The sequence below is a fragment of the Phoenix dactylifera genome, chromosome 6 (genome assembly GCF_051530095.1).
Source record: "Phoenix dactylifera cultivar Ajwa chromosome 6, Ajwa_hap1_PhDact_Kaust_v1.1, whole genome shotgun sequence".
In the NCBI taxonomy this organism is placed as follows: Eukaryota; Viridiplantae; Streptophyta; class Magnoliopsida; order Arecales; family Arecaceae; genus Phoenix; species Phoenix dactylifera.
The window spans coordinates 1,520,963-1,581,910 of NC_143195.1; the positions used below are offsets into that span (position 1 = coordinate 1,520,963).

The 60,948-nt window shown below is 43.0% G+C and overlaps 4 protein-coding genes and 1 long non-coding RNA gene across 9 annotated transcripts; 1 reads left to right on the plus strand and 4 right to left on the minus strand.

Moving 5' to 3' along the window:
- The first annotated feature begins 5,893 nt into the window (after window positions 1-5,893).
- LOC148703054 (uncharacterized) lies at window positions 5,894-11,619 on the plus strand. The gene is made up of 2 exons (XR_015987778.1): window positions 5,894-10,102; window positions 11,042-11,619. It is a non-coding gene; the product is annotated as an uncharacterized LOC148703054 (long non-coding RNA).
- A 14,700-nt stretch (window positions 11,620-26,319) lies between these two features.
- On the minus strand, window positions 26,320-29,669 carry LOC103700693 (benzyl alcohol O-benzoyltransferase-like). Its single transcript, XM_039126931.2, has 2 exons — window positions 29,113-29,669; window positions 26,320-27,506 (listed from the first exon to the last, which is right to left on the minus strand). Exons 1-2 carry the CDS (start codon window positions 29,548-29,550, stop codon window positions 26,565-26,567), a joined length of 1,380 nt encoding a protein of 459 aa, XP_038982859.1. The 5' UTR covers window positions 29,551-29,669; the 3' UTR covers window positions 26,320-26,564.
- A 1,953-nt stretch (window positions 29,670-31,622) lies between these two features.
- LOC103698485 (uncharacterized) lies at window positions 31,623-42,067 on the minus strand. 5 transcript variants are annotated; one of them, XR_015987780.2, is made up of 9 exons: window positions 41,349-42,064; window positions 38,559-38,679; window positions 36,121-36,269; window positions 33,602-33,709; window positions 33,353-33,472; window positions 32,632-32,805; window positions 32,310-32,470; window positions 32,091-32,217; window positions 31,623-31,957 (listed from the first exon to the last, which is right to left on the minus strand). XR_015987780.2 is itself a non-coding variant. In XM_088723065.2 (7 exons), the coding sequence occupies exons 1-7, from the start codon at window positions 41,571-41,573 to the stop codon at window positions 32,369-32,371; spliced, it is 999 nt and encodes a 332-aa protein (XP_088579191.1). In that variant the 5' UTR covers window positions 41,574-42,064; the 3' UTR covers window positions 31,623-32,368. The 5 variants fall into 5 exon arrangements, 1 of the variants encoding a protein (XP_088579191.1); XR_015987779.2 differs by having other exon boundaries at window positions 32,091-32,470; XR_015987781.2 differs by having other exon boundaries at window positions 32,042-32,470.
- Window positions 42,068-49,075: 7,008 nt separating this feature from the next.
- On the minus strand, window positions 49,076-49,933 carry LOC148703055 (uncharacterized). Its single transcript, XM_088724182.1, has one exon. The coding sequence runs from the start codon at window positions 49,931-49,933 to the stop codon at window positions 49,076-49,078; it is 858 nt and encodes a 285-aa protein (XP_088580308.1).
- A 6,710-nt stretch (window positions 49,934-56,643) lies between these two features.
- On the minus strand, window positions 56,644-58,810 carry LOC103713019 (benzyl alcohol O-benzoyltransferase-like). The gene is made up of 2 exons (XM_039126936.2): window positions 58,258-58,810; window positions 56,644-57,886 (listed from the first exon to the last, which is right to left on the minus strand). Exons 1-2 carry the CDS (start codon window positions 58,693-58,695, stop codon window positions 56,945-56,947), a joined length of 1,380 nt encoding a protein of 459 aa, XP_038982864.1. The 5' UTR covers window positions 58,696-58,810; the 3' UTR covers window positions 56,644-56,944.
- Window positions 58,811-60,948: the final 2,138 nt, after the last annotated feature.

Here is a 60,948-nt window from a genome sequence, read left to right on the forward strand (position 1 = left end):
TTCTCTAATTGAAGAAATCTCTATTCTCAAGCTTAGTCTAAGTTAGAGCTACTTCATTTCCCTTACAATGCATGATTAAACATCTCCGAAGATCTAATTCACTCCGGTGGTGACAATAATTGGCATTTCTTAGGGCTTTAGAACTGCCTATATGCAATAGGTTGATCAGACTGAGGTAGAAGAAAATTAAACAGCATACTAAAATGTGAGTGTTAATAAGGCATTTTTTTGGATGTGAAAAGTAAGGCATCTGCTTAATTAGGTGCAATGGCATGTGTTGTCAGAGCAATGTTTAAGTCAGACAAGATTTTGAGGAATAAAGGAGAAAAGAATAATGTAGAATTATATGAGATACATACCTGATATTCTAAGCCTCTTTTTATGTGAGGTTGGTCTCTACAAGGTCCCAAGTCAAGTGGAGAACTATTTTTAGGCTATTCTTATCTAGATCAACCTAGAAATACGAGTCCAATTAAAACATATCCTCTGCAATGCCACGTGTTAATCTATGATTAGTTGGCTAGATTTGGGCCACATCAGCATGCATACAGTTTCACCATTACCAATAGTCTTGCTTTCCCCTGCTTCCTTGGGTACACCCTTATGCTTTTAATTGGCAACAACTTCACTTCAATACAAATTTGCCCGAGATGCCTCATAGTGTGTTACATCTCTAATTAAAACATGATCAATCACAATTGAAGTGTAGTATAAATTAGGTAATAAAGGGTTCAGAAAAGATATAGTTGTAGATAAAAATAATTTCTCCAGGCCCTTCCACTCCCCAAATAGGATGCTGTAAAAATGCTCATATGGCTTCTATTGGTCTAGAGTCCTGTTATAACTAAACAACTGATAGCACCCTTCAGATAGTAAATTTTCATTATTCCATTTTGATTCTTTGGAATCCAACATCTTGCATAAGAAACGGAGGAATCCAGATGCCCCAAGACCTTTGGAATACCATCAAAATAATCCCTTCTAGAATATCATTTTCTCTTCTTGATGGATGACATAGTCGCATTACAAAGTTTAAGATCATTGGACCGAAGGATCATAGCTGTTTTCCTTTAATGGACTTCCAACAACCTGCCAATAGTATCCACAAAAGCATCCAAGGTAGCTTTGACAAATCTGCTGTCAAACTAATAAGAAAAAGAACTTTACACAGCTAGGCATGGAGAGGGCAACAAGTTGACAAGGGAGCCCACCAAATGCTCCCCCATCAAGACCAACACATCTCAGTTGAAGAGAAAACACTGGGCATCTGTGGATGGAAACCAACTCCTTTCTTGTTTGGACTGGAATGAATACAAGGAGATTCTTTTTGACTCAAATGCCTAATCTGCTGAAGGATCAGGTCCTTCTTATATAAATCTTTCAACAGCTAGCTATTTCCACTTTTTTACAGACTAATCCTTATCCCCGGAGAAAGGCGACTAATCTACTAGCTTTCGAGGTGACACATGTCTATCGAAAAGCTAATAATGCTGCAGACTGGATGACGATATACGTGGCTAATCATACGAGAACTATACTGCGGACTGCTTCATCGGATATTCTTTCTGATTTGTTAAATATTTTGTTTTCAGATTCCCACTTTTGTATTTATAATATATTAGTAGAATAAATCCGATTTTTCACCCAAAAAAAAAAATCCCTCATCTTAATCTTCTCCAAGCATAGCATGAGAGGGGAAGAATAAACAATGTGGGAGATAAGGATCAGGTGTTTGAAGCAGAACACCACAAGTGGTAAAGACCCATCTGGTATGTTTTCAATAGGTACTAAAGGCAGTGGTAAAGACCCATCCTGTCAGCTGTGTTTGAAAAAAAAATATTTGACATCAGTTTTTATACTCCACTACAATTTCAATTCGTCTTCTGTAACTTTAAAAATCACCACAGTGAGGCCTCCATAAGGATGCTTAGTGGCTAAGGATTTAAAAAGGTGGTCCTTCATAATTAGGACAAAGCTTGATGGTTATGGTTGTAGGAAGTCAAATTTTTTCTTCACGTTGCAAGGAGGAACCTTAGGGTTTTCAGGGACTAGTGAAGCCCACGTCACATTGCGTGGGGAATTCATTAGGTAGCAAATTGGAATGTCAAGCAAGCCTGTGCCTTTTGTGTAAGGCCATGGTCTTTCTTAGATGCGCTTTAGACCTAACAAATGAAAGTTGGAAACAAAAGAGAAAGGAGAAGGACATCCACAATGTTTTCTTTGCTTGGGGTGGCATTCCACCTCCCTCACGAGAAAGCCGTGTCTTACACAAAAAACAAATATCCAGGCCATGCACCTGAATCAATCTCCTAAATAAGTAAAGGAGGGCTTGCCCGCCACCTGTAGTTCCACGCAAGCATCTTCATTCTTCTACATGGGACAAAGGGGGATTCTACTCCTCACCACTCAGAGTCCCCATCCCAAGCTTCCCTTGTTGGGTTGGCTGACTATTCGAGCCCCCATCCATCACCCCCACTGCAACTCTGCCTTCACCCTCCTCACCATTGTTCTATGCTCCTCCGGTTCAGTGGAGGAGGATCGGTTAAGTTGCCCACTAACAGACCCAAATCCACTACGGAAAGGGCCAACACCTATGAGGCCCCAAAAGCCAGAGAAGTTGCCCCGTCATCGCCGGCGGAGTGCCGAGAGGTGCTGGAACCACTGGCTTGTGCACCAGGGTCTCCTTCAACGCCTGGGTTAAGGTTGGGGACATGCTAAAGCTCGGCTCCCGCTATCCACCAGGACCACGCCCGCTATCCCTAACGGGCTCAGCCACCTAGGTCGCACCAGGCCCAGCAACCAAGTTGGCCGGATCAGCACCTCTGGGCCAGCCCGAGTCCCTCACGCACTGGCCCGTGCCAGCCCCCTTGGTCGCAGGGCCCTTAGGCCTCTTAAGATTCGAGTAACCTGAGCCCGCATCCACCAACGCGACTTCTGGGCCGAACAGTTCGTCCCACAGCCTAGCCCCACCAGACTCCTTAACTAAGTCAGCTAGGTCACGCAACGGGTCAAACCCTGACTTGGTTTGAAGCCCCACCTGAGTCGCCACAACACCCGAGTCATCGCCATCTCCGATCACCCGGTCCTTCGGGGGTGATCGCCGACACGCCACCTTCGCCGGTTTCTACCATCCATCTAGCTCTGGCTGTGAGCTAGGGGGACTCGAATGGTTGGACGTAGCTCGACCGTGAGGAAGAAGAATCCAGCCCTAACAACTCCGGGGTTGACTCGTTATCTTCCTCATCCTCGGTGGTTCTTTCACAGACCTCAGTGGCTGGATCTTCACAGTCGCCAGCCAAGGGCCGAACACAAGCCTTCGGCTAGCTCATCCGAGCTGATATTAGGCTCGCCACCAACCCCCTAGCCTTCGACCGCCTCCACCACCATTGGAATTGGGGGCCTCGACCACTCCTGCAAATCCCCCACCTCTACCGTCATCTAAGGGTTCATATCTATTCAAATCTAATCACAAGCACCACGATCGGCCCGTGGTTAGCCCCAACAGATCCGTGTTGCAGTGTTCCTTAGTCCACATAAGTTATGGGCTGGGTCCATTTTGATACCATTTGTAACAATCCAGAACCTCATCCACAATGGCTAGCTAGAAGTATTATTTGGATTCCTTAGTTCTGTATAAGTATCCAAGATTTGCTCGGTGAATAACCGATATGGGACTAAACACGTGCCCGCATGGGTCCTCACATATATACTCTCTTCGTTCAAGCCTTGATGTCCTCATCAGGGTAAGGATTCAAATCTAATCATAAGCACCATAATCGGCCCATGGTCAGCTTAATCCAGCGGTCAAGCGGCAGCTTCTGATGGAAAGTGGATCTCGGAATAGAGCAACAAAGCAATGGGGAAAAAGAGAGAGAAAGGAGGAGACTTCAAGCGGTGGTGTTCGGCCAGGTGGCACGCCGGCCACTAGAGGAGGAGGAGGAGAGGTGCTTGGTGGTAGATCCAGAGGAGAACTTGGTATTTAAAGGGCTTTGGATGATAGATAAGCTTGAGGTTGTTGTTGAACCACTCACGATTGTCACAATGGATAAACATGACTGAACGGCCAGTGGCTGTTCGAACGGGCCATGGAGTCATCACCAGCCGCGACTCCGCGGCCTTATCTCCTCACGAGTGAGGAAGAAGGCATTCTTATCTCCTCACGAGCGAGGAAGAAGGAGCAGAGGATAACGATCATGATCCTCTGTTTCCATTCTTCCTTCTCAGGTTGGATCGTGGGCTGAAGTTGATTGGGCCGAAATAGCTTATTCATACTTTGGCTATGTTAGCTAGCATTCTCATTTCAATAAGCATCTCAAACAAAATTTTGATACCTTAATACAAATTTATCAATAACAAAAACAAACAAAGACATTTGTCTCATTGCCTAATTTCTATCCATCTCTCAAACTTTCCGACAAACCCTAAGAATTCTAAAAGCTAAACTTCAATATGACTATTTCAATCATGATTCCTAGTAATCTTAAACCTAAGCTCTAATACCATTTGTAATAACCCAAGATCTCACCCAAAAAGACTAGCCAGAATGTATTATTTGAGTTCCTTGATCTTGTATAAGTATCCAAGATCTACCCAGAAAATAACCGATGTAGGACTAAACACTCGCCTGCACGAATCCTCACATCCTCTTTCTGTTTAAGCCTTGACGTCCTCGTTAAGCTAAAGATTCATATCCATTCAAATCTAATCACAAGAACCATGATCAGCCTATGGTTAGCCCCAATGGATCCCTGCTGTAGTATCTCCTAGTCCACATAAATTATGGGCTAGGTCCGCTCTGATACCATTTTGTAACAACCCAAGATCTCACCCAAAATGGCTAAGCGGATGGTATTATTTGAGTTCCTTAGTCCTGTATAAGTACCCAAGATCTGCTCAGCGAATAACCGATGTGGGACTAAACACATGCCCGCACGGGTCCTCACATACTCTCTCCGTTCAAGCCCTAACATTTTCGTCAGGATAAGGGTTCAAATCTAATCATAGGCACCACAATCGGCCCATGGTCAGTTCGATCCGGCGGTCAAGCGGTGGCTTTCGACGGCAAAGTGGATCTCGAGACAAAGCAACAAAGCAATAGGGGAAAAGAGAGAGAGGAGGAGACTTTAGAGGAGAGGAACTTAATATTTAAAGGGTTATGAAAGAATCCGTACAGACGTGTGTTTAGTCCAACATCAGTTATTTGTTAAGTAGATCTTTGGTATTTATACAAGATTAAAAAACACAAATAATATATTCCAGCTAGTGACCGTCATGAAATGCCTTCGTAGATTCTCTATCTCCTCCAAAATTCGGTGGGACATCCGTCCACCCTAGGGTTTCCTCAGGCGAAGGAGCCACCCGCCGCCTTATCTGCTTGGTCAGCCATTGTGCCCTTGTTTTCTTTTTTTTGGTACATCGGTAGCTTATGTCAGTCTGGCATGAGTACTACCATCAATGTCAAGAGACATAGATGACTTAAAAGTGGCGCGAAGGGGGGGGGGGGGGGGGTAGAATCAGACATTGTCAAAATAAAACCTTTCACGAGTGATGAGCAACAAAAAAGGCGACTCAGTCTGCAACCATGTTCACCTCTCGGAACACATGGCAACCTGAATCGAGCAGAAGTCTGACACCAGTCTCTGGATGTTCCTGAATAGAGGGCGGCCATCGTCCCGTCACTCGATATCATGAATCCACTCCAGTGACCGTAGTAGAGTCTCCCTCCAGAATAATGCAATCAGCCCATAGGATCCTCCTCGCATAGATGACTTCCTTTCATGCTGCTCTGAGCTCAGCTGCAATAGCAGCCATATCATAAGCGTGCCGTTCGCATGCCACAAGCAATCTGGAGTCATAATTCCAAATTACAAACTTTGTCTCCATCTGTCGAGGCACAACCGTCAAACTTAATTTTGAAGTGGTCAAGAGTTGGGGGCTGCCCAAAGACCCCAGCGCTGTTCGCCTCCTGCCCTTGTTTTCTAGGCTTCGCGAAGTTGGCACGCCACGTGTCTCGATCCGGCGCGTCCAATCCTCCTATGTATACCCCTTTCCGTAGGCGCCCTGTCCCCTGCGGCGATTGCGAGAACCCGAGGGGGAGAGAGGTCGGTAGGGAGATGGATAGGGGCTTTTTCTTCTTCTTCTAGCTTTTCCCCTGCAGCGAGCTTCCTCCCTCTCTCTCTTCTTCTTATTCTTATCTGTCCATTGATGGAATGATTCATTGGGCCTTGTTTGTTATATGGTCGCCGCCGCCTCTGATTCGCTTGGTGCAGGTCGGGAACGGGCTCGATTTTTGCCCGACGGTGAGCTGGATCCCGCCTTGCATCAACTGAATCCGAGCCGGAATGCGACGCTCGGCGCCTTCGGTGCACCGCCGCTCCGGATCATGTGATTTCTCTGGTTCAAGATCAGATCTTTGTTTTTGTTTGTTGTCTCCTCGTGGGATCCGCCTACCCCGTTTCGATCTGCTTTTGCCCCGTCTCATTTCTTTAATGATCTGTTAAAGTTGATAACTTTATGCTTAAATTTGTGATTTTATTGAATTGATGGATTCGATGAACTGTTCTTTATTGCTTTGTATTTCGTTTCTTATATTGCAAACACTTACTCTTTAGGTGCTGGATTTCCTCAGCTTGGAGCTTATTGGATTGGTTCCTCTCATTCCTTGGCTTCCGATTCATAATTTTTCTTTAGTGGTCCGCCAAAGTTTGTGTCCTTGTCTGTTGATCTGTGTTTTTTTATTAAATCTATGGTCTTCATGAACTGGTTTTTGCTTTTGAATCCCAAAAATTTGAACTTTGGGAGCCAAGTGAATATGGATTTCATGTTTTTAAACTAATTGATTGTACAACCGTTTGAAATACTTCATATATTCATCAGTTCGAAGATCAGATGTTTGTTTTCTCTTGGGATGGTATTCCTCTGCTTCACTCTTGGTTCCTTCTTGGTTTGTTATGTGCCTTGTTGATCTGTGAAAGATGGTAACATTTATTGCTTGGCTTTTGGTTTCGATTGAATTGATCAGTTGAGAACTGGTTTTGGTTTTTGGACATATCATGTTAGCTCATCCAATACTTGAATAGCTAAGGCAACTTGATCCCCTGACAATGTCATTCCATCAATTAGATGGCCAAGAGCTAGGCTTTAACTAACGAACAAACACAGGCATTTATATTATTATCAAGACATATCTCTGCTCTAGTTATCTATGTTAATCTGCTTCAGCTCAAATGGCATGTTCCTTCCATTAATTATTTTTTAGTGTCCTTTTATGGTTAATTAGTTTCTAGTGTAAGAGTCCTGATAGAAGAGATGGGGCTTACTTAGTTTGCTAACATTCAAGAAGGCAAGCTGTCTTCAGTTGGTTCCATTTTTGCCTGGTCTTCTTAATACATATTTGGTCTTATTTGCCTCCCATAACAAATGTGTAACTGAAGAAAATAGAATCTAAAAAGATCTCCTCCCTTGAAGGCTCTGGAAATGATTGCAGAAGCAAAGAAAAGTTATGCTACATGCCTTGAATAATTGGAGAGTAAGAATCATTAGACTGGAGAGCTGAACTACTAGCATGTATGGTAAATAGCTTTCTCTATTGCTTTTTTTTTTTTTGTTATATCAAAGCAAATTTGGATGTGAATGCTGTTGTTGCACCATTAAATCTACTTGTTCCGCCTTTATCAGAATTTTTAACGGGGCTGAGATATTATGATGAGTGTTGAACTGATACAATCTTTCCCCCTGGATTTTAGGCCACAAACAATACGAAATCTTAAGTAATATCCTACAATTCTTTTCATCTGCCAAACCTCCAAATATATGCTTTAGCCTGATATTGCTTTTTAATCAAGTTGCATGAAGGAAGCAGCATTTCTTTAATTGTTCTTTGAAGGCAAGTTGCAAATGGCATGATGAGATGATATCATAATTCCAGTGTTTGTGATAGTTTTGTCAGTTTTCTTTTACTTCAGCACTGACAAGTAGACTCCTTCAAATTATACTGCAAGCTCTGAAGAAAATGTTTCAAGACATGCATGATTGTATCTAGCAGAGCAGATGGAGCTAGGTTGTCTTCCTTTTCTCTTCGAATTCTATTAGCATGAATGCTTAGAACTTCCCTATTTGTTATATTCCATGGAAGAATAACATCTTCCTTTTCTTGCAGTACTCTAGAGTCTAGACTCGAGCTACTTGCTTTTTCCCTTTACCTCTTATGCATCAACTGGTCAATTGCCATGGTTATCTAAGCCTCATCATGGGTCTCATGTCGAAAAGGTAGTAGGATCAAAGAAATGTAAGCACTCCACTTTGCCTGTGCCTTTTTTCTTTGGTCCCTCCCCATTCCTAAAATTTATAATCACATGAATGCTGGCTCTCATGCCTTCACCCAGAGTTCAAAAACCTCTCTCTTCCACGTTCCCATGTATAGTAAACCAAAATATTGGTAAAAGCATTCATCTTCCTTTTCTAAATCTCATAGCTAAGCAACAAATAATATTGCATGTTTATCATTCTATAAACCACCAGGCTCTCTCCTCCTGGAGGGTTGGTGCGTTTGGTTTGCAATCGAAATCGGAATGGATTGGAATGGAAATCGAAATGGCCATATTGTCCAACGTATTTGGTTCGTAATTGGAATCAAAATCAGAATGGATTTGAATATTTGGGGAGAGTCGAGGTTGGATTTTGGAGAATTAGGGCAGGAGGAAATTGGAATGGGAATAGGACTCCCTCCAACTAAATGGCTGGAATGAGAGTTGCTCATTCCCATTCCCATTCTATAGTCCAACTCTCCCCAACCAAACATGCGCTTAACGATTCTGTCCACGATCTACAACTCTGAAAATTCCTCCTTCCTTCGATATTTTGCAACAAATCTCTATTGCATGTGAATTGTTCTTTTAGTCAGCTTGTAGTCTGTTCATGATATTTTACTGTTTCATACTGTAGTTTGCCCCCATGTATTAGTTTTTGGGTTATACAGATGCCTATTCTGTCACTAGCAGTACATGATAATGGGTAAGGCATTTTCTCTTTTCTTTTCCTTTTTTGTTAGATATTGTTTCTTTATATTAAATTCAGTAGTTATGGAATTTTGCACTATCATGTCTAGTGATTTTGGATATGTTGAAATGCACATCGTTTTACTTGAAATGGTAACAGTTTCCAGCTTCTTTCATGCTTTTAACACAAAGTTACTCATTTCCAAATGCAACTTTCTGATTCCAATAGATCATAAGCTTATTGTGCGGTCACATGTTATGCTGCATGCAAGGTAAAACACGCTGAGAGTTCAAGGGCTTGGGTTTTATCTTTCGTGTGAAAATATGATTGATCTTCTTTCTCGATGCCGTCCGATCATGCTCCAGACAGATCTCAATCCATGTGCGCAGATCTCAAAGCAACCAATGTGTGATCAAATGGTGGATTCGCTTGAAGGAAGGTGAAACCTTCTTCCGCGCGAAAGGTTCAACCCTGTCTCAGAGTTTAAAGGGCCACCTTATCATGATATCCGCATTTCTAAATTCAAATTTTATCCGGGTTGTTAGTAATGACTGTATTCAAAGACTTTGAAATCACCACCAGGGAATCCACTAGATCGAGTTCAGTCAAATTACAAAACACTGTAAATAGATTATTCAGGTTTGCAACCCGGTCATGCTCGGTCAAGTTATCAAATATTGTAAATAGATTTTTGAGGTATCATCAAAAATTCAAGGTCTGTCAAAGTGTATGGTTGGTCTATTATATTAATATGTACTTACAGACTTTACATAGAATATAGTAATAAAACTGCCAGCTCAAGTGGCCACCCAAGTCTTCATCAAGCTTAACATCTTTAAATGGATTTGTTTAGTACTATTATTATCTTGAAGTTGCACTACTTGGGTTTTGCTCCAAAGTTATCTTAAAGTATGATCAATTGGTGAACTTTGGTTTACAAATCTGATGATGACAGTACCTCTTTACGGGCGTTTTCTTGGAACAGGGATGGATATGTTTGGTGGATTGCACATGGTTGACGTACGGATGTCTTACAACTGAAGGGACGTTAAGCTTAATTGTAAATCCTGAGGACTTGGCTATGGCTTTCGTGTCTGCACTGATGGTCAGTTGAAAATAATATGTGGAAATAAGCTTCTGATCTACTCGAATACAGAATCTCTCTAACAATTTCATCTGCCTTCAAATGCAGTTAAGAATTTTTCTTTTACATGTCACTTTTAGAAGAGAAAAAAAAAGTAGAACACATGTTAGAAATGCACGGGTCATGTTTTGATGTTAAATTTCCCACATACTTGTCACCTTAGGTGCTTCAGGTTTTCCTCCTCCTGCAACAAAGGCAAGATGCTTCAATAATAGGTTTATTCATTTGACTGAAACAGCGTAGATTTGCTTTAAGCTTTGCTCAAACACTAGATTATGCTCCCTACCCTGAAAGATACACAGTTTGATTAGTGTGAAGCAAACAAGTAAGCAGTACTAAACTAACATCTCATTGATCTTGTCAATAGTTTCATTAATCTACAAAATAGAGTTGAACTCGCTGTTGGTTGTGCTTAACTAGTTTTGGCATGTATTTTATCAAATAAATAAGATGCTTCCTTTCATTTAGACTCTGAAGTCTGAACTAAGTACATCCACAGCCTCACTGTTAGCAAGTTCTGCATCATCTTCTTGTCTTCTCTCGTCTTCACTTGCTCTCTCTGCTGCTCGAGCTACATTTACCATACATTTGCTTATAATAAGGCAAGAAAAAACTGTGCATATATTATCTATGCATTTACTTATCGAGTCAACATTCATCATATTACAGTACTTAGGATGAACAAATCTGCAAGCTTTTTAACATTATGCGTGCTACTTAATGCTTATCCAAGATGAGCACATCTAGTATATCAGTCAGAAATGGCAATCTCTATTCACATATTGTCTCCACTTTTTACGAATCAAAGGGCTTTGTTACAATTATGATGAGAAATTTGTTCTGGGTGACCGTTACAGAACAGAACAATTATTTTTAATGAGGGATGATTGGATATATCAGGTATCAGGAACTGGAAGGACATCAAGAGAATAAAAATTCTCAAGAACATTCATCACTAAATGTTCTATGCATGCCATTGTTGGTGGGCTATCCTCTAGAACAAAGCTGCTGAAGGGGTCAATCAAGTGAGCCAATCACAATTTTAGTTGATTCTGGGAGCATCCATACTTTAATTGAACTTGTCTTACCAAAGATGATGCTACTTAGAGTGGATGAGAAAAAAAATCGTTTTGAGATAATGGTAGCTACAGGAGAAAAGATGAAAATAATGGGGAAATACCCCAATTACCTATTATCAATTTCTAGGAGATGATTTCAGGTGGTTGCTCCTGTCTTTTCTCATATATCTAGGTTCCAGTCTTCTGGTTTGTTTTGTTAAAACAGGAACTTTAGTTTATTTGAGAACTTTTAATTTTTGACCTGAACTATGTATTAAAGCAGCTGCTGCATTTCTCCTTGGTATGCTGCATTTCTCCTGCTAGTATGATCAAAGACGCATGTTTGGTGATCCTAAGACAAATGTTGTTATCACAGAAAGCAATACAGTGGTAATTGAAATCAGCAGACAATTATAGTTCTAATCAGATTCCTTTCCATGCATCTTAAGAGCCCCTGAATTTTTTTCTTCCTACTAAGAGGATCGAAATTTTACCCTGCATAGCCAAATTATGTAGTTGGATGTTAAGATGGTCTTAAAGACTGTTATGATCAGATAAATTCTTTGATTGAGAGGACCAAGATAACATCTAGCTACCGAACAACTGCTTACAGGAAAGGAGTATTCCCGAACATTTCATATGGATCTCAAGCTAGCTTTCTACACTCCTATTGGTTTTTGGAGCTGAGTTAATCCACCCATGAGGGGTTAACCCGATCCATTTTATTTGAAGGGAAACAACCCTTCAATGACACCCATTGGATATTTTATAACTATCAAAGGTAGTTAATTTCTGCCTCTATATATATGGATAGTTATAAAACAAAAAAATATAAGAGGGAAGGGAGAATAACATACAAAAAAACCATAAAAAGCAGGGGGGGTCTTTTTCCATATTATTTTTGGCAAAAAAGGTTTTGAGTTGTGATCAACAAGCGTTTTTCAATTCTATAATTACGCTTACAACTTGTAATTCGACCGAAAACTGGTGATACAATCCGATCTATAACAATTAAATTTTATTTTGATCCGTTTTGATTATGATAAAATTCCTATATTGGTATTAAAGCCATTAAGGGTTTTGTTCTAGTATATTTGTGAATTAAAATAATGATTTAGTCACTGTTTCGAGAATAATTCACATAAACTTAATTCACATAAACTAGAGTTTTAGACCAAAAATAGTAACTTTGTATATGCATGATATTTTGATCTGAAAACATGGATGTAGGCAACATGAAGGAGAAGCTACCATAAAAGTTTCAGAACCCGACTATCACTGTGGTGAGAGAAAACTCAAATCCTAGTTACGGAATTTGAAACTTTGAAGATTTATAACTTTCTGTATGATGCATATTTTTATATGCTTTTGGTGCCATTGGATAGATCCTTTCACAAGCTTTCTGTGCATATAAACTTTGTAATTTTTGGACAAGAATTAAGGAAGTTAGGAAATCTGAAAATTTTTAAAGTTTCTGAAATTTTATTGGCTTAAAAAGGAAGAAGATAAACAGTAACTTTAGCTGTTCCACCATTCACTTTCCATCATAAAGACATCAGAATCAAATTTTTACCACACTAATGGACTCATCTCAATTTATTGAATTTTTCTGTGTCATTTATTTTATTTTTCTGAACATAAAATAAATTATTATTATTATTATTTTTGTTTCGGAATGAGAAGAAAATGACAGAAAAATTATTTTTTGAAAATTAAAAATTTTGAAAATTTCTTGTGGCTTTTAGGCTTCATATTCTGGGGGTTTGAAGTCCAGTGGGAGGAAATACTTACGTTTAGGACTTTATACCCTCCTAAAACATATGAAAGAGCATTATTTATCAATCTTTTTCTTGGAAAAATCATAATAAATTATATATTAATCAAAAAATTATGATTCTAGTTCTGAAAATTTTAAATTTAATGTTCTTTCATATCAAGTACTTAAATTATATTTTCTTAGTAGTTAAATTTTTCTCAATAGCCTCTGCATAACCCTTAGTATTTTCTTATATGGGGTAGATGGCATTTTCACCGCATAATAAAAAAGAAAAAAAAGGCAAGAGAACTGAAGCCTAGGAAGCCGAATTGAAAATGGCTATAGATAAGAAAGCAAAATCTGAGAATGCTTTAAGGGTTGCCGCCGAGTATAATAAAAGGATGTTGCCCTATGAGTTTGAGGAATTATACTACACCTTGATGTCTTATGAAATGGACCCAAATCACACCATTAGCCAACACTTAAAATTAATGGATAAATTAATAATGAACATTGAGATAGATGTTTTTATTTCATTAGAAAAAGAAAAGGTTGAAGGGTTACATTGGTCCTTACTGGCCCATTGGGCTATAATAGTTAACGATATTTGGATACAATTAGAGTTCCTAGAAAAGGAGTATAAAGCTGTGAAACAAATTTTGTGCCATGGGTGGGAAATTGATTTGGAGTTAACTGTACAAAATGCTACAAAGCATGCTGAACATTCTCCATTTGTTCAAATCCTCGAAGCACAAAAGGTTGCATTGGCCTATACCCTTGGATAGAAAAAATGGGGCTTAAACTTGCAAGCAATTTAATCAATAAAAAAATACCAGTGTCTCGAAGTTTTAAGGCGGAGATTAATGTACATATATTGTTTGTGAATTTTATAGAACTTATGTATGAAGTAGGATGAAATTTGTACTACTTGTGAACACATGTAGTTTAATGCGTATGCTATATGTGATTTGTCCTATTTGATATTTTTATAATTAAATATTTTGGGCATTTAATTAATGTTGATTATATGGAAATATCATTTTAAGTGGGAGCTGAAATCACATTGTGATGGAAACTCTCATTTTAGAATTTTTCTTTGTGCAATGCAATTAAATACATGATGATGGAACATTTGTTTTACAAATGATGATTGGGAACATAGTGAACTTTCAAATTGGTACTCATGTAAAATTATCATTAATTTAATTTATATGTGCACAAAGTTAGATGTGTGTGTGTTTTGAGTATTGCCTAATATCTTTTATTACTTGGTAGACCATGGCATCAAAGAATATAATAACTTGTTAACCCAAAAAAAAAGAAAGAATATAATAGCTTATCTAAGTAAAGGTGAAAAACGGGATGGTGATAATTACAATATATAGATCCAATATATTTTCGAGGAACAGCAAGTACTTGAATCCATTATCAAAAAATGGATGACCCTAGTAAAAGGAATAGTGCTCAGCATATAAGAGATCTGGAGGCTTATCAAGTATGGGAACAAAATGATACTTTAGCTCGTAGAATTTTAATAAGCTCCATGATTGATGATCTCATTTGTGAATGCGAGCAATTCCCAACTGCTCACGAAATGTGGATACATTTGAAAGATAAGTTTGGAGGAACCACCGTGATCAAACCCCAACAGTTGACTATAAAGTTTGACACATACAAAAAGCGTCACAATCTACAATTAAACAACATCTGAGAGAGATGACTAATATGATTAGGGAGTTAAAATCAGCTGGTCATATACTCACGGATGAGCAGCAAGTACAAATTTTAATTCAGTCTCTTTCTGATAATTGGGAACATATGAAGATAAATCTAACCCATAATGATAACTTAAAAATCTTTGCTGATACTGCCCGCCATATTAAGCTAGAAGATGAGCGACCTAGAGCAACAAGGACTTCTAGTCTTATATGTGTGGCTGAAAATGGTGCGCAGGAAGCTTCGAGCTCCAAGTGTAAATACAGCTGGAATAAGGGCAGGAAGGGGAAGGAGACTGGAAGATGATCCAAAAAGAATAAAACTGGTCATCATAAAAATGGCAAGCGTTATAGCAAAAAGAGAGATAAGATCAAAATAAAATATTTTTGAGTGCAGCGAACTGAAATGCCCCCGCATAATGCTGCCGTTTGGACCTTTCCTTGAAGGTAATGCCACCTGCTGTCTCCGCCTTCAGCTAGCTTTTGGTCTCGCACCACACACGTGAATGTTCTTGGTGCGGCTCTCTCTTTATGCATTCCGCCAACCATTAATGACTCGAGTTATGATGATGCGACTGCAAAAAAAGCAAGTCGGAAATATCCAACGACCGAGCATGATATATATGTATGTTTGCATGTATGTTTCAGTCTAGAATGCGAACTTGCCAACAGGCCTAAAATAGAGAAAACAAGCGAATTGGGCCAATGTCAAACTGTTTAAGAGGTTTGGTAGTCTGAAATTATTGTCAGCTTTTTTTTTGAGAAATTTTTTCATCTTTTTAATTCTATATGTTCTCATCCAAGCTGGCATATGTATATATATATATATATATCGATATTAGAAAAAGCAGATGAATTAAAGGATTAGAATGTTGAATCAAATTAAGAGCCTACTAAAGTATGAAATGCCATGCAAAGTGAACTTTAGTTTACGTTATTGGAAGAGTTCATAGCTTCAGTAAAGAGTTAATTATTCGAGTGCTTGCATCACTTTGATTGGGGACGGTGAAGAGATAAAAGATAAAAGATGCTTAGCTTGTGCTTGGTGAAGGTATCAAGTGACAGATTGGAAATCTAACCTTGTGTACAAGAAAACAGGTTTCCAACAGCCTTTGAAATGGTGCAAATCCAATCTGCTATTTTGTACATCTGTTTGTGACTATTTGCTTAAAAGAGAACTACAATGGCAGCATTCTTGTGAGAGCACTGTTGGAGTTTTAATTTTTAAAAAAATAATTTTTCTTATTCTCTAAATTTTAGTTATTTTAAATGCTTAAAAATATCTTTTTGTGAAACACCTTTTTTGGAAGAGTTGTGGCTCCTAAAAGAAAATGCTGGTTTCCAAAAAGATATGGTGTTTCCAGCCGGCAAGAGAATGTCTTCTTGGGATACTCTCTAAAGTTGATTTGCCTACTTATTAATACTGTCTAGTTGGAAAAACAACGAGAAAACTATCTGGCAAAGGATCCAGAACCGAGTTTCCATTGCAATTAATTCATTCAGACGTCTGTGGTCCATTGAATGTGAGGGCGAGATATGGAGCCTCATATTTCATTATGTTTATAGATGATCTTACACATTATGATCCCATCTTTTTGATTTCTTATGAGTCAGAGGCACTAAAGTGTTTCAGACATTACACAAATGAAGTTGAGAATCAATTAGATAGAAGGATTAAGACATTAAGGACTAACCATGGACGTAAATATCTATCTGAGCAATTCAAAAAATTGTATAATGAAAAAGGGATAATTAGACAATTGACTATTCCTGGTATACCACAATAGAATGGTATAGCCGAAAGAAGGAATATGACATGATTAGAAATGGATAGGTCAATGATGGCCCAAGCAAATTTATCAATGTCCTTTTGGAGGGACGCTTTGCTTACCGTAACCTATATTCTTAACCGTGTACCCTCTAAATCAATACCTTCCACCCCATATGAGCTATGGACAAATAGAAAACTTGACCTAAATCATTTACGACCTTGGGGATCGGCTACCTATGTTCTTAATTCCTCTAGCAAATATGGTAAATTGGGTCCTAGAGGAAGAAAATGTATCTTTATAAAATACTCAAAACACTCCAAAGGATATGTGTTTATTGGAGAACAGACTGATAGAAGTGTAACTGAAATTTAATCACGAAATGTTGCATTCTTGGAGGATGAATTATCTAGTAGGGGTGAGAATAACAAGGAAGAGTCCTTATATGACGTGGTGGACAATCGTACAAATAATGAATTTATTGAGGAGCAAGAACAATTGCCTCAACCACTTGAACCAAGTGGGAGTACCATGCCTCCAGATGAATTTAATTCTTCTGAAACCCAGTTACAACAGAGTATGCAAAAAGGTGTTCCCTGATGCCGATTTGAAATCGAAGGAGAAGCTTATATGGTATCCGCAAGATAATGATGAGCCCAAATCAGTAACTGAGGTACTTTCATGCCCTGCGAAGGATGAGTGGAAGAAAGCAATGGAAGAAGAAATGGAGTCAATGAGATCAAACCAAGTCTAGAATTTGGTTAATCTTTCGTTAGGGCGTAAGGCTATTAGGAACAAGTGGGTTCTCAAGATAAAACACAAATCGGATGGATCTATTTTAGAATTGCATCAAATGGATGTTAAACAGCTTTCCTAAATGGTGAGTTGGAAGAAGAAATCTACATGCAAATTAAAGAGATCTTTATATGGCCTAAAGCAATCATCAAGACAGTGGTACTTGAGATTTCATAAGAAAGTAATTTCTTATGATTTCATTATGATAGATGAAGACTACTGTGTCTATGTTAAACGATTTATAGAGAAATATGTAATTTTATCTCTATAAGTGGATGACATATTATTGGCTGGAAATTATAAAGAGTATGTCAAAACCATTAAGAAATGGGTGTCTACTCATTTTGAAATAAAAGACATGGAAGAAACAAGTTACATTTCGTGTGAAAATCCATAAAGATTGTTCAAAGAAACTTTTAACTTTGTCGCAAGAGTCTTATATTAAGAAAATCCTTAAACAATTTGATATGAAAAATTGTAATCCAATAGGCACTCCTATTGCGAAAAGCGAAAGTTTAAGTCTCAAAATGTATCTCAAGACTCCAAAAAAAAAGGAAGATATGGCCAAGGTACCATATTCAAATGCTGTTGGAAGTTTGATGTATGCTATGATGTGTACTCGCCTATATATATGCTATGTCGTGGGTCTTGTCAGTCGGATCAATCTAATCCAGGATGTGAACACTAGAAAGTGATAAAGAGGATATTGAGATACCTGAAAGGCACAATTGATTATTCTTTGTGTTATCAAGGGAATGATTTATGCTTAAAAGAGTATACAGATGTTGACTGGGGAGGAGACCTAGATGAGCGTAAATTGACTTCAAGTTATATGTTTTTGCTAAATAATGGTGTCATCTCTTGGAATAGCAAAAAGCAAACTTGTATTGCCTTATCTACTACGGAGGCTGAATTTGTAGCATGTGCGGCTGCAGTACAAGAAGGTGTTTGGTTGAGGAGATTTTTGCAACATCTGAGAATGATTGATGATAGTTTGGGACCGATAATGATTCATTGTGATAGTCATGTGGGTATTGCTTATACTAAGGATCCCAATATCATAATAGAATCAAACACATTGATACTAAGTATAATTTTATGAGAGACATTATAGCAAAAAAGGAAGTATCTTTGAAATATATATATCTACGCATCAAATGGTAGCTGATCCACTTACGAAACCCATTCCTAGAGATATTTTTCTAAGGCATGTCAGATCCCTAGGATTGCGTAGATTGTATTAACAAATTATTGCAAAGTGTTATAAATTCGTCACTTCCAATACAATACTCATTTATGAATAATATTTGATTTATTCAATTTTGTCCATAAGAATGTAATTTTGTACATTTGAAATAATACACACACACATTATATGCTAGGCACATGAAGAGATTAAGTATGTCTAATAGGTTTAGATTAGCTCTCTCACACGAGCAATCGCCTTTAACATCTAGTGACGTATAAAGATGAGACATTTAAGCACAAAGGTTATATTGATGAGAGATCATGCTTAAAATTAATGTCACCTTGATAAGAAGTCAAGATGAGGTCAAAATTGATATTTTTGTATTGACTGAGATGGATGACCCCACCATTCATCTAGCCTGTTCAAAAGTCATATGTGAGTTCTTGATTGTTTGTTGTGATAAAGAGCATTTAAAAGTGGAACTCAAGTTAGGCATTGGAATATGCCTGAGCTAAAGTCTGTATGGTATTTGTTAAAAAAAATGACATACGCTTAATGGGGGTAGAGAATAACATTGTAGCACATGATTCATACCATATGTGCTATTTCGACCAATAAAAGAACTAAGAGAATCGATCTCTGCTTGCTCACTTTGTGAGTCTTTATGAGGCTTATATATGACCCCATATAATATGCTAATAACTTTTAACTATTTCTTTATATTTCAGTTTGATGTTCATTACTTCAGCATATTACCTACAACCATGGATGATTCAACTATATGGAGCATGTATAGGAAAGCAATCAGATTGAAATTGAGAGATTCGAGTAAGAAAAGAAAAACTATTTTGCTTTACGTCCTTACTTATATTCACCGGCCAGATAATTATATCGTATATAAGAAAGTTAGATATAATTGTGAATATATGTAGTGAGAATGATTAAGTATGCTCTCATATTGTTTGAGGGATCAGAGATGGTTGAAAGATATAAGGAGATAGAAATGGGTTATGGTGACATATAACTTAATATTCTTAATTCGTGAGCTCTTATGTATCCCTAACAGGTGCATAGCATAAAAGCTCAATCGCATACATCACTGGTCGCACGACTTATTTGCCAAGTATGAATTGGCATGAGAGAAATATGAGAAAAGATCTACTACATTGCTGTAGAGATTATGTCAAGCCCATCATGTGCGAGTGGAAGATATTGGTTTTTGGAGTCGGGTCAATCTGTCCATGATGGATCGACCTGATCTATTTTATTTGAAGGGAAACAACCAGTCAATGACACCTATTGGATATCTCATAACTACCAAAGAAAGTTAATTTCTGCCTCTATATATATGGGTAGTTGCAAAACAAAAAAATATAAGAAAGAAAGGAAAACAACATACAAAGAAAAACTAAAACAAGCAGAGTGATTTTTCTCCATATTTTTTCTGGCAAAAAGGGTTCTTAAGTTGGGATCAAGAAGCATTTTTTAATTCTATAATTACGCTTACGACTTATGATTCGACCGAAAACTGGGGATATAACTCGATCTATAATAAGTAAGCTTTATTTCGATCCGTTTTGATTACGATAAAATTTCTACAGCTCCTATTATTTTGAGTTACTACTAGCATCATATCCTCAAGCACTACAATAATAAATAGTTCTGGCGACTCTATATTGCCGACGCTACATAAAAGCGTCGGCAATTTTTTTTCTCCCACAGTAACTGCTGATGCTTGTAAAGAACGTCGGTAAAAAAATATTACCGATGCTTATAAGCGTCGGCATAGGTAAAAATACGACGACGCTTATACGCGTCGTCGGACTTCACTCCTCCCATCACAAAACCTAATCGATCCCCTCTCCCCACAGCCCGCAGCCCTAAATCCCTAAGTCACGGCGACCGACCCCTTCCGTCCTTAGCCCTTTTCACCGATCTCCACCGCATCTCCTTCCCCTCCTCCCCTCTCCATTGGCCTCCTCTTCGTGGACGACTTCCTCCTCCTCCGCCACAGAGCACTCACACGGCGTTCGAAGTTTGGAGCCGGCAAGGATTATCTTCTTCTCTTGCTTCGATCATAGGATCATAGGATTATCTTCTTCTCTTTCAGAAGGAGAGAGCTCTGCCTGGAGATAATTATATATCTTTCTCTTTCTGTCTCCTTATTTTAGGAATGTTCATTCATTACTGTATTAAAATTTTTCATTTCAGTGGATTGGAGCGATTGCATGCGATCTAGATCTACTGCTCTTCAGATCTCTTCGTTGGCTTAGAAATTTGGGAAAGTTATCAAAGGAAGACTTGCTCTCTTATCAGGTATACTTGAGAACTCGTTTCCCTCTGTCCCTTTTTTAATCTCCGGTTTATGCTTTAGAATTCTCTGTAATTGTATAGATTCTGGCGTTTCCTTTGCTTTGTTAGCTTATTTTCTAAGTTTTGAGGTGGTAGTTTTGGAAATATATAGTTTCGTTTGCTCTCTTACTTTCATTGCCTTCTCTAAAATAATTATTCTCCAGGTTCCACCAAAATAACTATCCCTTGTTTTGTTTTGCAAAAGTTTTTTGACCAGCATAAGGCTTATTCCAAGTCTCCCTCCTCCTCCTGATTTTTATCTCGGCAGAAACAAGACAAGTTAGATAAAAGGAAATTCGACCTCATGCATTAAATTATAGATCTAACATGGAAAAACTGCCAAACAATGGGAATCCATTGATACATGAATTAATTAATAAACGAACTAATCAAGAAAGCATATACATATATATATATCCACTGGAACAAAGAAAGGGAGGATATGCAGAATAAAGAGATCGAGACTATTCCAGTCCTCACCGCCTTCTTGTTGTGCTCTTCGACAGCGAAGCGAGCGAGCTCTTGGATCTCAACGCTGTTCTGGATCTCCTTCGCATCATGGACTCCTCCCAAGGTGGCCATGGCGATCACAACTTATTCACCCGCAGGATAACCAGCACCAACACTACCGCAGCAAAGAGATGATGAAGACCGAATGCTTCGTCGACAACCTCGTGATCTCATGGCCCCATCTTCTATAACGCCGGCCTAAGTCTAGAGTCTAGACCATCATCCTAGTCTAGGATCAGCAATGCGCCGGCCTAAGTCGAACAAGACCGTCCTCAAATTAATTTTTGGAAGTGGTCTTGCTCTAGTGTAATTAATGGGTTAAAAAGAAGCCGAGGGTAATTGCTTTTGACTGTGGATTTACATAACCTCTATCCTGGCACAGGTAGTTTTCTGAGTAGAAAAAGGGAAAAGACATATGAATTTGACTCTTGCCCATGTATTTCACCCAGCTGCATTGATGCCATAAAGAAGTTATAGGTTACAGCCATCTGTAAATTTTTCAAGTGTCTGTGAACTGAAATAAAGTATGAAGATAGAGAAGAACACTCCCAACTACATTTGATGTCCATGCAACATTAGCAAGAGACGATAGAGAATGAGAAAAATCATGCAATATAGTGTACTTGTAATTTCCCAAATCTCTCATAGACTATCTTCTTATAAAATAGCAGTTCAATCATTATAATATTTATATTTTTTCCACAAGAGAAGGGTTAACCCCCTTAGAAAAGCAACAGTAGAGCATTAGCTCAAGGAAGATAACAAACTTGAGGGAAAGAGATCAATCCCGATGTTTGATTGCACCATAAATCCTTCCCTATTAACCAAAAAATAGACAGTTATGTTACACTCTTGAAATATACTAGCACTACAAGAAACTTGGACATTAGCGACGCTTTTTTTGGCTATTAGCGACGCTTTTAAGCGTCGTTAGAAACCATCCCGACGCTTTCCAAAGCGTCGGTAAAGCGTCGCCTATGCTAAGTGGAAAAAATATTTTCCGACGCTTTTAAAAGCGTCGCGCTTTACCGACGCTTTAAAGCGTCGCGCTTTACCATTTGCCAAAAAAATTACCAATTGCGGTCTGCATCTTCTCCTCCCTTCAGAAATACAAACAACCTCCTCGATCAGTACCTTTATTCCATCTGTGCGGAAGGGTTGGGTTTGGCTATTAAACAATTTTTTTTTTTCAGATCTGCCGATGTGCGGAAGGGTTGGGTTCGGCGACGCTTTTAAGCGTCGTTATTAGCCGACGCTTTTAAAAAGCGTCGGCAAATGTTGACGGAGGAAATTTTCTACCGACGCTTGGAATAAGTGTTGGCAAATAAGAGTCGCTAATATCCAAGTTTCTTGTAGTATAGTATATAACCTATGTGATGCGCGGGGTGCCTTTTTTTTTAGTTCTTTCTCCAACTATTCTGAAAATGTAATACAACAATTTAACAAATTACAATAGACACAAGGTTTCAATAACCAAATTCATTTTGTGCATTACGGAATGAACTTTAACAATAGCTAATTACAAACTCTTATTATTAATACCGATTTTATTAATCTTGTATATACATGTTGATACATACATACACTACAAAAAATTATAGTTTTTCCGACTCTTCCCCGCCGACGCTATCAAAAAGCGTCGGCGAAAAACGAGCGCGGTCGAAACTCGACGACGCTTTGTTTTAGCGTTGGGTGAAATTTAGAGACGACGACGCTTTAAAGCGTCGTCAGAGGCGAAAAGATACGACGACGCTTTAAAGCGTCGTCGGAGGCCAAAAGGGCCCAACTCCCCCGATCCCTCCTTCACCCAGCCGCTGCCCCGATCTTAGAGACGACGACGCTTTAAAGCGTCGTCGGAGGTCCCTCCTTCTTCACCCAGCCGCTCCCCCGATCCCTCCTTTTTTCTGCCGCTCCATCCGCCCACCCCACCATCCGCCGGCGTTCTTCTTTTAATCCCACACCGGATACCCCACCCGTTCTCCCCTAATTTTTTTTAATCCGCCGCCGCCTGGGCTTCGAAGCTGGGGCACTCGAGGGCTCCTCCGGATCGCCGTCACAAACTCTATTCTGAGTCCGTTCCTTTCACACTCTCGTATATATGTGGCTGTGGCCTGTTTATCTTCAATCCTCATCTGAATCGAGTGGAGGCTGAAGGATAAGAAACCGAAGCCAGAGAGGCCGATCACTCTCTCTATCCTCTTCTTCCCGGGCCCTTAAAAATTATAAGAAGCTTATACAGCCCTCGCCCCCCTGCACAATGTCGACCGCCGCAGCTCAAGGCTGGTGCCTCACCTCTCTCGCCCGCGCCAACTCCCGGAGACCGACCACCGTCCGACCCGCCGCCGTCTCCGGCCTCACCCCCTCCTCCCCATCTCCCTCACCTTCGACTCCGCGCCTCATCAGGAACTCTCCTGTCTTTGCCGCTCCGTCCACAAGCGCCTCACCTGTTTTTTTTTAAAAACAGGTTGCTAACGCCGACGCTTATAAGCGTCGGTGTTGAGTATTTTCCCGACGCTTTCATTAGCGTCGGGAAAGTCCTGTTTTTGCCGACGCTAAGAGAAAGCGTCGGCAAAAATCGGACCCACGCCCACCTGCCCGACGTTTGACCCACGCTTTGTGAAGCGTGGGCTGGGAATTCGCCGACGCTTATAAGCGTCGGTAGAGACAAAAAAAAGCGTCGGGAGTTCTTCCTTCTTTTGTAGTGATATATGTATGTAAGGAGATCATCATGGCTCTCTAATTCATCTCATGCATTTTAACCTGAGATTATCTGGCTGTATGCTTAATTGAAGGCTTTATTGTTCCTATGTTTTGATACATATAGCTAGTTAGCTACTCTTATCTTTCGCATGCAATGATTATAGAGCTCTGTTGGCTTAGAATCCTGTTGAGGTTGGTCTACTTTACTATCTAAAGCTAGTCAAAATTCAGACCATGTTAGTTAATGTAGGCTATGCAATCATTGAATTAATTGATTAAGTGCTGTTTGTTTAACTTAATTTTGCTTCAGTCAGTGTACGCATGCATATTTTTGACTGCATCATTTACCTTGTTTTTTCTTAGAATGGACAAAAGTTGGATGAATAAGCCGAGATCCAGTGACGAATATTTGAATGGAGTTCAAAATTTTATTAATATTGTACAGGTAAAGAATTGAATTTAATATCGTTAATTTGATACCTACTGTATGTTAATTTGCTTCATAGTTACAATTTTAATTTTTTCATTTAATATTATTATAACATTTTTTACTTTGGTGTAGAAAAAGTTTGTGCTCCCTCCAGAGAGCCATGATTGGGTGCTAAAGTCACTCAACCGCAAATGGAAAGAATATAAGTCGAAGTTGAAGGCCGACTCGAAGCGCGAGGGTATGATAGAGGAGGAGATTGCTCGTGTTTGTCCTCCTGATGTATACCATCATCAGTGGAGGGAGCTCGTTCACTATTGGTTTTCCGAGAGAGGACAGGTTGTGTATTCTCTCTCAATACCTTATATAATGTTTAATACATTTAATATATTATAATGTTTACTTTTTCCGTGGTAGACATATTCTGATATTTGTCGAGCCGCACGAGCATCTCAAACAGTTCCTCACACTTCAGGCTCAAAGAGTTATGCGAGGCTCAGAGCTGAATTCGTAAGTTTTTTTGAAACTCTTTGAAACTCTTGTATCATATAGCATGTATCATGATATATAGCACTTCCAATATACTTTTTGTTGTAGATGGAAGACCATGGAAGGAAACCTGGTGAGGTGGAGTTCTATAAGATGACTCACACTCACCGAGATGGCAGCTTTGTCCGAGAGGAGTCGAGAGATGTAGGACAGAGCTACATCCCTTATTTCAGAGTGTATTGGAGAGTCATCTTCAATCGGCAACACCAGAGGTATCGAAGCTCAGGTGTTTACCGAATTGATGGGTTCGGAGCGTTATGGTCGAGTGAGGGGTTATGGCGTTGGAGTTACCCCCACTCAGTTGTCTGCAGTGGGTAGATATATTCAAGATGCTAGACAGAGTAGTAGCACTGCAGAGGTTAATGATCTGAAGGCAGAGATATAATAGTTGAAACAGAGCCACTAGTCAGAGATACAATCTTTGAGGGCTCAAATTAATCAGATTACATCTATGTTGCATCAGTTTGTCCCTCCTCAGGTAAATTACTACATCTACTTGAACATTTAACAAAAGTATCATATTTTTTTTAAAGAGCTTAATAATTTTCATATTCTTAACTTCTTAAGTTTTTTTTATTACATGTTCCTGATACTTCATCTGCACGTAGAGATGGTGATGCCATCGACCCCTGAAGCATTTATTTTGGAGTTTTATATGTATTTTTTTATACTTTTTGAAGTACATTGTAAATTGACAATATGAATGTAATTTGAAAATACGAATGTAACAATATGAATGTTTAGATACGTTTGATTGTGCCATGTGTATATCTCATTTAGTGTGTGTGGCTTTGATTTTATAAACAGGGCTTAAAATTTATTTAAATTTTTTATAAAAAAATAATATGCTAACGACGCTTTAAAGCGTCGTTAAAAGCAGGAACAGATGTGAATTAGCGACGCTTTAAAGCCTCGTTAAAGTCACGACCAGATGCCTATTCGCGACGCTTTAAAGCGTTCGTAAAGCGAACATTTAGCGACGCTTTAAAGCGTCGCTAACTTTATGTTAACGGCGCTTTAAAGCGTCGCTATGGCCAAATTACCGACGCTATAAAGCGTCAGTAAAGCGTCACTAATTCCTGACGCTTTTCGAAGCGTCGAAAATAATTTTCTCCATTGTGACATAGGCGATGCATTACGGATGCTTAGAAAAGCGTGGGGATTTACCAATGGTCCAATGCTTAAAAGCGTCGGCAAAGGCTAGTAGCTTGTTTTTTTTTTTATAAGAAATCAGGTACAAGTTCAAAGCCAAGCATCCAAAGCTGAAGCACAACCCATAACTTCGACGTTGCGGGTCACAAATCATACCATCAAGATTTCTCCATTTGTCGTTGCAGTAGCAGCGGTAGTTGGGAAAGTCCTCAACTTTACGAGATTTTATATCACTATAAAACGTATATAATTGCTAGTTACAAATCATACGAGCCTTGTCTAACCGCAGCACATAATTGGTACGCGCTGTGGAGAAACCCACGGCTGCTCTAACTTATAAACAAAGAGGGTATGTGTACCCTTGGATTAAACAACAACACCAACTCTATCTCACACGAGCAAACAAGAACAGAAGTTGATACTCTTGGTCGCACGCAAACGGATACGTTTCTTAAAGTGCAGACATGATGGGGCGTGGGGTGGTGCTCTCCATCTTCTCCTCGGCGGCAGGCTCCTTCATCAGTGTATCGATCTCGGCCACAAACCTCTCCATGGCCGGAGCAGGCAGGCAAACAGGAACCACGATCCCATGCTCTCCCTTGGCGTTCTTGAAGGGGATGTAGAAGCTGGCCACCCCTGGGATGGCTCCGACCCCTCCCTTGGCTGGACCACCGTACACCGCCTTCCCCCACCCGAAGTCCAGGTCTCCGAACCCGGCCCTGGTCACGTCGGACACCAAGTACGACCGCACCACCGTGAAGTGCGGACGCCCTCTCAGCACCATCAGGTCCGCCACCGACTTCATGTACTCCTCGTTCACCTCACCTTTCGCCTTCTTCACGAGCTCCAGCGCGTACCCCAGCGGATTCCCGCACAGCTTCCCCGCCGCGCACACCGCCACGGGGAACGCGAACGCGTTGCCGTAGTAGCCCTCCGGTATCTTGGTCGACTGCTTGCCGCGGGCGTTCGCGATGCAGATTATGCGGACCTCCTCGTCGGGGTCGGGGGAGAGAGCCACGGTGCGGCACTTCCAGAGGCACGCCGTGAGGACCTCGAAGGTGGAGCTCCTGCGGAGATGAGGTGGGACGCGTTTCCGGAGACAAGCGATCTCGCCGGGTCCGAAGAAGAACGACCTGTGAGCCATGTCGTCCAACGGGATGATGGTGCCCTTGGTGTCCGGGACCTCCTCGTACTCGCGGTGGGCGAAGGCGGGGCGTGGCGGGTGACGGGCTTCCAGGATCTCGCGTTTCCAGACGGGGGTAACGGTGGGGGCAGGCAAGCCGCGGGCGAGCTCGGCCACCGCGTTCATGAACTGGACCAGACCGGGCGCGTCCGATATGGTGTGGTTGAGCCGGATGGCGAAGATGAACCCACCGCACTGCAACCGCGTCACCTGCCAAAAAAAAAAAAAAAAATTATTGTGACATGACTTGACAGCATGTAATTTGTCGGTTCTCAAAACGCTCGGTGACGTTGGAAGCTCCCTCCCCCTTTACATATATATATATATATATATATATATATATATATATATATATATATATATATATTCTTACGACCCGGCAAACGTTTTCGATGCTCATGCGGTCACCTTTGTCCTTGCATTCAGATGTGTCCCCATTATCTGGGAAAATATTTACATCCTGCACCTTCAATAATGCATTCTCGTGGATCTTATGCCCCCATGGGGTCATATCAAATTGCTATGCATGCATGGAGCCCACCTCTAATCTGATGCATGTGTAGGATATAATTTCTCCCATCCTGCAAGCTTGGATCTAACAGATAGAAGTATATCTCTGGCTGCTACATCATTCAACAGCTATCAAATGGTAGAATATTGTGTGCCACACACAGCATGATTTGCATGCTACGGCATCATGCTTTATTTGATAACTATTCGATTATGCTATTCTCTATCATGCACGATTCTAGTATACATGGCCAAGAATTTAAGTAAATAGAATGTTTTGTTGTGTACTTCTTCGCAAGGTTGCGTGAGATCCCAAAGACATTTTTAAAACAATTTAACGAAATCAAGAAAACGTACGTTCTCATCCACCCATCTGTCTCTGGTGCTAGAGTCGTCCTTACTTTCAGATGGGTGCACCCATTTATGGAAAAGTTTTATCCTGCACCATGAATCAGATGGATACTGTGCACCATACACATGCATCACGATTTGCATGCTATACAACGTTCTTTATTCTATAATCGACGTAGTAACGATTCTGAATTATACCGCTCTCTGCCGTATGCAATCCGAGGATACTTGCACAAGATTTTTTTTTTCTTGAAAAGACAGGAAAGTAGAAAAGAGATATGCTTCTTGTTTACTTCTTAGCAAGGTTGTCTAAGATTCTAAAGTATTTTTTTTTTTTTTTCGGGGGAAAATATAAAGGCGGGTTTCTCTCATATTATATATTACAAATTCTCATCGAAAAGAAAAATAGTTGTTTCTTTCTATAAATAAGGAATTCCTTCTTGTATAATCTTGTATCGTATAATCAAATAATAAGTTTCTATTCCGACATGAAAAGAAAAAACAATATATAGGATGGATAGAAAGGGACCTTCCTTTGGCTTGATCTATAGCCTGAAACTACGGTATATAAAATGATCCAACAATCCCATAGGATTAATTATGGATTCAACAATAAACAATATAAGTATTGAGTTATAAAAGCATTGAGTTGTTTAGTTTTCGATCTTATCCTGTATTTAGATCTTACGTGTAGGAAAATAGGTAAATAAATAAGCAAGATCTGTACATATGAGAGATATATGCAAATAAGAAAAAGAAATCAATTTAACGAAATCAAGAAAAAGAATTTTCCCTGCAACTCCTCTGGATGTTTAGTTTAGTTTGTTATTTGGAATCTACGGCTCTTTTGCTGTTGCTGTTAGAGTATATATATAGTAGAGCTAATCGCTTGTTAGCTTATTATTTTTTTCTTAACCAAAAAATAAGTATCATTTGTAATCATTTGGTTAATTACCTGAAACAACAGGAGGGGGCAGTTGAGCACATCCCCAGAGCCTTCGACGTCGTAGAGGAGCTCCTCGAGGCACGGGAACGGCGGCTGCAGAGCATCGCCAAACTGCTCGAGACGGACGTCGGCATCCGCCTCGATGAACAACACCCCCTCCCCGGTGCACTCCACCACGAGCTTCCGGCGGGCCCCCTCCCTGAGCCGGCCGGCGAACGGGTAGTAGTGGACGAGGGCCTTGGCGAGGGCCTCGCGGATGACCCTCGCAGGGTCACGCCCCGCCATGGAGGGATCGTGGCGGTAGAATTGGATCACCGGGATTTGGAAGCGGAGGCCTTCTTGGTCGTCGACGTCCGAGAGGCGCTTGAACTCGTGCGGGGTGGGCTCCGCCGGAGCAACGAGCACGGGCTCGTGCCGGTGAACCTTGAAGGTTAGCGAGGACGCCATTAGTACTGCAGTGAGGTCGAAGAGGGAGGGAGGGAATTACGGTAGCAAGGGAAGGAAGGAGGCAGAGAGGAAATCCAAGGACTTGGAGATGACTTATTTGTGTGGGTTGTAAGCTCGGAGGCGGAGGAGCTCGAATTTATGGCGGAGGCAATGGTAGTTGGGAGCAGTAGTTAACTGACACGTCACTGGAATCTAAATGTGAATTGCCAAGAAGGCCGATGGGAACTTCCTGGTTGACATGTCAAGGTCTTCGCCCTTCGCTTGGCGGGCAGACTCATTTCCCCCAACAAAAATTTAAAAAAAAAAATATTTTTCTTTTATTAAAAAAAGAGTTGGACTTAACTACTCCCAAATGGATCTCTATTCAGATTATATTACCTCTGCATTAGAAAATAGAGGTCTCTCGATGATCTAAATTTTGAGATGTGATTTACTGTATTTAAACTGTTTAGATACCAAAAATTATGTGATTTACAGATCTCTAGCCTATGCATCAAGTGATAATATATATATGTATATATACACACTTAGTATTATTTAGACTGTTCATTTTTGGACCACTTGATGCACAGAATAGGCACATCCAATTACATGATTTTTGGTATGTAAACAAATTAGAGAAAGTAAATTATATCCAACGGCTTGGATCATTGATATAGAACCTCCATCATCCAATCTAGATCTGACTGAACTAAATGGAGATCTACTCGAATATAGCCCAGTCTCTCTCTCTCTCTCTCTCTCTCTCTCTCTCTCTCTCTCTCTCTCTCTCTCTCTCTATATATATATATATATATATATATATATATATATATATATATATATATATATATATATATATATATATATATATATATATCAACAGGAAATCCAGACTCTCAAATAATTCATCCTTGGCTTGACCAGCAAATCAACTTTGCTACCTACTTCCCCCATGAACATTGTTTTGGCCTCAATTGGCCTAATCCATGATGGGACCATCGACTAAAATGAGACCACAACCAAACATTGAGGAATTTTCTTACTCTAACGAGTAGGGATAGAGAAATGCACCCAACAACGTGTAATGTATTATTGTAGTTTTGTTTTTTTTTTTGTTTTTTTCTGCATGGGATGTAAACTATATTTTAGGTTATATGGCTTAAAAACATGAGCAGAGACAAGGATGTTTCGTGCCAACTTCAGGCCAGATGCCCATGGCGTCATGACCCAGGAATAGCAGGGGAGCAGTTTCTTCAGAACACCTTCTATCTCCAAGTCTTTTTTTTTGGTAGGAGCAGTCTGCATGGAAAGCAAGGGGAATTGACCGTATGTGGTACGCTAATACATGGCCCCAAGCAGTCAGAGCAAACGTGTTCCACATCCAGCTTGGGTCAACGTCTCTCTCTATCTCTTTTATTTCTAGATTTTTGACTGAAAGGATATCTCTTTATGTGTTTATGTACTAATAAGTAGATAACAATATGTAGCTGTTATGTTTTTTGGTATCTTTTATTACAGCCATCAGATTGGATTTTAATCGAACGATCATAGGATAGCTGATGTTTACTTAGAGCTTATTCTATTTGCATCAAAAACAGATTGTAAGCTGTCATATTGCTTCTTCCCGGGTTGAGGGAGGAAATTGAGAGGTGTACAAACATTATAAGGCTTGGATTTTGTAATTAAATTTGAGCAAATTTTTTTAATATAATTTTCTTAATTTTTCTCGAAGTACAGAAGATGAACACACCATGGACAAAGATGATCACGCCATGGACGTAGGCAGGTGCTTGCCGAACCACGTAATATTCTATGTTCTTTTGTGGTTGCTTTGATTTTTTCTTTTTTTTGTTATTTTGCTGAAAATATCTGCTGCAAAACTCTACAGTAACTAATACTTTTTTGTACATAGTTTTGATCTTAATAAAGTGATGGTTTTTGTTGAAGCTATTGAATCTGCAACTTGTTAGTAGTCAAAGTCCTCTCGAGTCAAATACGCGTTCTGTTCAAAAGGCAATGCTTTCCCATATGTTCTCTCACATACCACCCCGGTCATGGTCCAAGTCAAACCAACCCATTAAGGAGAAATGTGGAGCCGAGAATTCTGCGTCCTTAAAATAATTGGAAGAAATAAACAAGCAAGCAATGAGTCAATGACCCATGAAACTTATGAGGAAATTTTTTGGCCTTCTTGTTCCACCGAGAAGTGGCGTAGTCTAATTTTGCTTTAGGATCCACCGAGTGGACGGTCCAAATAAACAAGACTTTGAACAGTCTCTAGTTATTTTCTCAGGAAAGCTTCAATGATATCATATGAACCGCCGGTGCCAAGCACAGCATCCCAAATTTATCTGATTGCTGGTCAATGACTGGCTTCTAAATCCTACAATGCTCTTTTTCATCCAAATACTTCATGTTTTGTAATCTGCAACAGATAGCAACAATTAGGCCATGTTCTCACTTATAAGAATCGCTGACGACGATGGAAATATTAAAACTTTTTCCCTACCTCATCTGCATTGACTTAATAAAATTTTCCTCATTAAACTTTAGCATACCTTTTTTTTGATCATTACAACTTCATTTAAGCCTCAAAGATGATGTCCACCAAGGCATGATGCAGGTAGCAAATATTCTAGTTTCTTGCTTGTTAGACCTTACATGTAATTGTGACGCACTGAAACACTGGTAAGCAGGCAGTTTGAAGATGTAAACAAAGGGAAGAATAACTCATTCCCGTAAAGCTGTGATTTTTTTTTTTTGAAAAAAAGAATAACCTTACTGAAACAGCCGGTCAACAAAACCCCTAAATTTTTAGCTTGTCAGTCCCATTGCCTCAGCGGTTGATGGGAGTATGCATCCGCTCGACAATCCTATTAACAGCATCTCGGGTCATCACAAGAGTATCATGCTGCAGGATGCTGTAAACATTCAGACCCTGCAAGAACCAAATTGATATCAACAAACAGATCAAGAGGAAAATCTACCGCATTATGATCAATACATTCCTGAACCAAATCGCTAATCTTGTCATAACCATTCAATTCATTCCAGTATGGTTTGATTGTTCTTGTTCTTTTAATTTTTTAGGTTACTTACAATTGAAGGCAATACGTTCACATAACGCAGGTTTCTTGTTGCCAGCTTCAGTTTGTCATCTATAGGACCACCATCCACCAACAAAACCTTCTTCGTGTTCTCCAATTGGGAGACGTAATTCACAATATTTTTAGTCTTGTGGCTAGGAACCGCCAGATCCTCAAAAACTAGAAGCTGTTAGAAAGCACTATTAGAAACATCCTACACGATAAATACAAACAACTGAACAAGATGATACAAGATTACCAGGGCATCTACTCTTAAGTGGTGCATGATACCAACTAGGCTTGACATGACATGACAATTTGTCAGGTCTTTTAAAAAAAATCAGCGTAACCTAGGAAATTTTGATGCCTGGTGGATCAACAATGGAAAGATTCAGATAATCCAATTGTATTCTTTTATAAATATTGTAGTTAACTAAATAAGAATGCAAGGGAAAACTAGCGTTCCAACCAACTCCAAAGATTTCAAAGCTTTAGAGAATGCTGTGCCATGAGGACATAGCAAATAACTCGAGTAAAAGCATGAAACACTTACTAGAATTTCATCATGCATATGTTATGTTAGTAGATATGGAATTAGATAACACTGGAAAAATGTAAATGTTTATTCTCAAAATAAGAGAGAAAAATAAAAGTTTATGTATAGTGATCATATTAAGAAATTTAACATGCGCATGTGGTGGGTGCGGGGAAGAAAAGATGAGATAAACACTTGCCTTGCCTTCAGCTGTTCGAGCTGACAAGGCAACTTTCAGTCCCAGACGTCGAACCTTCTTTTGCAGCTTGATTGCATGACTTCGTGGCTTAGGCCCATGCATGGTGGCACCATGCCTAAACTGTTGGGATACACTTCATCAAACCAAACAGCACTATTGTAATAGAAAATAGAAATAGTAAACAGGCTGTTCGAACAAACGCCATTCGCTATAGTAAAAGCAATTAACAAAAAGCTAAAGTCAACTAACCTGAGGCCCACGTAAAGTCCCATGCCTTGCTCGTCCGGTGCCTTTTTGCTTGTATGGTTTTCTCCCTGAGCCACTTACTTCACTTATTGTTTTTGTTGAGTGTGTCCCCTGTAGAACACGTTTGATGAGATGTTTCAAAATTTCGTGATTTCTTCATATTCAAGATTGAGAAAACAAGAAGAAAATCTAACATATCAATTGGCATGATTTACTTGAGAAGATGCATGTCACATGCATTAGGATCTCATCATACGCTGATCCAGCCACCCACAAGCATTAAATTGCAGACATACATAATCATATATGTGCATGCATACATGCATAGATGAGTGAAGAGTAAATCGATTTAAGTCCGTGATGTGCTTCACTTGCAAAGTCACATTTCACTTCATAGATTACTCTAGGATGATATATAAGTTATTTAAAATGTAATAAGATAATATGATCATGTATATGAAATTCCAATGGAAAAATCTAGAAGTAAAGAAGTATAAATGCAGATAAAAAGCCTAGCTAGATAACAATTCACTGCACAATCTATTTGGGCGTTAGAGTTTACTGGATCACCAGTTCAAGAGTTAACACTCATAGTAAGCAAAAGTTCCCTTACTTCACATCCTAGTAATCAACCGATCACATCTATAACTGTCTGGTCCCTATAATTGCATATCACAAACCATAGTACATTTCTCAATTTGGCATTTGCCATACAATACTATGCCTCACCACTTACAGGTATAAAGCAATAGGAAAAATATTATCTTTTCTTGTTTTCATTCAAATAAATCCTTTAATAATGCTTTCACAGTCAGTGAAGAGAAAGGAAGACTGGAAGAGAAAGAAAGGAAAGGAAAGGATCAAGCAGGCGGCTGAGTTGCAGGGTAGAGGTGTGGGGCTGGAAAAATGAGAAGGGATGAGGAAAGGTAGAGTTGTTGCAGAGCAGGCTGTCAGGACCTTCGCATGGTAAGATGACAGATGGCGACAGTGCAGTGTTGGCCAGAACCCTTTAACCCAAGCCTGAACCCAATCAGCCAGTAGGAAAGGTCTACTAGACCCTTGCCCAATCAGATATGGGTTCAATCAATTTGGGCAAATGAGCTTAGGACAAAATTGCCAGCCTTACAGCAATTTTCATGAGGTTTTCATGAATCATGATTAAAATAGATGGAAGTGACCACAAAGATTGGTATAGGAGTTAAGAGTCACAACTAAGAGTTCTCAAACATGCAGATGTGATGTCTCGACATATGACAAGCAAAAGATTGAACAAATAGGGTTTCACATTGGTTAAAATATGTCAAAAGATGTCTACTATATATTGCATGGGAAATACATGTTTAATGACCATTATATATAAAATCTCTTGAATGAACCCAAAAATCCAAGAGAAGATTGGAAAATACAACCACATATGATATGGGTCAGGCATCTAATATTAGATTCATTAGTATTACGGCCAGCTCATAATCCTCAAGTTAAGCAAATGGCACTCTACATATAGCAAGAGGATCCTTTTTATATTATGAGACCATGTGTTAAGATGGGTTTCAACTCCATCAATCATGGTCCAGCAGTGATATTTATACAGCAAGAAGAGCCACCAGTTTTCCATATTATCATTTATCAACAAAATAATATTTAAATTATAAGGGAGGTTAAACTAGGTCATAGTTTAAAAGATCTATTTATCTTTTGAATTAAAATGTTAGAAAAAATTGTGTCAAAGGATGAAATCTTGAAAAGAAACAATTAATATCTAAGTTCAAGCCAGCTGAGGAAAGTGCTTAGGTTTTTATTTTATACCATCCCCCAACAAAAAATTGTAAATAAATAGAAAAAGCTCCACAAAACCAAAAAATAATTGAGAGAAAGCCAATACATACTTGAAAAGTCAAGATATGTTTAAAGATTATGCATTATCACTACATAGACATATTTCTGATGCTTTTTCGAGATCCTTGCAATAGCACATGCCCTAAATTAAGATCGATGACAATGATATGATCCCCATGTAATCATCAATTTCCAACTTCTAATAAATAGGTCGATAAACATAATTCTACCTTCTAATTGTCAATGTACAAACCCTCATAACTTGCCTATAATAGTGTTCAAGGACATAAAATTCAACTAAAGAGCACGCATAGTCCTTTATACAAAAGAAGACGAAAAGAAATAAAAATTTTGAAAGTTTGTTTCAGAAGGTGGGCTAGGAATTTAATTTGGATCACATAATTTAATGTTAATATGATTGAAAAAAAAGAAGAAGAAAAATTGTTGCCACAAAACATAAACCACCTACAACTAGAAAAGGTCGATGGAAGACAATAAACAAAAGGTCAATATAAGAAAAAAATATGTTATTCAAGTTGAATGAAAATGGTGAAGGTACTTTGGATGATAGACTATATCCATGACAATCATGACTTCAGAAGACAATTATTTTTGTAGAAGGTCAACAAGAAAAACAAATTATGGATTTTTGTTCTTTATACAGAAGAGTGCATATTGTAGATCACCTGCTGTCGTTTTGCAAGCTGCCACCGTACAACTCGGTGAACAATATCCTTCCTAATGGGAACATCAAAAACATCACCACCCAAAACCATGTAGCCCTTATCCTCATCATGGAAATTTGTCACTCTTGTTACTAGATCTGCATATTGGCCTGCAATATTCAAAAAAAGGTTTCACATGTGCTATTATGTCGATATGTTTAGAAGACTAATGAATTGGGAAATCTGTGCATTAGAATAATATTATTAGTACAGTGAAAAGCCACAAATTAGATTTAACCAGTTGCAGGAAGAAAAAAAGATAGATAAATACAGATTAAGCTTGCTTAAATGATAAGTGGTACACATTAGCTGCATCCAATTAAAGTTGAGCACCAAAAAAACTGAATAGAGTAACAAATTTTGATGATAGATCCATAGTACACAATCTTAGCTTTTTTAAAAAAGGAAAAAAAATAGCAGCTAGCATTCCATTTCAGAGTTCCTTGCCATCATGGCCTTTGCTATCAGGCTGGTTATGTTTTGGCAGCAGCCTTATTTTTTACATGTATAAGCCTAGGAGACACTATGCCAACTTCTTGATGTTCGTCGCTCCAAGAGAAGCTTCTTACGTTTTGATGAGCACAACATATTGCAAGATGTAGACAATTATTAGACCAGTTAGGCCCCATTTGGCATTGCTTTTGGAGGGCGAAAAAACGATTCTTGGAGGCTCAGAAGCTCTTTTAGGTGACTTTAAGGTGTTTAGTAAAACTTTTTAAATAGCTTTCTAGCTCCTCCACAATCTAAAAAGGTCTACTAGGACAAGCTCCAATTTGGAGCTTTTGTGCAAAAAGTTCTACAATGAGATGCATTGGAAAACTATTTTTTGACATAAAAGACCCAAATTCGAGTCCGGATAATAATTTTTTTTAAAAAATAATTTTAAAAAGAATTTATAAGTTAACAATACCTTATAATAACAATTTCTGATAATACAATACAATAACCAGATAATATAATATAGTATAATATAATAATATTATCATAAAATTATAATTATATTATATTATTACATCATCATTATATATTATAATGACCGTATTGTAAAAAACATAATATTACAAATATTACACAATATTGTAATAATATTATAATATTGTAAGGATATAATAATAAATCTCATTTTTATTATATATAACATTATAAAAATATTATATATTTTTATAATAAATTTGAAATTTTATTATTTATCATGAAATTTCGATTAAATATCAAAATAAATAATTTATAAATTAAAATACTTTATAATAACAGTTTTTTAATAAAATAATCAGGTAAACAATTGATAGCGACAACTGAAAGAACTATGTAATATACTTCATTATCATTTCTTGAAAGCACTTTCTCATTTGAGTTACCAAATAGATGTTAAAGTTCCATAGCACGTCAAAAACATAGTTACCAAGTAGTAAATAGCTTTTTATTAAAAGCTCTACTAACAAAAGCTCTTTTGCCTACAGCTCTACAATCAAAAGGTCCGCTACCTACAGCAATGCCAAAAGGCAGCTTAGCATATCTTTATCAAATGGATCCAAGGAAAACAGCACTCCTCTATTCATAAACCAAGTTAAAACATGACAACAGTTATAATACACGTACATTTTTTATTCTAACATGTTGTGAGGTCCCTAGTCATTGAGAGAATATCTTCAATGTCCAATGGATATCACGATGTTATCCACATCCTAGGGAATAATCATCATTCTTTGTAAGTCCATATTGATTAATGCCAACAACGTGCCCTAGGCAAGCCAATAAGATTACTAGCTCTGCAATTCCCAGTGGAGTGACGTTATAGGAAAATGACATCCAAAAGTGTAATGGAGGAGATCACTTTTGAAACTCGATAATGATGTATATAAAATACTTAAATGAAGTTTAAATGCATGAGTTGGCAGTTGGCTCTATTTAAGTATTTAAGAATGCAGTCACCTTTAAGACTTAAACAATAGGAAATTTCTTCTAAAAAATCTCTTTATACATCTAACCAAAAACAGTGCACTAATAAATAATAATGAAAGTCTGAGTGAGCCTTCATTAACTATGTTGTACAGACAGAAGGTGGTGAGTTCAGAGTCAACAAGAAAAATTTCTAGATATTCCGATTCATCCATACATGAGAGAGATCGCACATGCATTGACAAAACTTAATGGTATTGTCTAAGAAAATACAAAACTACATCATGCTCTTAATCATGTTTTTCACTAAATTGGGCACACCATCAGAAACATCAAATATTGTTATGACAGCAGTGGTGTGTGAACAAATATGGCTGTGATATTTGAAACTATAAGTGCAATGAACAAAAGAATATTTTATTTAGACTCCATGCAAAAGGGATGATATTAAAATTACTACAATTCCAGCAGCAAAATGTAGTGAAAAAAAATGAAAATACCTATAACACGGTCCGGCGTTAACACAGTTCGATTTGTTAACAGCTCCGGTGGAATCTGACCTTCGTTTGCCTGGGACTCGAGAGTGGAAAACCTCCTACAATTGATAAAAGGAAAGCCATGCTGCAAATACACAGTTTTAGATCCGTTAGTGTAGAAAAAACTGTTAAAAAGAGACATAGCAAAAGTTTAAAGGGTATATATACTGTGCTTATATCATTCTGAATTTCCCCCTTTTTTTTGAGTAAAGATTAGGCAAGGCTCATCACTTTCATCAAGTAAAAGAAAGGAGAAGTACAAAAGATAGAGGGAGAGAGAAGAGAAGAGGAGGATAGAGAAGGTAAAGAAAAGAAAATAGAGACACAATACAATGAGTGAAGAAAAGATAGAAGATGGGAAATTCTCTTCAGTATAGACACAGAACACATCCTAGTCCAGTCTATCACAAGAAACAAAGACTTATCAATGATATCCATGACACCACAAAGCCCACTATAAAAGAGCTATCAGCTTCTATTCAGCCAGCTTGTCCAACTAACCATGCAACCATGGCGAACCAACTCATTCTATATTCTTCTTTTGAAAAACTTCCAGGGTCCCTCAAACCAGAAGCAGCAACCATCTGAAGGAAACGCGGAACCCTGGCTTTAGAACAGAAGTATTCCCACATTGGTTGAACATAGAGACATTTTATATTTGATTGCATAGAGACATTTTATATTTGATTGCTAGACCGTTGGAAATGAAAAGCCGTCACTAGTCCCCATTATCTTTTATTCTATGTGGCATGATATAGGTGTCAACTGTGAGATGAGAAATTTCTAGATCATTTTTTTATAGTGTTAAAAGGTCGGAACACTCCCAAAAGAATAACTCATCAAAATCCCCAAGCACTAAAACTTCAATGGAACATGGCAGTAAACTGAATAAATTTCAAAACTACTAAAGTAAACACCTCCAACAACAACGTCTTAATTGATTGGAGGATAAAGTATGTCTGGCAAAAGAAAACTACAGATATCTACAATTTTGCTTCTTTTTTCACATTAAATAGGGCCCTAGAAGAAAGAATTTAGAAAATTTAAGATTCACTTGAGAAAGCAGGTTGGCTGACCACAGGAGAAGCTAACCTACAATAAGAATATTAATATCTTGCAGGTTAACATTTGAATTTCAGTAGCAGAGCAAAGATCTACAAGTATGTTGAATATGATTAAGACATCATACACAAATTTCATTCCTAATTGCACTTGTAGTAACACTGGGACAGAACCATAGTGCATAAGCTTCAACATTTCTTTGCAAAAAAAATAGCTACCACTGTAACTTCTTATAGCACTAAAAAAAATGGAGGATAGATAATTAAGAAAAAGGTCATGGCTTTCTCTAGCATAGATTAAATATCAAGGTCTGTTTCATGTCTGTTATATTTCAGAAACACTGCCAGAGATAATCATCTGAATGCTTCATATACAGTTGTTGGTTTTGAGTCATGCAAGTTTTTTTCGAAAACCTAACAACTGAATATAAACCATTTAACATTGTTGGCCAAAAAAAAAAACTGAAACAATCAAAGTTGAAGTTCAGTGCACTTTTGTTCTTTCCTTTCATTCAAATTAAATTCTAAGGCTTCAGCAGGTTCAGCTTGATGTAGTAATGTGTCAAACTAAGGAAACTCAAGTGCAAAGGCCAGATGCAATTCTTCTTCGCCGTTATTATTATTATTAAAGATAACCAAAAGAACATATCATATGAACCTAGGGCTGGCTCTACAAATCCTTCAGGACAAAATTTAAACTTACACCATGAGTACAATTTTTCTAGAGGAACGCCAGTCTTCCCACTATATCCACTTCACAATGATCAGTGCAATTTCAAATATTACTCAAATCTATAGATGGGCACCACAGTATTTTTTTCCACCAATCATTCATCATTCTCCTTCGCAGAATCAGAAGTCATTTCTGAACAACAAAATTATCGATGAGTCACCCCCCTCCCTAATTGAAATACAGAAAAAGAAGACATACGGGGATGTTCCGAGGAACAAAAAACTATACAATTCGAAGGAACAAGAAATGGCCATGCTACACCAATGCCCATATGGGCTGGGTCTATGTATCTCTGCTTTACATGTCAAATTCAGTGGCTAATGGTTAGGATATCAATGCTCAATGGATTAAAACAGACAGATATGCCTTAGGAACATTTATATTGTCAGCACCTTTTATTTGTGTGATTCTGTGTCAATTCTCTCCCTCCTGCCCTGCAAGTTAAAAGTTCTGATCTTTAATTAGTTAATTTGAATTGCTAAACCCTTAGCATCTGCACTTTCTGCTTGATGGCAACCAAATTTAAACAAAGTAAAGCTTCAGCTGATATTAATCTATCAGGAGCACTTTGGAAAGAAGACTACATAGCAATGACACACATGGACTATCGAAAATCTACCAACAAAATTTGATATCTAATGTCGTTCTTCCTAAAATTTAATGAATTCTAACAAAACATATAAGGGGAAAAAACTCAAACACCAAGACTACTTTTTTTTTTTTTTTGAAAAAAAAAAAAGAACAGCTACAAGCAACAGAGAGCACCACCAAGAACAATGTAACTGTCGAAAACACAAGACCCTTTTAACGATTAAAAACTCCATAAACCAAGATAGAGACCGAGAGAGAGAGAAAGAGAGAGAGAGAGAGAGAGACTGAAAGAAAAAAAGAAAAAGGAATCAGATTCGGTGGAGAGAAAGCAAGCGAGAGAGAGAGAGAGAGAGAGAGGAGTAGCAATACCTGCTTGTTGATCTCGACGCCGATAGCGCGCTTGGTGACGTTCCAGACGCAGCCGGTGCGGCCGTGATAGAACTTGTAGGGCATGCCCTTGTGGACGGCCCCGTTCACCTCGATGTCCACATAGTCCCCGATCTTGTACCTCCTCATATACGTCGCCAACGGGATGTACCCGTGCTTCCTGAACGGCCGCGAGAACAGGTCCCGCAGCCCGAGCCCCGCCGGCATGATCGCTCGCTCTACCTCCCGCCACCGCCTGGGCGGCTCTCTGCTCTGCTGGCGACAAAGAGAACGAGAGGTGCGGAGAGACCAGTAAGGGTTTGGGTTCTCGGTATTTATATATATATACAGCGGGGTTGTGAAAAGTCTGTGATGCCCCCACCCCCACCTCCTAATACGATTTTGGACTCCCGGCGGTCTCAGGGAAACATGACAACGACCATCCGCGAAAAGACCACCAAAATTAACAATCAACAAAGCGAATCACCAAAGAACCAAACAGATCTCATTAGAAAACAAAGAGGACAACAGAAAGAATAAAAATCCTCCATGATAACTGCTAAGAAACATTGAGGCAACAATGGAGGAAACAGAGATGGGGAATCGAGATCAAAAATCTGAAAAGATTGATGAAGGATAGGGAATGAAGATTAGGGATCTAAGCAGAACATTTAACGGAAAGGAAGAGAATGACAGGAGCTTCTTTTGTTTCCAATCCTCTCCATCCCTTGTTGCTGGAAATTGGACCCGGGGGCGGTCGTCCGCTGAGGAGGGAGAGCTGCTGGTGGGCACAGGTGGATGGCGATCCGTCGGCGAGCGGCGTCCTCCGTAGGGGTGCCTGCAGAAAAGCCGGTGGCCGGGTCTTCCAGCGCCGGCCCTCCGATGCTTAAGTCAGAGGGGGGAAACTTCGTTTAAAGAAGAAAGGAGGTAAGTTTTTCCTGAGTTTTTCTGAGTCCAACCTCCATCGGAAAGCAAGGGTCCCCTTTTTATAGGGGGGTCGGATTACCTGTGATGTGATAGGGCGAGGCCGTCGTACGACTCAGCACGTTGCTTGGTCTGGCACGCGATCAGGTGAATCATTGCATTGATGTCGGAGGTGAGGCCGTCGTACGACTTGAACTGGCGCGCGATCGGGTGAATCATTGCATTGATGTCGGAGGTGAGGCCGAGGTCAGAGAGTTGTCACGGCCGACGGGATCCTGCTGAGCCGATTTGCCGTGGAGAGCTGAGGATCCGTAGATGATAGGAGCCACACGCATTAATTGTTGAGTGCGTCGGAGATGTGCATTAATTGTTGAGTAAATCGGAGATGTGCATTAATTATTGAGTGAACTGCAGGTTTGCAGAGATCATACGTAATAAATGCTGGGGCGGTGGCAGGGTATGGCCCCCGGCCGGACTTCGGAAGGGCACAACCGTGGTAGGTGGGCGACGAGGACGGACTTCCGAGGTTGGGAGCTCTCCGGGTCGGACGTTCCGAGGTCGGACGCCGACCTTGGCCGTCTAAGGTCGGCCATTATGCGGTCTTCTGGTGACGAGGTTCCCATGTATTGGGGGGAAAACCACATTCCCCCAACACTACCCCCCGACTTCCGAGTTGGAGCCGCTTGCGAGCTCGGACGCGGGAAGTAGAAGTCGTTATTATATTTATCGAGGCCGAGGGGGATTGGATCATGTCTGCTTCCTTACGCGTCTTGAAGCCTTTATAACGGAGGCTGCGCCTTTTGGCCCTTCGAGGTCGTTTTATATGGTGAACTTATGATGGGGTCTGCGTCCTTACGCATCCCGAAGCATTTATAACGGAGGTTGCGCCCTTTGACTCTCCGAGATCACTTCATACGGCGAACTCATGATGGGGTCCCTGGGCTCGATGGGGCGGCGCCTTGATCTTGTGGTTGAGGCGCCCTTTTTGAATAGGTACGTCGTTTCGTTCTTCAAAGTGGACACGTGGTATGATCCGAGGTCGGACGCTTTTAATCTCGTATTGGCCGAATAGAAATTTGGGAGGCTAAGATTACATCAGTGCTCCACGCGTCCCTGGGGCTTATTAAATGAAGGGAGCGGGGGTGGCATTCGCTCGTCTTTTGAGGCGGTCCGGCCTTGCGGACCCATGATGAGGTCGTGAGATCCGATGGGACGGCGCATCGATTTTGTACTCGACACATCGGTCCGGAATGAATGCGGTGCTTCAGCTTCCGAGGCCGACACGTGGCGCAATCCAGACGGGGGGTGAAAATCGAGCCCGCCGATCTGGGCCGCCAGGGGGGCCTATATAAACCCCCCAGCCCTAAAAGGAGCCTTGTCTGGTTGCCCTTTCTTTTTTGCCGTTTCCATCTTCGTTCTCTTTCTCAACAAAAACCTCACCGGTGGTGCTCGGAGCAATTTCTGGCGACTCCCCCCGTAGGTTCCTTCCTTTTGTCAGTTAGGGGGTTTCTCCCTCTTCTTCCCTTTTTCTTTTCCTCTCTTTTGTCTCTGTACTTTTTCTTAGAGATGGGTTTCAGTCCGGATGAAGTCGGATCTAGTTTGTCGGGGGAGGAGCTGGAGTTGATCCGCTCCCGGTTCTTTTTCCAGCCCGAGTTTCATCTTGAAACTGCGGGGCCGGAGGACAGGGTAATGCGGCCGCCCCCAGGTCGGATCGTGATTCACCGCGAGACGCTCTGGGCCGGTCTGCGATTTCCCCTGCACGAGTTCGTGAACAGCTTACTGGTGGAGTATCAGCTCGTCCCAGCACAGCTCGCTCCGAATTCGTAGAGGACCATAGTCGGGTTCTTATCCCTTTGTCTCGCACATGGGATCCCGACCTTGGTGAGTATTTTCCGCCGGTGTTTTTTGTTAAAGAAAAACCCGGCGGATGGAGGGTGGCTATACTTCGCCTTTCGGGGCGGTATGTCACTCTTCCAGGGTGCCCCTTCCTCTATTCATGAGTGGAACGGGAAATTTTTCTTTCTTGCGTCCGAGGTGCCGTGGGGGTTTAACCCGAGGTGGGGGCACCCTCGGCTAAAAGCTCTCAACAGCCTCTCCGAGCCCTTGGCGAGGGAGCTGAGGGTCCTGGACGCCCTACGGGGCCTCGGGAAGGGGTTTAACCTGGCCGAGCTCTTGAAAGAGGACGCCTTGGTGAGCATTGGCCTGAGTTCGGCGCATCCCGAGGGTAAGAGTAGTTGTATTGTTTCATCTTTACTTTATCTGTTTCTTCTTCCTTTTTTAACGTTGGTCTGATACTTAGAAAAATTTTCCCTGTTTCAAATATTCCTCACATGCCGACCAGCAACACATCTCTCTTCTCCCGATTGAAGAGGCGGGAGGCCGAGGCCGGCGGGGCTATTCCCCAGCCTCGGAAAAAATCGAGGTCGGCCGGCGCTTCTACCTTGGCCGGGGCGAGAGGCCCGGAGGCGGGGGCCTCTACAGCCGCTCAAGGGCGGGAGCTAGCTGCCGGGGACGCAGCCCCGAGCTTTACGAGGGTGTCGGATTCGGCGGCCCCTCTCTGCCCCGCTCCTATCTCCGAGCGGAGGGGGCAAGCGACCGTCGAGTCGCAGCGCTCGGAGCCCGAGCAGAGCAGGGGCTCCGAGGTTCCAAGCTCAGGGGGGCCGAGCACTTCACGGGGCCCGGGGGGAGAATCGGCTGAGCCGGGGTCCCCGTTCCTTGAGGGGAGCTCGACTCTTCACGACGCCGATGTCGCGCGTGCGGTATTTCGGCGCGCAATGCTTCCAGCAGACCGGGCCGAGTTCCGCAATTTGTTCCTGGAGGCAATCGTCGATAGTGCTTATTGCAACACTGTTCGGGTAAGTTATCCCCTTAATTTTCCTTCAGCCACTAGTGTATACAAATAATTTACTTACTGTCTTCTTCCTTTTCTTTCTTGCAGCGTGTTCACGAAGTCGACACCTTGGTATTCATCGCCCAAGGATGTCAAGAAGAAACTCGGCGCCTCAGCCGGCAACTGGAGCCGGCCAAAAAGAGGATCGCCGAGCTGGAGGCCGCGCTGGCCGAGGCCGAGGCACGAAGGGAGGCGACAAAGGCCGGGAGACTGGCCATCGTTGAGGAGCTCGAGGAGGAAAGAGCTGCTCATTCGTTGGCCAAGTCGGCCTTGCGTGCTTCAGAGGCGCGCTTGGCGGAGGCCCAATCCAAGGTGGCGCGCCTCAAGTACGAGGGCGGAGTCCTGCGCCTAAAGATCGGGCAACTCGAGGCCCGGGAAAAGAAGGCACTCGAGCGGGCTGAGCATGCCATGGACTTCTTCAAAGACTCGGACGAGTTCCGCGACATGCTCGAGGAAGAGACCGTGGATGGGTTCCTCCGCGGTTTTGACAACTTCCGGAGGCAGATGACTCGGTTCTGCCCCCAGCTCGACCTCTCGGGAATTCGCCCAAGGATGAGGTTGGGCGCCAACTCCGACGACGACGTTTCCGCCGCCCTTGCGTCCGAGGAGGAGACCGCCGAGGCCGAGGCGGATGCAGCCGTGCCAGCAGGGATGGAGGCTCCCTGCGGGGGAGTTACCGAGGGCGCTCCCGAGGCGCCTGCTGAGGTCCCCGCCATAAGCTCCGAGCCCGCGCTCACTGAAGGCCCTCAGGTCATCGCCATAGATGACCCTGGGAGTGACGCCGGCGACACTGCTGCCCCTTAGGACTTAGATGTTTTTCTTTTCCTTTTTGTAAATGAGGTCGGCTTCCAAATTTGTTGGACTGCCGACCTCCTTTCGCCATTCCATGTCTAGTTTTTCCTTTTACTCTTTCCAATTGTAAGCAGGGCTGACGCTTTGACCTCAAACTTGTATTCCAGTCTTTAGGCTGCTTTTCAATAAAGACTTGTTTCTCAGCTGTGTTTTGTTTTTCTTTCGCCCGACTTGTTTGAATGTCTAAGTCCCGATCACGCTGGTTGGGGGGCTCTGAACCCGGATCCTAAAAAGTTTCGCCAAGTCTTGGAGCTCGGATTTGAAGCTCGCAGAGGTCACCCATTTCGATTTTTGGATTTTTGAGGTACCGGGCTCGGACCTCGGGCCCCAAGAGGGGCGGTGTCGGATTCGCGTAGGTCGCTATTAAGGTATTTGACCGAGCCTTTGAGTTTGGTGTTTTAGAGCGTAGGTCCATAGAAATGTTAGGGCTGTTCCCTGAAGGAGAGCGTGAGCCAGTGGTCAAACCATCACCAGGGCTTTCATGATTATTGCCCTCGGGCTTTACCGAGGTTCCGGCGAGCGGGGTCGGGGTCAGTAGAGGGTACCTCAGCCTTTTTAAGCTTAATCGGCACGTCCGGGGTCGGGGTTATTTTTACGGGTCGAGATCGACGTCTCGACGTATGGGGGCCGAATCGGGCCCTTACGAGGGTTTACATGAGTTGTCATGGTGGTTATCGGTAGATAGAGCATGCATGAGGTCTGCGGGACCTTGGTCTTAAATCAACTTGTAGGGGCAACCCGGCCTCGGTCGGGATAAGGTCCCGATCTCAATCGGGATTTCGCTGGCAATACGCAGATAGATAAATGTAACAAGGCGGGCGTCAAGCGGGATGTACCTTTTGCACCTCCGAAATTGCGCACCTTGTAGCGGAGTGGGTTGCCTTGTTTCCTAGCCGTCCTTCGGAGTCACTTTTTGGCTCGGGGTCGACGAAACTTGGGCTTCTTATGAACTCGATGGCGCCCCTCGAGGTCAGGGGGGTTTGGGAATGCTCCATCCATCTGCGACACTTTCCGAGGTCAAGGGAGTTTGGGACTCTACGGTCGATCCTCGGGACATCCCAACCTTAGTCGAGGGATCGTGCGCCAGGTCGATGGGTCTGAAAACGCTCTATCGACCTGCAACGCTTCCCGAGGTCGAGGGAGTTTAGGACTCTACAGTCGATCCTCGGGGCATCCCGACCTTAGTCGAGGAATCGTGCGCCAGGTCGATGGGTCTGGGAACGCTCTATCGACCTGCGACGCTTTCCGAGGTCGAGGGAGTTTGGAACTCTACGGTCGACCCTCGGGGTATCCCGACCTTAGTCGAGGAATCGTGCGCCAGGTCGATGGGTCTGGGAATGCTCTATCGACCTGCGATGCTTTCCGAGGTCGAGGAAGTTTGGAACTCTACGGTCGACCCTCGGGGCATCCCGACCTTAGTCGAGGAATCGTGCGCCAGGTCGATGGGTCTGGGAACGCTCTATCGACCTGCGACGCTTCCCGAGGTCGAGGGAGTTTGGGACTCTACAGTCGATCCTCGGGGCATCCCGACCTTAGTCGAGGAATCGTGCGCCAGGTCGATGGGTCTGGGAACGCTCTATCGACCTGCAACGCTTCCTGAGGTCGAGGAAGTTTGGAACTCTACGGTCGACCCTCGGGGCATTCCGACCTTAGTCGAGGAATCGTGCGCCAGGTCGATGGGTCTGGGAACGCTCTATCAACCTGCGACGCTTTTCGAGGTCGAGGGAGTTTGGAACTCTACGGTCGACCCTCGGGGCATCCCGACCTTAGTCGAGGAATCGTGCGCCAGGTCGATGGGTCTGGAAATGCTCTATCGACCTGCGATGCTTCCCGAGGTCGAGGGAGTTTGGGACTCTACGGTTGACGCTTGGGGCATCCCGACCTTAATCGGGGTATCTGAGGATCACAAACGACCCAATATTAGAAGAGATAATCATAATCATTGTAAAGAGACGAATCATTATAAAGAGGAGACTGAATCCATGTTCCTGATTGCCTAGAACCCCTTGGGGTTTCATTGGTAATACATCCGTAGATTCTCGGAGTTCCAGCTTCGCGGAATAAGAGTCCCTTCGAGAGATTTCAACTTGTATGTTCCGGGTCGTTGTACTCGGGCGATTTGATACGGCCCTTCCCAGTTTGGGGTGAGCTTTTCCTGCTCGGTTGGCTGGGAAGCCTCGGCTCTCCTAAGGACGAGGTCCCCCACCTTGAAGAGCTTGGGCTTGACTCTGGAGTTGTAGTACTGGGCCGTTTTCTGCTGGTACCTTGCCATGCGGACCCGGGCGACCTCTCGTGTCTCTTCGACAAGATCCAGATTATTTCTGAGCCGGAAAGAGTTAGAGTCGGGGTCGTAGTGCTCCACCCTTGAGGAGGGGAGGCCGATTTCCAGCGGGATGACAGCCTCCGTGCCATATGCCAGGTTGAAGGGGGTCTCTCCAGTGGGCAATCGGAATGTTGTCCGGTATGCTCAGAGGACGTTGTACAAGTCCTCGACCCAATGTCCTTTGGATCGATCAAGCCTAGCCTTGAGTCCCTGCAAAATGATATGATTAGTTACCTCAGTTTTCCCATTTGCCTGAGGATGGGCGACCGAAGTGAAGCGGTGATCGATGCCGAGCTCGGAGCAAAATTCTCTGTAGTGGATGTTGTCGAACTGCCGGCCATTGTCAGATATAAGGATACGGGAGAGTCCGAATCTGCAGATTATAGACTTCCAAACAAAGTCCCGCATCTTTTGCTCGGTAATCCGGGACACAGGTTCAGCTTCAACCCATTCGGTGAAATAGTCGATGGAGACGACCAAAAATTTTCTTTGCCCGGTGGCCAGGAGAAAGGGCCCCAGAATATCGATCCCCCACTGGGCAAACGGCCAGGGGGCGATAATTGAGGTTAGCGGGGCCGAAGGTCGGCGCTGGATGTTGGCGTTCCGTTGACACCGGTCACACTTCCGAACGAAGTCTGTTGCGTCTTTCTAGAGCGTGGGCCAGAAATATCCTTGCCGCAGGATCTTATGGGCTAGCGCCCGACCTCCCAGGTGATTTCCGCAAATCCCTTCGTAGACCTCTCAGAGGGCATAATCCGCCTCCGAGGGGCGGAGACATCTAAGAAGAGGAGAGGTGAATGACCGACGGTAGAGCCTGTTTTCATATAGGACATACCGGGAAGCTTGACGCCTGATCCGGCGGGCCTCCATCTCATCGTGAGGGAGGGTTCCGTCCTGGAGATAGCGAATGAACCCGTCGATCCAGCTTGGCTCGAGGTCGATGCACATGGTTGGTTCAGGTTCCTCTGTGCTGGGTGTTCGAAGATACTCGAGCGCCGTCTCCTTGGAAAGCTCGCTCATGCGGGAGGTCGCCAGTTTAGACAGTTGGTCCACCCTGAGATTCTCCGCTCTGGGAATGTGCTGGATGCTGAAGGAACCTAAGGCGGATGTGAGTTCCCGCACTTTTTGGAGATATTTCCGCATCGATGGCTCTTTTGCTTCGAAGCCTCCCTGGACCTGGCTTACTATCAGCTGGGAGTCACTGAAGGCCTTTGGATCTTCCACCTTCAGTTCTTTCGCCAATTTGAGTCCGGCAATAAGCGCCTCATATTCTGCCTCGTTGTTTGAGGCCGGAAACTCGAGGCGTAGGGCTTGCTCAACCACCACTCCATCCGGGCTGGTGAGGATGAGTCCAGCTCCGCTACCCCCCGAAGCCGAGGACCCGTCCGAATATAGGACCCATGGCAACCTCAGGATCCCCTCTGTAGATGTAAGCGGTAGCTCGGAGTCGTCTGGCAGGGTACACTCCACGATGAAGTCGGCGAGTATTTGAGCTTTAATGGCCGGCCTGGGCCGGTATTCAAGGTCAAACTCCCCGAGCTCAACCGCCCATTTGGCAACCCTCCCAGCACGATCCAACCTTTGCAGTATTTGTTTCATAGGCTGGTCGGTCAGTATGACTATTGTATGTGCTTGAAAATAAGGCCGGAGTCTCCGAGCTGAAATGATAAGGGCAAAAATTGTCTTCTCGAGTTTAGAATATCGGGTCTCAGCATCCCTGAGGACCCGGCTGATATAGTAGACTGGCTTCTGGAGCTTGTCCTCTTTCCGGACCAGGACTGAGCTTACTGCGACCGGGGAGACGGCCAGGTACAAGTAAAGAACCTCGTCCTGCTGAGGCTTGATGAGTAGCGGGGGAGAGGCCAGAAGGCGCCTGAGCTCTTCAAAGGCTTGCTGGCATTCTTCCGACCACAGGAAGTCCTTTGGCCGCTTAAGAATTTTGAAAAAGGGAGGCAGCGCTCAGCCGATCGGAAGACAAATCTCCCCAAGGTGGCGACCCGCCCAGTAAGTCGCTGCACTTCTTTGACTGTCCTCGGAGGCGTCATCTCTTGCAGCGCTCGAATTTTCTCGGGGTTGGCTTCAACTCCGCGCTGGGTCACTATGAAACCCAGGAATTTGCCCGAGGTAACTTCGAACGCGCACTTCGCTGGGTTGAGCTTCATTTGGTACCTCTTAAGCTTGGAGAATGTTTCGTTGAGGTCAGCTACATGGCGTTCCGCCACTCCGCTCTTCACCAGCATGTCATCCACATAAACTTCCATATTTCGGCCGATCTGATCTTCAAAAATTTGGCTGACCAGCCTCTGGTATGTGGCTCCAGCATTCTTCAGCCCGAAAGGCATCACCTTGTAACAATAGGTGCCCTTGTCGGTGATGAAGGCCGTCTTCTCCTCATCTTCTGGCGCCATTCGGATTTGATTGTATCCCGAGAAGGCGTCCATGAAGGTCAGCAATTGATGTCCTGAGGTGGAATCGACGAGCTGATCGATGCTTGGAAGGGGGAAACCATCCTTCGGGCAGGCCTTGTTCAGGTTAGTGTAGTCCACGCACATGCGCCATTTCCCATTGGCCTTCTTTACGAGGACTATGTTGGCGAGCCAGTCTGGGTAGGAAACCTCCCGGATGAAACTGGCTTCAAGGAGTTTATCCACTTCCTCGGCTGCGGCTCGCTGTCGTTCTGGGGCGGAGCCCCTCTTTTTCTACTTCACAGGTTTGCAGGTTGGCTTCACCTGGAGTCGGTGGACCATGACCTCAGGGTCAATTCCTGGTACGTCGGCGGGCGACCAAGCGAAGATATCAACATTGTCCCGCAGGAAGCTGATGAGGTGATCCCTCTCGCGAGTGCCAAGGCTGGAGCCGACCTGCACAGTTAGCTCGGAAAATTTTCTCGTAGAGAAACTTGAACAAGAAGCTCACCAGGCTTTACTTGCTTCTTCCAGAGGTCGTCCCTTGCGTCCAGGGTTTCTATGGGTAGCGAGGGGCTCGTTGCCTGAGTTGGCGCCCCTGCTGATGACTTTCGCCGACTCGGCGCCTCAGTTGGTTGCTTTACTCTGCGGGTTGCCATGTAGCACTGCTTGGCAATCAACTGATTCCCGCGGACCTCGCCTACTCCTTGGTTGGTGGGGAATCGCATGAGTAGGTGGCGAGTTGAAACCATGGCTCGAAGGACATTTAGCCCTGGCCGCCCAAGGATAGCGTTGTAGGCTGAGGGTAGATGGACCACAAGAAAATCCGTCCTCACAGTACTTTCCTGGGGAGCGAGGCCGACCGTAACAAGAAGGCTGACCTCGCCCTCGACTGGGACCAAGTCTCCGATGAATCCGACCAGCGGGGTATTAATTTTCCGAAGCTGGCCTTCTGGTAACCCCATTTTTTGGTAGACATGGTAGTACAAAACATTAGCTGAACTTTCATTGTCAATTAAGACACGTTTTACATCAAATTTATTTACAATCATGGATGACCACAGCATCATCGTGAGGGGTCTCAACCCCTTCCAAGTCCTCGTCCGAGAACGAAATGACTTCAGAAGTGCGCGGGCGCTTCGGGGAGATTCCTTCTTGGGCTGATCCTCCAGCCGAGGCTCCTCTGATTACATTGATAGTGTCGGCGATAGGCTTGTTGTCATCCGGATTTTCGGACGGTGTGGCATTTTTCACTGGCCTACTTTCCTCACGTCGGTTCCTTACGAACCGATTGAGTACTCCGCGGCGAATAAGCGCCTCAATCTCATCCCGGAGCTGAAAACAGTCCTCCGTGTCGTGCCCATGGTCTCGGTGGAAGCGGCAATACTTCCTAGGATTGCGGGGAACTCCTGTATCCCGCATAAGAGGCGGAGGTCGGAAGAAGTCTCGACCTTCGATTTCCATCAGAATTTCGGCCCGGGGTGCATTGATAGGGGTGTAGTTCTCGTACCTCCCCGGGTATGTCCGAGACCGCGGTGGGGACCTTGGCTGAGGCGGGGTCCTCTGTTGAGGCTATCCCCGCTGTCGAGGCGGGCTTCTCAGCCGGGGAAGGTTCTTCTCTCGGCGGGGGGATCGGCTTCTTTGGCGGCCGCGCTCCTCGCGGCGTTTCTTCTGTTTCTTTGAAGCTGATTCGGTTGCACCCCGCTTGGAGGCGATAGCCTCCTCGGCCTTAGCATACTTCCGAGCTCGGGCCAGCATCTCGGTGAAGTCGGCGGGAAAGCTTTTCTCGATAGAGAAGAGGAATCGGTAGGAACGAGCCCCAGTTTTTAGGGCCGACATGGCTATTGACTGGTCCAGCTCGCGGACTTCCCACGTGGCGGCGGTAAAGCGGTCCAGATACTCCTTGAGGGATTCCCCCTCCTTCTGTTTGATATCTAGGAGGGAGTCCGACGTCCGCCGCTGGCATCGGCTGGCAGCAAAGTTGGTAGCGAACTGCCTGCCGAGCTGCTCGAAAGAAGATACCGTGCTCGGCTTCAGCCCGGAAAACCAAAGCCGAGCTGTCCCTCGGAGGGTCGCCGGGAAGGCCTTACAGAGCACGGCCTTCGAGGATCCTTGCAGTGCCATGAGAGCTCGGTAGCTCTCCAAATGGTCGAGGGGGTCGGTAACTCCGCTGTAGGGCTCCACTTGAGGCATCTTGAACCTCGGGGGGACCGGCTCGTCCTCGATTTGGCGGGAGAAGGGGGACTTGGTGGTAAATTCAAAATCCCCCACCTGTTTTGCCTTCTTGCTGTGGAGCGCTTCGATCTGGCGCTCCAAGTGCTCGACTTTTCTGTCGAGCTACCCAACCCGAGGAATCGTCACCGTGGTTTGCTCCAGCTCACGGTGGACCGGAGCCGACTCGGCTTCAGAGAGTTGGGGTCTTCTGTTGAGACTTCCCCCCGGCAGCTCTCTCTGGGGGGAAGCTCGCCCTTCGTTGTTGGCCCTGGAAGAGCCATGAAGGTTCTGGCCTTGAAGAATCGGGCCGTTGGGAGGAAATTCCGGCAGGATCTGGGCCTGTGGGGAGAGCGTAGGTAAGGCCTCCTTACGTCGCAGACCTTGGACGGCAGCGGCCAAGGCCTGGACTTGCTGCACCATGGCATTAAATTGCTCCGGCTGGACCTGAGGAACCGGGTCAGCCGGAGTAGGCGAATTCTGGATGGAGTGTCCAGAACCCTGCGGGGGACACCGGAAAATGTTGGAGGCTCCCTTACTTCTCAACTTCATGATCGCGACTCGGGCCCTTCCTCTAGCGCCAACTGTTGCTGGAAATTGGACCCGGGGGCGGTCGTCGGCTGAGGAGGGGGAGCTGCTGGTGGGCACAGGTGGATGGCGATCCGTCGGCGAGCGGCATCCTCCGTCGGGGTGCCTGCAGAAAAGCCAGTGGCCGGGTCTTCCGGCGCCGGCCCTCCGATGCTTAAGTCAGAGGGGGGAAACTTCGTTTAAAGAAGAAAGGAGGTAAGTTTTTCCTGAGTTTTTCTGAGTCCAACCCCCATCGGGAAGCAAAAGTCCCCTTTTTATAGGAGGTCGGATTACCTGTGATGTGATAGGGCGAGGCCGTCGTACGACTCAGCACGTTGATTGGTCTGGCACGCGATCAGGTGAATCATTGCATTGATGTCGAAGGTGAGGCCGTCGTACGACTTGAACTGGCGCGCGATCGGGTGAATCATTGCATTGATGTCGGAGGTGAGGCCGGGGTCAAAGAGTTGTCACGGCCGACGGGACCCTGCTGAGCCGATTTGCCATGGAGAGCTGAGGATCCATAGATGATAGGAGCCACACGCATTAATTGTTGAGTGCGTCGGAGATGTGCATTAATTGTTGAGTGAGTCGGAGATGTGCATTAATTGTTGAGTGAACTGCAGGTTTGCAGAGATCATGCGTAATAAATGCTGGGGCGGTGGCAGGGTATGGCCCCCGGCCGGACTTCGGAAGGGCACAGCCGTGGTAGGTGGGCGACGAGGACGGACTTCCGAGGTCGGGAGCTCTCCGGGTCGGACGTTCCGAGGTCGGACGCCGACCTCGGCCGTCTAAGGTCGGCCGTTATGCGGTCTTCTGGTGACGAGGTTCCCATGTACTGGGGGGAAAACCACATTCCCCCAACATCCCTCTCTCTCTCTCTCTCTCTCTCGACCCTACCTACGAGATTTTGCGCCACCTCTCTGCTCTCCTTTTCCCGGCTTCTCCAATCCCGTGGCGCCCTTCGCCTCGCCTCCCGTTTTTTCGTCTGTTTCGTCTTCCCCTCCCCCCAGCTCTCTCTGTCTCTCTTCGCCCACCCTTTTTTTGTTTTCTTGTTACCTCCTTTTATGACTGAAATTAAAATAAAATTTAAATATTAAAAAAATAAAAATTGCAAACTGGATCACATCACTCAGTAGGTTTTATCCAGGTAGACCACGCCTCCACGCCAAAATCTCCCTGTGGCCATTTGTTCTCTAATTTTATTGGCTGCATTTATATCCGACGGGCATGAGCCACCATTATACCAAAAAATAAATAAAAAAATTAAATTTTAAACAATTAAAATATTTTTATTTTTTATAATTAAAATAAAGTTGGAATAGAAATCATCCATTGCCATTCTTATTATACAATCCAACTTCCACCGATCAAACATACCCATATAGTGTCAACTAGTTTAGTACATTGAATATTATGCCACCAATTTAGCTCTTACCTGATTTAAGCCGGCCTTTCTCCCATCTTAGTTTCAAGAAAAAAAATCAAGAATTATTAATATTTTAATTTATATTATAAAAAAGTTCAAAATTGTATATCTCGACATTTCACTAGCCTAGTAGATCATAAGTAAAAGTTGATTGAATTCATACTAAAACATTTGGGTTACAATATCAGCATAGAGTAAACAAGCTAAATAATTAGGAGTTCTTCAAGCCACAACCCCTCGTCATCAATTGACAGCATATTTCCTTTTTTTTTATACAATAAGCCACCTCATTTTTGAAATATCACATATGACTGGACATCCACATTGAAATAATTAGTTAAATTCTCGGTGTCTTTCGGCGATATATTAACCTCTTCAAAAATAACTCGGTCATATTGAGATGACAATCCATGGATGGTTGCCAAAGAGTAACATCTTTTTGTAATTTTAAGGGAAAAAACCTGTATATAACATAAATTTAATTTTAAGGCCAAATTTAAAGCAATCCTTGCAACTGGGCTACCGGGACTAAGAACATAAAGGAGCAACCCACCTAGTCAATCTCATAGGTTATTCAATTATATAAATTATAAAGCCTACGAAGGTCTTGCGTTCAACTACTCTACCATCCGCAATGCCAAGCCTGAGGTCTAATGATTATATTATATTCTCTGAACTTTGAAGGGGCTTTTGCCATCCTTTTAAAAATTGAATGCATATAAATGGCAACATAAGGCTTGCTAATGAAGCATGATATAGGCCAAGGGTACAATTTTTCTAGAGGAACTTCAGTCTTCCCACTTTATCAACTTCAAGATTATTGCATTCAATTTCAAATATTACTCAAATCTATATAGATGGGCACCATAATACTTTTTTCCACCAATCATTCATCAATCTCTTTCACAGAATTAGAAGTCATCCCTGAACAACCAAATTATCATTGAGTGACCCCTCTCCCAAATTTAAATAAAGAAAAAGAAGACATACGGAGATATTCCGAGGAATGAAAAAAATTAAATAGATCTAGCCCTAAGCCCGAATAAAAATGAATAGAGTTTAGACCCGGCCGGTAATTATCTTTGCTACTGTGCCTCCTAAAATTATTTCTCAAACTAAAATGGTATCTCTTAAAATAATATATATATCGTATTTAGATGAGTAGTAAGAATGTGTGGCAACTAGACAATGATAGTTCTAACCAGATTCCTTTCCATGCATCCTAAGAGCCCCTGAATATCCTAAGAGCCCCTGAATTTTTCTTCGTACTAAGAGGATCGAAACTTTACCCTGCATGGCCAAATTTATGTAGTTGGATGTTACGATTATTTTAAAGACAGTTATGATCAGTTAAAGAGGACCAAGATAAGATCTAGCTACCGAACAACTGCTGACAGAAAAGGAGTTTTGCCGAGCATTTCACAAGGATCTCAAGCTGGCTTTCTACACTCCTATTGTTTTGAGTTACTACTACCATCATAGCCTCAAGCCTTCTCCGCATGTTTCCGTTTTGTTTTCTTCTTCTCTATCTTTGCCTTTTGTTCTGCCTGTCTGCGATCCATGAATGCTCCTCTCTGTGAACCTCCTTTACCATGGTAGCTAGGTTTTTTCTATAAGAAATCAGGTACAAGTTGAAAGCCAAGTATCCAAAGCCGAAGCACAACCCATAACTTCGATATGTTGCTGGTCACAAAGCATACCATCAAGCTTCCTCCATTTTATTGTTGTTGTAGTAGCAGCAGTTGGGAAAGTCCTCAACTGTACTAGATTTTATATCACTATAACACCTATTTGCTAGTTAGAAGTCATACGAGCCTTGTCTAACCGCAGCACATAATTGGTACGCGCTATGGAGAAGCCCACGACTGCTCAAACTTAATTATAAACAAAGAGGATATGTGTATCCGATCCTTGGAGTAAACAACACCAACTCAATCTTACACGAGCAAACAAGAACAGAAGCTGATACTCTTGGTCGCATGCAAACGGAGACGTTTCTTAAAGTGCAGACATGAGGGGGTGTGAGGTGGTGCTCTCCATCTTCTCCTCGGCGGCAGGCTCCTTCATCAGTGCATCGATCTCGGCCACAAACCTCTCCATGGCCGGAGCAGGCAGGCAAACTGGAACCACGATCCCATGCTCCCCCTTGGCGTTCTCGAAGGGGATGTAGAAGCTGGCCACCCCTGGGATGGCCCCGACCCCTCCCTTGGCTGGACCACCGTACACCGCCTTCCCCCACCCGAAGTCCACGTCTCTGAACCCGGCCTTGGTCAAGTCGGACACCACGAACGACCGCACCACCGTGAAGTGCGGACGCCCTCTCAGTACCATCAGGTCCGCCACCGACTTCATGTACTCCTCGTTCACCTCACCTTTCGCCTTCTTCACGAGCTCCAGCGCGTACCCCAGCGGATTCCCGCACAGCTTCCCCGCCGCGCACACCGCCACGGGGAACGCGAACGCGTTGCCGTAGTAGCCCTCCGGTATCTTGGTCGACTGCTTGCCGCGGGCGCTCGCGATGCAGATTACGCGGACCTCCTCGTCGGGGTCGGGGGAGAGAGCCACGGTGCGGCACTTCCAGAGGCACGCCGTGAGGACCTCGAAGGTGGACCTCTTGCGGAGATGAGGGGGGCAGCGTTTCCGGAGACAAGCGATCTCGCCGGGGCCGAAGAAGAACGACCTGTGAGCCATGTCGTCCAACGGGATGATGGTGCCCTTGGTGTCGGGGACCTCCTCGTACTCGCGGTGGGCGAAGGCGGGGCGTGGCGGGTGACGGGCTTCCAGGATCTCGCGTTTCCAGACGGGGGAAACGGTGGGGGCAGGCAAGCCGCGGGCGAGCTCGGCCACCGCGTTCATGAACTGGACCAGACCGGGCGCGTCCGACATGGCGTGGTTGAGACGGATGGCGAAGATGAACCCACCGCACCGCAACCGGGTCACCTGAAAAGAAAAGAAAAGAAAAATTATTGTGATATGACTTGACAGTACTTTAAAAAATTATTGTGATATGACTTGACAAAAAAAGAATGTTTTGTTGTCTACTTCTTCGCAAGGTTGTGTTAGATTCTAAAGGCTTTGTTAAAACAATTTAACGAAATCAAGAAAAAAAAATTTTCCTGCAACTCCCCTGGATGTTTAATTTAGTTTGTTATTTGGTAAATCTGCGGCTCTTCTTTTTTTTTTTTGGTAAATCTACGGCTCTTTTGCTGTTGCTGTTAGAGTATATATATAGTAGAGCTAATCGCTTGTTACCTTTTTATTTTTTTCTTAATAAAAAATGAAGTATCATTTGTAATCTTTTGGTTAATTACCTGAAACAACAAGAGAGGGCAGTTGAGCACATCCCTGGAGCCCTCGACGTCGTAGAGGAGCTCCTCGAGGTACGGGAACGGCGGCTGCAGAGCATCGCCAAACTGCTCGAGACGGACGTCGGCATCCGCCTCGATGAACAACACCCCCTCCCCGGTGCACTCCACCACGAGCTTCCGGCGGGCCCCCTCCCTGAGCCGGCCGGCGAATGGGTAGTAGTGGACGAGGGCCTTGGCGAGGGCCTCGCGGATGACCCTCGCAGGGTCACGCCCCGCCATGGAGGGATCGTGGCGGTAGAATTGGATCGCCGGGATTTGGAAGCGGAGGCCTTCTTGGTCGTCGACGTCCGAGAGGCGCTTGAACTCGTGCGGGGTGGGCTCCGCTGGAGCAACAAGCACGGGCTCGTGCCGGTGAACCCTGAAGGTTAGCGAGGACGCCATTAGTACTGCAGTGAGGTCCAAGAGGGAGGGAGGGAATTACGGTAGCAAGGGAAGGAAGATGCAGAGAGGAAATCCTCCAAGGACTTGGAGATTACTTATTTGTGAGGGTTGTAAGCTTGGAGGTGGAGGAGCTCGAATTTATGGCGGAGGCAAGGGTGGTTGGGAGCAGTAGTTAACTGACGCGTCATTGGAATAGCCAAGAAGGCCAATGTGAACTTCCTGGTTGACAAGTCAAGGTGTCTGCCCTTCGCATTCTTTGGTTGGCGGGTAGACTCGTTTCCCCCAACTCAAAAATTAAAAAAAATATATTTTTCTTTTATATAAACAAAGACTTGGACTTAACTACTCCCAAATGGACCTCTATTCAGATTAGATTAGCTCTACATTAGACAATAGCAGCCTCTCTATGATCTAAATCATGAAATGTGATCTACTATATTTAAACTGCTTAGATACCAAAAATTATGTGATTTACATATCTCTAGCCTATGCATCAAGTGATAATATATATATATACACACACACTTAGTATTATTTAGACTGGCCATTTTTGGACCTTGATGCACAGACTAAGCACCTCTAATCGCAGGATTTTTGGTATGTAAACAATTTAGAGGAAGTAAATTATATCAGACAGCTTGGATCATCGATGTAGAACCTCCATTATCCAATCTAAAGCTGACCGAATCTGAATGGAGATCTACTCGCATATAGCCCAATCTCTCTCTCTCTCTCTCTCTCTCTCTCTCTCTCTCTCTCTCTCTCTCTAATCAACCAGCTAATTGAGTTCAATTACACAACATCCTTAGAACTTTACCTCCAATTTCATGCAACGATACTGAAAATTTCGACAGGAAATCAGACTCTCAAATAATTCATCCTTCGCTTGACCAGCAAATCAACTCTGCTACCTACCTCCCCCATGAACATTGTTTTGATCGCAATTGGCCTAATCCATGATGGGACCATCGACTAAAATGAGACCCCAACCAAACATTGAGGAGTCTTCTTACTCTAACGAGTAGGGATAGAGAAATGCACCCAACAACGGGTATTATTGTAGTTTTGTTGTTTTTTTTTTCTGCATGGGATGTAAACTATATTTTAGGTTATATGGCTTAAAAACATGAGTAGAGACAAGGATGTTTCTTGCCAACTTCAGGCCAGATGCCAATGGTGTCATGACTTAGGAATAGCAAGGGAGCAGTTGAGAATGTTCTTGCCAAACACCTTCTATCTTCTTTTCTTCTTTTTTTTTTTTTTTGGCTAAAAACGAAAGTATCATACCAAACATACACGAATACAACGAAAAGAATCAAAAAACAAAACATCCTGGAGTGCACTCGGCAACTCCGCCTCACCCACGCATAGGTATCCTCCTGAATGGTCAGCAACAAACGAAGCCACCCAATCGGCCATCCCGTTGGCCTCCCGGTAGACATGTGTCGCCTGAATGGCCATCCCATCCTGAACCATGGCTCGGATATCTCTCAGTAATGAGTGGTAGTCGCAGAGTCGCCCTCCAAAAAGACCAACCTCGTATGCAGGACATGCCGCACATAGCACAGACCAGACCAAGCCGTTCTCAGCTCCACTGCAGGCACCGAAGTATCAAACAACTGGCAGCCCCCAACAGCAATCATCCTGAAATCCGGGCCTCTAACCACAAAGCCCACACCTCCCCTCACCGCTTTGCAGGACACAACCATCGAAGTTAACCTTGAGAAAACTCGGGGGTGAGGCTCCTAGGTGAAAAACACCGTACGGGGCGCTCTACGAGCAAAAATAGAGCCCTAGATATCCCGAGCTATCAAGGGTCTGTCCGAATGGTCCACCTGAGAGACCTCCACAGCTAGCAGCCTCGCCCTCTCCACCACCACTCCCGGAGGGGGGCTAGACTCCCCGAACATCCGTGTGTTCCTCGCTGGCCAAATTTAGTAGACAGTGTAGGTCGCCCGCACCGCCTTCAGACTAGACTGCGGGGCACCCGCCGAACGTCTCAGGCTCTCCAGAAAGGATGCTACATGGCACCAAAACTCCATGGGAAACCCTGCTCGTCTTCAGATCCTCCTAGCCCGGTGGCACTGAAAAATAGCATGATCAAGAGACTCATCTGTCAGACACTCAGGGCACTGGGGGTGGATGTCCATGCCCCTCTCAAACAGTAGGAGCCTCGTCGGTAGTCTACTCCAAGTGACCTTCCAAAGGAATAAAGCCACCCTGGGGTGCAACCCGAGCCGCCAAATCCAACCG

What these genes read in the sequence shown, in the direction of transcription:
- LOC103713019 (XM_039126936.2), bottom strand. Translation starts at nt 58,695, where the DNA reads ATGGCGTCCTCGCTAACCTTCAGGGTTCACCGGCACGAGCCCGTGCTT. An exon ending in GCCCTCTCTTGTTGTTTCAG is followed by an intron (nt 57,887 to 58,257) that starts GTAATTAACCAA and finishes TTTTCTTTTCAG; the next exon opens with GTGACCCGGTTGCGGTGCGG.
- LOC148703055 (XM_088724182.1), bottom strand. Translation starts at nt 49,933, where the DNA reads ATGAAACAAATACTGCAAAGGTTGGATCGTGCTGGGAGGGTTGCCAAA.
- LOC103700693 (XM_039126931.2), bottom strand. Translation starts at nt 29,550, where the DNA reads ATGGCGTCCTCGCTAACCTTCAAGGTTCACCGGCACGAGCCCGTGCTC. An exon ending in GCCCCCTCCTGTTGTTTCAG is followed by an intron (nt 27,507 to 29,112) that starts GTAATTAACCAA and finishes TTTTTTTGGCAG; the next exon opens with GTGACGCGGTTGCAGTGCGG.
- LOC103698485 (XM_088723065.2), bottom strand. Translation starts at nt 41,573, where the DNA reads ATGCCGGCGGGGCTCGGGCTGCGGGACCTGTTCTCGCGGCCGTTCAGG. An exon ending in GCGTCGAGATCAACAAGCAG is followed by an intron (nt 38,680 to 41,348) that starts GTATTGCTACTC and finishes GTGTATTTGCAG; the next exon opens with CATGGCTTTCCTTTTATCAA. An exon ending in GGACTTTACGTGGGCCTCAG is followed by an intron (nt 33,473 to 33,601) that starts GTTAGTTGACTT and finishes GTATCCCAACAG; the next exon opens with TTTAGGCATGGTGCCACCAT.